We start from the raw sequence: 71,940 nt of genomic DNA on the forward strand, positions 1-71,940 counted from the left end.
TTATGTGTGTGTTTCCCCCCAATTTGCAGCCTTTGCTTACTGACGAACTCCTCCTGTATCCGAAACCTGTATCAGGATGCTGAGATCATTGTTACTGTGCATCAACTCCCCTTGTGCTGAAGAACAGACATAAGTGTGCGTAGCACTTCATCCCAAGACCAAAGAATTTAAACTGATCTCATCCATCACACTTTCAGTGGGGTGGAACTGTCTTAACGTCACACAGGTTTTTTTTTAACCTGTTCATCTTAGCTAAAATAATGCACAAGAATATAATGGGGTGCAGGCCAGACCCCTTGTTTTAAGCCCAAATAGTTATTGGCAGGAACACTTAAGAAACCACAACGAAGATCAGAGTATATTGGTCACAGTAGTCTTTTATTGCAAGCCCAGACACCACAGACACAACAAGCATGGAGCAAGGGTCACAAATTCACATTTATAGGTTCTTGATGGCACAGAGACTTAAGGGAGAATGGAGTGGTTGGAGGGACTGTTGTACAGTGAGATACCAAACAAAGACCTGTTGAATCCCATGAAGGATGAGATGAACACAAACCCCTCCCACTATCAGACACATGTGCACTCTGGCACAAGATACCTACGCTGCATAAAGCAGTTGAGGAGCTCTTGCATGCCAGGTGCCGTCCTTGGAGTGATAAGCGCTTTCATTCCTTAGTTTTATAAAGCCTGTGCTCAGAAGAATGGATACTAACACAGCCTTCCTAAGAAGTCCCTGTGGGGCACATCTTGGGTTTTTAAATTTTAGCAGTTATGAGGACAGAACTCTCTCCTCTCATTTGTTTCTGAAACTATGGCAGGAGACCCCCTGTTCCCCCCTCTTGACTTTTTGATCTCCTGAGGTTGGTGAACTAGAATGACACATGTGGGTGAGCGAATGCCACGATTTGGACTTTTGTGGTTGGTTTCCTTACTGCCTGTGGTGCAGCTGTCACTGAATGAAGCAGAAAGGTCAGGTCAGGTGTTCCTGGGGAATCCAGCATCCATCTCCTCCAGACATCTGGGTGAGCTGCTGTTGAGGTCTCACTTTGGCATCAAATCCTGCAATTACAGACAGGAAAGTTGATAACAGCTGAGTAGATTCATGGGACAGATGTGATCATGGGACCCCAAAGCAACTTTGTTCTTTCTACGCTTCAGCCTTTGGTAAAGCTTAACAAATAGAAGCAGTTCCATCTGTGAATGCCAATGAAGGGCAAGTACAGACCCAAGACCAGAGGCGGAGTGATACTGTACCAGGCAGCACAGCAGCTGGGGAACCAGGCAGCCTGTTTTTTACCAGCAATCTCCATAAAGAATCCAGGTTCATATATGGAGACACACAACCAGGGATGAGCAAAATCTCATGGAAAGCTTTACAGAAGTTTTTTTATTTCCCTTAAGCCATGAAAAGCAATCTCATCATATAATATGGATGCAGCTGAGATCCATAACGCAACGTATTTCCAAGTCTCACGGGGACAATTTGCAAGCGTGCTCCAACAAGCGTGTGTGACAGATTCAGCCAAGTTAGTTGGGTTACCTTTACTGGATCTGAACAAAGCTACAAATTGGTATATGAATCAGACCAGTGCAATTATGAGTTTTTTGCTTCTTATGGCACCTCCTGTGGCCACCAAATCTGTGGGGCACAAGTAACCTGCTCTATGATGAAGTTACCACTTATGGGCTGCATGTTAATTTTCATAAGTACCACTGCCATACGAAGCTGGGACAGCACATCCAATGAGTTCTGTTTGCACAGAAACAAACCTGGGCAGAATATAATCATTGCGTCCGATCAGGTACTGTTCAGGGGGCAAGTAACTCGCCCCCTGGAAAAGGAGTCTGATTACCTTGAAAAGCTTCCACAGTCCTTGGGAGTCCCTCCCCCTTTCTTGAAGACAAACTAACGAAGGATGCACCTCCCCATTGATGACAGAGGCAGGAAACAGATAGACAGAAACACAAAGCTAGCCAGTGAGCAGAGATGATTGAGCGCAAAAAATATAATAAAAAAGCTGCAGTAACACAGAGAGATGGATGGGGCTGGGGGGAAAGGGCATTGTGGGAAACAAGAATCTTGGGGAATTCGCCAAGAAACTTGCAGACCCTGCTAGATGCAGCGGAGGTGTGTTTGTGATGAGGGCACAGAGCAGTTGGCTTGGGAAAGAAGTTCAGATTGGTGTGAGGGGTTCGGGAAGAGAAGACACAGGAGCCTGTGTGTCTGGGAAGAGCCACAAAGTCAGCCTCCTGTTTTCCCATCAGGGAATTCGGAGGGTGACAAAGAAAGCCCTCTTCCTTTCCATCACCTTTTGCCCACATGCCCTTGTCCCCTTACCCTAGGGCACCGAGGCTCCCTAGGGTGCGGATTACCTGAGAATTACCCAGCATGCACTGAGACACCCCTCCAGCGATGACATCACACACAGCACAAAATGGAGGCCTGTGGAACAAGGAAGTGGCAGTTTCTTTAGCATTCTTCCCTTTACCCCCCTGCTTTCCAGTATACGAAGAACCCATGAAATCACCTCCCTGCCTCCTTAATGTCATGGGAAAAAGAAAAGAAGAATAACATACTGGACTGTAACGATGAGCATCCACTTTGCTGCCTTTCCCCTTCTCCATGGAGCCACCAGCACTGCTTGGAGGGAGCAGCTGAGTTACTGAAAGGAATTAAGCATTTTGTTTAGAAAGGTTAAATCCAGTTATTTCTGGCGCACTAGACCCATCTTTTTCCCACTCAGGCTCCTGCCAACTATATACAGGACACGGATGGCGCTGTGGGTTAAACCACAGAGCCTACGGCTTGCTGATCAGAAGGTCATCAGTTTGAATCCCCACAACGGGGTGAGCTGTTGCTCGGTCTCTGCTCCTGCCCACCTAGCAGTTTGAAAGCACGTCAAAGTGCAAGTAGATAAATAGGTACCACTCCAGTGCACAGGAAGTGGCATTTCTGTGTACTGCTCTGGTTCACCAGAAGCGGCTTAGTCATGCTGGCCACATGACCCAGAAGCTGTACGCCAGCTCCCTCGGTCAGTAACGCGAGATGAACTCCGCATCCCCAGAGTCGGACACGACTGGACCTAATGGTCAGGGGTCCCTTTACCTTTACCTTTACAGTACTTCTGATTAACTTGGGACAAAAGCCATTTTCTGATACCTGTCCCTGGTAAATTACTGCCCCTGTTTTACCATTGTAGAGATATTCAGTAGACGCTGTTCTATATTTTCAACCCTCCTAGCCTTAGAACATAAATTTCAAGCATGATATTCAACCTATTATCCACTGCTTTTTTTGGAATTGATTTACTTGTTTCTTATAGTTGCATAAACCATTACATATCTGTTCTCCTGGTTTTTCATTGCATGATTATAATGTAAACCACCCTGAATAATGTTCAGGGGAAAAGAATGTACCTTTATGAGTCCTGATTCAAACGGGGGACTCCCCATGGTGCTTTAAAAAATGACTAAACCACCAAACAACACTTAAATATGTTCAAATGTGGTAGCACATTTTAAAGGTATCATCATCAGCCCTTAAGTGGTTTCGAAATGGAGAGCATGTCCATTAATGGTTCGAAACTTCCAGATGCAAAGCCATTGTATCCCTAAACACCAGTTGCTGGGGAACACCAGTAGGAGAGGCATATTGCCTTCAGGCTGTCAGAAGCATGTGGCTGGTCCCTGTAAGAAAGGGATGTACCACATTGGGTCATTGGTTGATGCTGCATTTTATTCATGCCTTTAGCCAGAGCCCATCTCTCTAGGATGTGTCAGGGGGAAGTAGAATCAAGAGGATATATTTAATTTGCTTTAGCATATTGTAAAGAAACCAGGTAGTTCTTCAGCAGCTGAAAGTGTGATACTGCTTTCCAGCTGCAAGGAAAGACAGCCGTCATTCTCAAATGATTCCTGCCTCTTGGTCAGAACTGTGGGGTTTTCAAAAGGAATCTTTGGTCCAACTTGGAAAATTGTAGCCACGTCCTTCTCATGCAAATAGGCACAGGAGTCCTTCTCGTGCTATCATCCCTCCTCCATGAGGGGCATCAACATGGGAAAGTTCCCATAGGTCTACTCCCTGTCAGTGCAATGTGGGATGGTGAGGGCCCGTCATGGCTTTGGGGCAGCAATGATAATGCAAAGATTACATATTAGTTCACCCAAACAAGAACACATTTGGTTTTTACCTGGTGAGCTGGTACTGCTGGGTGTGCAGACACTATCGTCTAACCATGCGCTCTGAGTCAGGGACTCCTGCTTTTGGGGACCTTCAAGGGAACACATCAACTCCTGCACAAGAGAAATGGGGAACGGGCCTTAGAGGATGCTGCAGCTGCTCAGCTGGGACAGGAGGACTACTTGAGTGGAAAGGGGATTTCCAAGACCCCACACTGACCGCCTCGTTCTCTTCCTCCTCCGACGTCTCATTTTCTCTCACTCCACTGCAACAGCTGCTCACGTTGGATGAGGAACGGGACAGGGGCTGCATCACGCAATACCCTGATGTCTGACTGGAGAGGGCTCTGCTGGAGGAACACACACATCCCAAATCATCACCCTTATAAATCTCAAGGGCCACCAGCCCAGCATTACAGTTCATAATCTTCTGTGACAAAAGCCTCACTTTGCACAGAAGTCTTAAAAGCCTGCCCAGACTTGCTCAGGTCCTCCAGTTCATTAGAGCTCAATACATACATTTAAAAACAAAAGGCTGTTTGTTTGTTTGTTGTTAATAAATGTACAGTATATATCACCTTTCCTCCCAGGAATATTGTTCTCCCCATTGTTATCATCACAACAGCCCTGTAAGGGAGCTTGGGCTGAGAGACAGCAGTTGCCCAACGTCACCCAGTGAGCCTCATAGCCAACTGGGGATTTGAACCCTGGTCTCCAAAGTCCTAGTCCGCTACTCTATTATGTTGCATTGGCTCAATCACCCTCTTTCCTGTTAATATAACATGGCAGGATGGAGGTCCCCACCACCCACTTTGCACAATGCTCCCCAGCGTTCTTTTGTTCTGAACTCACTTGTTCTTCCTGTTGGGGAATTCTGGGGAGCTGGGACTGGAGGAGCCGTCCGACTTTAGGTCAAAGAAGGGCCCTGGGCTCTCCAATACTTTCTGTATCCTTTCAGCGATGTCTTTGCTGTGGAGGAAAGGGAACACAAAACATTTACAAAACAGAGCGAAGAGTCACTGCATGAGAGCCAGTGGCTTCTTTGTTTAAGACTCTTAAATTCTCCCTTCAGCCCATATGGGGACAAAATGAAATCCTCAAAAAGTCATGGGAATGGAAATTGGCCCTTTCCCAAAAGTCTGACCTTCATGGCCTCCTGCCTTTCTCTCTAGCAAACTGTTTTCATATATATATAAACAGTACATAATATATATAGACAGTACATAACTCATTACACTATTGCTTCCATTGGTTCATGGGGCTTTCCAATTCTTAGCCCATATCTCAATTACGGTGAACAGGCCGATTTAACAGGTCAAAATTAACATGTATATCAAGAAGAGCTTCATATACATCTCAGACCTATGATAATTAGGATTTTTAGGTTTAGCTCACTTGGAACTGTCTTTCCAACTAAAATGCACTTTAATCATGAAAAGAAAGATGTAACCAGAGATATAGGCTATGTGTACTCAAATTCACAAGAAGGTAGGTTTGTCCCTTCTTCCAGCTACATATATAGCACAAATATGCTATATATGCAGGGTGCATTAGATTTCACTTTCAAGATTTTAGAACAGGAGCTTTAAAGGCCAAAGGTCTTGGAGAGGATGGCAGCTCCAACTCTTAAGTTTGCAGCCTACACTATCAGTACAGAATAAAGAATCACCAGGTCATTCTGCATATGACGTAAGTGTAGGGTGGTTGGTTATGCACTGCAAAAAAATTAAGGAAAAATTACAGATGGTAATTCACGTGTGTAAGTTGCAAATTTCGAAATAACTGCTGAAATTTAAATAGAATTGCAATACAATCTCGCCATTATGGGAAAAACATCAGGAGAATGTCTAGGTGCTGCTATCACTGGGCAACTTCAAGGCTCATTGTCCCCTTTTTTCTGATTAGGTAAAGGTAAAGGGACCCCTGACCGTTAGGTCTAGTCACGGACGACTCTGGAGTTGCGGCGCGCATCTCACTTTATTGGCCGAGGGAGCCGGCGTACAGCTTCCAGGTCATGTGGCCAGCATGACTAAGCCGCTTCTGGTGAACCAGAGCAGTGCACAGAAATGCCGTTTACCTTCCTGCCAGAGTGGTACCTATTTATCTACTTGCACTTTGATGTGCTTTCAAACTGCTAGGTTGGCAGGAGCTGGGACCGAGCAATGGGAACTCACCCTGTTGCGGGGATTCGAACCACCGACCTTCTGATCGGCAAGCCCAAGGATCTGTGGTTTAGACCACAGCGCCACCCGCATCCCGCTTTTCTGATTACTTATCTTTAAACCAGATTTGAACTAGACAGACAGCAAACAGAGAAGACTTTTCCCGCCCAAGACACATGGGGGCATCTCCTGACAGCAGTTGCTTCTTTTAGCTTTAATGGTCCTGTCAGATTTTACTGGAGCAGGATAAAGGTCCTTTGGCAAAACTGAAGTTGTGGGGTTTTTATTTTTTTTAAAGAGAGAGACAAAGCAATACACACCTAAAATACTCTTTGTTCTGAGTGCATGAACTGACGGCGGCCAAGGTTTAACAACTGTCACTACCTCTTCCATTGGACTTAAATGAGATTTGTACCTGAACTTCTGCCTGTACCAGAGCATGACATAATTAATCCTATCGTCCTTTTGGTGGTCTTCACAAAATCCGATAAAACAATGAGGTAAACAAAATGGGTGCAGATAGCACTGGGAAGGAAGCCTCAATAATACCACCTTCACCTCTCTTCCAAACAATGCTCTGTTTACGATATGTGCCTATAGCTCAAGGCATTTGGTCCTTCCTCTCTGCCATTCTTCCCTCCAGTATCTCCATTCAGGCTTCAATTTCTTCACACACACAACCCATCATAAGTTCAGTTCCCCACAATTCCACATCAATTTGTGATTTTGTTGTTGTTGAAAGAAGTTTGTATGAAAATGCATCAGAATTTTAGGAAATTTTAATGGAATTTTATGAAAATGCATCAGAATTTTACGGCAAAATTCCCTTAATATACACATTTTTGCAAAGCAATTTCCCCTAATACAGTCATACCTCAGGTTATAGCCGCTTCGGGTTACGCGATTTTGGGTTGCGCACTGTGCCGAACCCCGAAGTAGCCGAATGGGTTACTCCTGGGTTCAGTGCTCCGCGCATGCGCAGAAGCACTAAATTGCACACTTTACTCCCTCAGGCTATGTATCTTTGTGCACACTACTTGTACCGGAGATCTGCATTGCAAAACTCAGATGTGTACAAATTTTAAGGGATAGCTGTACTTTAGATTGCCTATTGTTTAGGAAAGTGCTGATTTGGTAAGCTATAAATGCAAACCGAATTTCTCCACCATCCCTCTCCCCTGCCCATAGTTCTAGTCCTCCAAGTCCCTATAGCTCAGTCCGTACCTTTTCTCCTCTTGGATGTTCTCAATGCCAATTGCACTACTGCGACGCCCATTGAAGTGGCTACCTCGGTTGCGTGACGGGCTTCTCCCAGGTAGGGCAAAGGACTAGAGGGGAGGAAAGGACAGTAGGAAAAAAAGAGAGACAGAGGAGGAGGAGGAGGAGGATGTAGAAAAGGCAAAAGCTGGAGGGAAGATGGAAGACTGGGCTCCGGACCTTGTCCTTGCATTGCTATCCCATGCTAACAGTTGCAGCCTGTCCAGAGAGCCACAAGGTGCCCAAGCATGATCTGGGAGCTGTCAAAGTTGGACAAATAAGGGATGAGCCAAGAGAGAGAAAGAGCAACAAACAGAGAGAGAGTGTGTGTGTTTGAAATGGAAAGATAGGTAGACATAAATGCATGTATGAAAGAGCAACAGTGACACTGAGACAGGGGGAAATACATACTCGGAAAAGCACAAGGTAAAGCCACACTACATATTACAGGAAATGTGCACCTGCTACCCAAAATTGCACCATCACATCTTCTCCCTCTGTCCCAGTAGAGTTTTCCTCCCTACATAATTAGCAGCTGAAGATCTGGAGCAGGGGCAGGGCGATGTGGGATGCAGCTTCTACCAGGGATGCCGAAGTGTGTGGCCAGAGGGCAGGGATTAAACATCTAAAGGCAATTTCCAGCACTAGCTGTATGTTTACTCCAATATCTAGCTTAGCCCAAAAAGGAAGGGAGAAAAAGGAAAGGTGGAGAAGTGCCCCCTTTCCTTACATTTGTTTGGCATTTCTCCTTTGGCTACTTTACTTCCAGCAGATGGTGGGTATCACCTTTTCCCTGCAGTATTCCCCAAAGAAGATAATGCCTTTCCTGGCTTCTCCGGACATGGTAGGATGGATTCACCTAAAGGAGCCTTGCACAAGGACTTCTGCTTGCGCAATGGGACTTCCATCCCTTCCTGAATGCCCCCAAAACTGGCTTGAGGGGTTGAGAGAGCCCCCATAACAGCACATGGGAGGGAATGCTTGTGCATTCATCATAGAGTGACACTTGAGTTCCATCCAGTGTTTGGAAAACCTGCTAAATCCCCGGCAGTGATCGGAGAAAAGAAGAAATGAAAAGTTTCATCACAAATACAGCTTTCTGAAGTGCTGTATTTAGAGTGCTGTCTAATGAGCCGATTAAACCTGGGCTGGGGAACCTGTGGCTCTCGGATGTTCTAGTCTACAACTGCCATCATTCCTCACCATTGGTTACACTAGCTGGGACTGATGGGACCCCACAACATCTGGAGGGTCACAGGTTCTCCACCACTGGATTAAACACTAAACTACTTGCTCCAAACCATACAATGCACTCACATCTGACTGAGAATTTTGGTACCATGAGAATGGGCTTAAGATGTAAGCCATATCTACTTAGATATCTACTTTGCCAACTTCTTCCAGTCATGCCGGAGGAACTTCAGCACAGAAGGAATTCACTCTGTGCCATGCTTCTTATCACCATAGGAGTGGGGCATGTGTGCCTGAGGGATAGCAGAACATATGCTTTGAATGCAGAAGGTTCCAGGTTCAGTCCATAGCATCGCTGGTGGCTGTGCTGGTTTCACCTTAAGCACCCTCTTGAGAATAAAAATTCACATAAGCATGCTTTCCACACTATAATTGCAACTCCAGACTCTCTCAAAGATGGCCTTCTCATCTTCTCATCACATGCCTTCAGTGCCTGTGCGAAGGACTGAATGCCCACTTGGACAATCAGAGGCTGCCCTCTGCACTGGTAACATTAATGCCAAGCAAAGGAACAGCTACTAATGCAACACTTCTAGCTATTAGTTCTTTCATTCCAGACACCACTTCATCTCACCCTGCCATGCAGTCAATCAATGAACAGTCAAGTCTTGGCAGACAAAACTAACTCGCTGCAGATAATAATATATTCCCACCAAATGGTCCATAGTCAGGATGTGAACATCCTTGGGTAGAACAATCCTAAGTAAGGTCAGCAGTATGCTCTACCCAACAAACACACTGTCCTAAACCTCTCCAGCCATCAACAAGGTGGTGGGAGAGGTTCTATAAGTGGGTTTTTATAGAATCTTTTTTAGTTCCCTCAAAATTAAAATTCAGTCTAGTTTCAGGCCTGTTTTTGGCACAGAAACCACCCTTGTCACTCCAAAGGATAACCAGTGCTGAGAGAGCAATGCCAAGAATGCAACTTCACTAATTCTCCTGGATCTCTCAGTAGCTTTTGGAATCACTGAACATTGTACCCCTTATGGATAACCTGTTCTGTGTTAGGAATCAGTGGCATAGGGGTTTTGGGGGTCCCATTCCTGCCTTGGGGACTAATTCCACAACTGCTGCTGAAGAACTACTGCTCAGCATCGATGCTAAGGGAGCCTGAAGGGATTCATCTTGTCCCCAAGACCAAACATGAAATGTCTACATGAAATTTCTGAGGGTATCGTCATCAGCATCTTTTATTCCTCTATAAAAGTTTTTATATTCCACCCACTCACATAAAACATCAAGGCAGTGCTCAGCAATAAAAACAACAACAGCACAATTTATTCAGATTCTCCCTAAATGCTTTCCCTGTTCCTAAAACAAATTTCGGAGTCAGAATCGGCAAATGAATAGAATCGGGTCTAGCCACAGAGGACTAGGATAGGGAAATGAACAGAGAGATGGGGTGGCCACAAAATAGCCACAAAACACCACCAAGACAAGGAGACATTAATAGCTGGAGAGAGATAATGCTGAAGAGCAGCAGGTTCACAGTAGTAGGGGATGGTGGCAAAGGGCTGAGTACAAGCTGGTCTCCACCCCATGACCCCAATACCTTACCGCAGCAATAGCCTTGGGGCCCTCGGCGACACTCTGGTTGAGGGCAAGGCCAGCAGTAGCTGGGCGATTGGGTGGAGTTGATGGCTGCTGCTGCTGCTGTTGGTGCTGCTTCCTCATGGCTATCCCCATGGTATCCAGGCTCTGGCTACGGCCCCGGATCACCCGCTGGAGAGAAGGGCAACAGGGAGACAGACACGTTCACAGACACACAAAAGGACATCATGAAGAGCACGATAGGATGCTGGTGGGCTGGGTGGAAGGAAGCGGAGGGAACAGGCACGAGCTCAGAAACGCCCCGCTTCCTACAGGACAGAACTCGCTTCTGCTAACCTAATCCACAACCTCCTGAAGAGCTCTCTCATAAAAACCACACACCGGTTGTCCCGAGCCTGTGGCACCTCCAAAGCACAACCACCAGGGGGCAGACATTTAATCCTCCAACACTATTCTTTGAACTGTAGGTATGAGCAGAACCACCAACTTGCAGAGAAGGATACTGCAAGAGGATACTGTGGTCAATGGCATCAAAAGCCGCTGAGAGATCAAGCAAAAGCAGCGAAGTTGCACTCTCCCTGCCCCTCTCCTGAAGGAGGACATCCACCAGGATGCTTAAGGCCATTCTGTACTCAAACTGGACCTAAACCCAGACTGAAATGGGTCAAGATAACCAGTTTCTTCCAAGGGTGTCTGCAGCTGGACTACCCTCTTAAGCACCTTATCCCAAAAAGTGATTGGGTGGTAGTCCAATGTTAGTGACCGGTCCATAGTCATCAAAGTTCCTTAGGGTTCAGGCAAGGCTTCTTCAGGAGTTGCTGCATTACTGCCTCCTCCAAGGCAGCAGGCACCAACCCTTCATGCAAAGATGGATGAACCACCCCCTGGAGGCAGCCTTCAAATGAGTCATGATGGCCAGAAGTTGAGCACACACGTGGGCCAAACCACTGCAAACACCTTGCCCACGTCCTCAAACCTCATCAGCTGATCCCACAAGATTGGGCAAGATGTTGTGTTGGACACCTCACCCAGCTCTGTAATAATGGTAGCATTCAGCTCAGCATGAAGGCTGGTGATTTTATTCTCAAAGCCCCTGGCAAATATGTCACAGCTGGCCCAGGGACAGGAGTTGGCAGCCCCCTCTGCACAAGCTCTGCTGGCTAGCTACTCAAGGGTGTGATGAGGTAAGCAAATTAAGCCTTCTTTGCAGTAGGCACAACTATGTGCTCTAGCACACCTCTGACCAACTTCACATTGGATCGTACGCCATTGTGGTCTAGCCTTCATTTATCCTGCTTCATGGCTTGGAGAGCCATAGACACCCAGTGAGTTCTCCAGGCTCCATAATTTTGGAAAGTGAACTCAGGAGTAATTGCGTCAACAGCTCAATGCATCTCACTATTCCACAGTGACATCGAAGCTCAACAGGACCACCAGCCTTGGCTTCTGAAAAATCAAAGCATTCAAGAACCCCTTGGATTCCATAAGTCTCTGGGGGTAGACCATCCTAATGGCAGAGAGGGAATGACACTGGCAAGACCCAACTTCCCCAGATAATGGTGTGACCATTACAATGGTGTTAATTCAAGCCCGCCTCACAACATCTAGAGTACCACCACCCATCACACCTTGAGGTAAAGCCTAAATCAAGGTTATGTCCTTAGCATGGACACTGAATTATCCCAGAAGCAATGTACTGAGGTTGTCCAACACCACATTACAGACCACCTCAGCCAACTTGGTGAGGTATACTGTTGAGCAGCAAGGTGGCCAATTTACAAGGCACCAACTGCAGTCCCAATCTGCCCTGCCCCAAACCTGTGGCTGATTTCCCCTCCTCTGTGGGTAGCCTGCTGGGATTTGTTCTCTGAAAAACAAATATTGACAGCTGCATAGGAAGGTGGCTAAGGGACTAATCTAAGAGCTAGGAAGTTCCTTCCTTTGGTAAGCTACCATCTCTCAGCCACCTGCACCCCCTCTGACAGTATCTTTTAAAAAAAACCTGGAGATAATGTTACAGACCTACCTCTCAGAGTAGTTGTGAGGATGGCTAAGATAATGTATGTGAAATACCTTCAATGGTAAAAAGTACTGCACAAAATGCAAAGTATTATTACAATATTCACCACAGCAGTATGAAATGGGGAAATGCAAAATTAAGCATCACCTATTCCCTCTCTCACCTTGAAATTCTCAAAGAAGCCGCCACCCCCATTCTCTATTTTGTCGTCGTCGCCAGAGGCCAAGCCCATCATACTGCGGCTACGAATCTGCAACTCCTCATAAAGGCTCTCCAGGAGGGCACTGCGGGTACGATCCTGCTCCAGAAGCAGAGAAGGAGAACACGTTTCAAAAAAAACCAAAATAGGATAGAAACAGGGAAGGGTGCATGCTTAATCAGAAAGGAAGAGAGATCAGGCTGAGTGACAGAAAAGAAAGCAGTTCTACATGTGGGTAAGTTACATAATCAGCTGGATCATAGAGCTTCAATGGCTCTATGAACTCTCATTAAAGCATGAGACTCAATCTCAGGGTTGTGGGTGCAAGCCCCACATTGGGCAAAAAGAGATTCTTGCATTGCAAGTCATTGGACTAGATGACCCTCTGGGTCCCTACCTAAGGAGGCTTCAGAGACCCCAGGGAACTTTGGGAGGCTGTTTGATAAGGGGTAGCCTGATAAATAGTTAATTTCTTATCTGGTGGCACTGAGTACCTTAAATAGGGAATGGGAGGGTACAAGAGAGGAGTACACTCTGTTGTGGCCAGGTGTCCCCCAAGGTGACCCAGGACCCAGGGTGGCTAGAATGTGGTCGTCACACTTACATAGTGTGCTTTTCATTTTATTGTAGGAGTTTCAGTACCTATTAAAAGTGTAATTTTGAGTTTAAAGTCACCAGGAGGAATTACCCTTCCCCCCGCCATGCAACAGCTGCAGTGTAGAAAGTTCTAGGTTCGATTTATGTATTGATTGTTGAACCTGCATTTCATTTCACATCCTGTCGTTGATCACCAATATGTTACTTCCTGGTACAATGGTACCTCTGGGTATGAACTTAATTCATTCCGGGGGTCCATTCTTACCCCAAAACATTCGTATCCAGGCACGGGCAGCGGAAACCTTTCCTTTGCTTCAGGGTTTGCCGCATGCGTAGGCTGAAGCATTCATATCCAGAGTGGTTTGTATCCAGAGGTACCACTGTACCAGGAAGTAACATATTGGTGATCAATGACACTGTACTCACACCAATGTTTGCTCTTCAAGATACAGTATATGAATGCAAATACAAGTAAACTGACTCACCTCCAGCTTAGCAAATTTCTCAGCATGGTAGCAGCTGTGCTCTGCATTTATAAGCTTTGCCAGAAGAAATTCACGGAACTCTGTGCCCTGTAAGGAGGAGGAGAATATTCACTCATTGTATTTAGGTCCTTATAGATCAGGGATGACCAACAGGTAGATCGTGATCTACTGGTAGATTACGAGGGCTCTGTGGTAGATCGTGGTAAATCACTGTCGTTGTCCCGTCCCCCCCCCCCCCAAAAAAAGTGGGAGTAGATCTCAGTCTCTTGAAAATTGGACATGCCTGTTATAGATATATCCAGAACTGTTTTGGTGCCACAAAGGACAGAGATGAAGGTTCTCGGATACTTCTTTGCAAGCTATTACTTAGATTGCATGTTGATACCAGGAATAAACACAGATACAAGAATATTTCTATATTCCCCTCAATGGGTTGCACTGTAGAGGTGAAGAATACATTCAAATTAACCATGTGGGAGTGTACCACTCTAAAAAGTCATGCTTTCCTAAATGCCCTCCCAGTCCCCAAGGGAAAAAAATCCTTTCCAGTGTGCAAACATACAGGAAATGAAGACTATATTTCCTTATGGTGCTTTAGATTTTGACAGGCAGGGAAATTTATTACATAGGGATTCATTTAAAGGGGCAACCCCTCATTTCCCATTTATAAAGACAAAGTAGGCTACATATGCTGTACAGTATTACAATTTTTCTGAAAATGTATATTAATCCTCTTAGCTGGTGAGTACTGATGCTAGAAGACGCTTAAGCTGAAACTGGCAGCATTCAGACACCAACCTGTTCACTTTTATCCACATACAGCCTATTTTAGGTGCTTCTGAACCTATTAAATGACAACAATTGCACTATTGGGAATGCTAGAGCCATATCTAAGAACACAAGCTGAGCTGGAAAAATGGCTTCTAGGTTCATAGGTGCCACAATATTTTAGAGCCCAGGCTGTCTCAAGTTTGGGTCTTTTCCAGCCCTAGGTAGCTGCACAGAAAAGTTTCATATAAATAGATCATAATGTAGGAACCATTACCAGAATTCCACTGCCCTTTAAGCCTTTATTTGTTGTTGTTTTTTGGCTGCACACAAACCTTTTTGAATATTGCTGGATTTGGCAGAGAAGGCCCAAAGAAAGGGACGTCATCACGGGCTGTAACAGAAACCTGCAACCATCAGAAGGGACAGAGTGGTTTTAGAGTACAGACAGAATGACCACTGTGCAGGGTCTGTGCAGGTCTGCAGCCTTAAGATAATATTAAAACATTGTCAGTTTTAAACCGCTGTCTGATGAAATCGCTAATCAGCAGAGAGCACAAAAGATATGGGATGTTAGCAGTATCTCATATACAGCCATACACACACACGTTTATAATATTGCAAAAATGCAAATAAATGTGCATTAGTACATTATATTCCAGGTGAGTATAATCATTCCAATCATAGTATTCTTCCTTTTTCGACTATCAAAATACATAAAAGCTATTTCCATCACCAACTGTCTGTTATACTTACTACCTTTCCTATATTTCCAATACATTAAACACTTTTACAAAGAAATATCACATAAAAACTAATTACTATATTGCCCTGCTGTGTTCTTATTTGTTTAATTTCCCCTCAACAATAGTTATGGATTGGCTGACTCCTGCACTTTATTATTATAATATTGGATAAATAAACTCAATTTCTTTACAAACGTATTTTCGTGGTGTCTTCCTTCTCTAACAAATCAAATTTGTTAGCTTAACCATTCATGCCATGTCCTGGATTTTAGTTAGCCAGTGATGTATAGAGGGACAGCAAGCACTTTTCTAGTTTGAGCATAGTATCATTCTTACTGCAGTTAGCAGGAAAAACTAAAAACAAAACACCCAACCATTTCCAAATCTTCTTGAACTCTATCCTTAAGCTAACTGAATAATATTACTAGTGTGTCTCTTAGAAGGTCATAACCTGGGCTATTTTATTTTATTCCTTCCATAACTGCATCCCAGTATATTTGGATTTAGGAGTAAGTCTACATGACAAATATAAAATATTTGCTCTAGGAGTCTTTGGAGAAAGCCATGTGCTTTAAGTGTATAACAACAACAACAACAACAACAACAACAACAACAACAACAACAACAACAATTTATTGGGGAGATTCCCAAGGGCCAGCCAGAGGAGCCCAGAGGGCCACACCCAGCCTCCAGACCTGAGGTTCGCTACCCCTGCAGCAGAACTCTCTTGTACTCGTCGTGAAAGTAGCAAAGTATTGACCAAGTGGACTTACCTTGTAGAGAGTCTCCCCCAGGGCACTGTGGTGGAGCTGCACGACCACATAGGAATGCAGGAAGTTTGACGCAATCATGTCAGGGACAAAGGGAGTATTTTCATCCTGGAAGACAATGGCCACGATATCGTTCCCAATGTGGCGCTTCCGCTGAAGCTGGAAGGGAACACGTAAGGGAACATATTAAGAGCAGAGTTGGGCTTCTCAAATGCAAGCTGCTCATCTTGGCCACTCAAGTTCCACAGCACCCACCCCAACCTTAAACTCCAATCCATTCTAAACTGTCAAGCCAAGCAATCCCCAGACCAGATTATGGCCTCTTCTTTCCAATCACAACTTGCTCCAACAACCTTCCCTTTGTCACATCAACCCTAAAGTAGCTACCTGTCTGTTGCCATCGCTCTAGAGGCTTATTCAATACTATGTTCTCCATAGGTCCCCACGGTACCTGTTGGGCATCTCCCTCTGTGAAGGGCAACATAGTAGAGACATGGAACATGATCTCTTTGCCCCGGAAATGTGTGTAGACAGACTCAGATCCTGTTTGACCTCTAGTAACATCCAAGCCACCTCGGAAGCTGATCAGCATAAGAAAGGCAAGAGGGAGAAGGAGAGAGGAGAACAGATAGAAGAAGAAAGAGATACCGTGAACAACAGTAGCAGCTTTATCAAAGACAGAAACAATTCACAGAATGAATTGTGGTAATTGGTGTGTGAAAGGGGGTAGAGGCCTAGAACTTCCTGGTGGTGGTATTGCCACTTCCAAGGACGGGACAAGACAGGGCCACTGCTACCTGCTGCTATTACGGCGATGCACGAGTCTTAAAAAGAAAAATGGGCCAAGAAGGACAACTTCCAAACCATTAGGTTTTTACAGCTGAAGCACTCACCCACGGAAATCCTGCAACTGGATCCTGTCTCCAAGGATATCCAAAAACTCTAAGAAGCCCAGACTCTCTTCAGTATTACTGAAGACTTCTTCCTCTGTGGTCTATATAAAAGGAAACAGAAAACTGAAGGCCACCATTTCCCATTCAGGTTCTTGACCTATCCTGGAGTCCAATAACCAATACAATAAAGGTCTCTTTTGCACATGTGTGCGCATATGCACAAACACACACACACACACACTTTCCTTTCACCTTCCTAAAAAAGCCACAATCCCTGTTTGCCAGGTGTGGAGACTGTGTGTATCTTTGACACTAGCAGAAGATAAGCTGAATAGGTTCAGAACAGATATTAGTCAGTGGTGGCCCACAGGCCATATCCAATCCCCTAAAGGGTACCTTTCAACGGGGACTTAAAGAGACATTTCTCAGGTGATGTCTACAGCTTGGTTGCTCCTCCCTAGTCGCTTGCATGTCACTTAAGTGCTCCCCTTCCCAGCTGCTGAAGCCAGAGGGAGGATGGGGGAGGGAGGACAAAGCGGGGAGATGGTTAGCTAAAAAGGTGTGATGATGTACCGGAAAGGAAGAATGGAGGATCACTGGACATGATGGAGGGGAACAAGAGGACATAGGGAAGCTCTTGTCCAGACTCCCCAAATGGCCTATGATAGAAAAGGGCATCGAGTGTGCATAGGAAAAGAGGTTTACCTGCCCAGGTTTTTGGTAGATGACTCCGAACTTGAAGTTATTGCTGATGACATGTTCATCAAATGCAACAATGAGTTGGGAAGCCTAGGAGGTGGAGAAACAGCCCGAGTTAGAAGTAACAACAGGCAGCAGCCCCAGAGAAAGAGAGAGTTTGCATATGGGGCTACAGTGAGCCTACCTTGGGATAGAGCACCGGAAAGAAGCGGTCAACATTCACATCCTCACACAGCAGCTGCAGGAGGACAAGCAAAAGAGGTTAACATACTTCTAGTGCAGGGACTTAAGGTACCATTTTCACTGAAGCCAATCGGATGAGCATCAGTTATTTAACATAGCGTGAAAATTCACATTTGCAAATTTAACCTTTGAACAGTCCTGTATTTGCAAGGGATTTCTCTCTCACACACACACAACAACAACAACAACTTATTTATTCTCTAGTTGCTTTCATAGGCTAGTAGCCTACTCAAGGATTCAAAATTAATGAAGTGGGATTTAAATTTAAATTTAGGACTTAAAATTTGAGACTGTTTAACTTATGCTGCCTGGCATGGGTGACTTAAAATGGAACCTTTTCTTTGGACAAGTAACTGAAAGGAATCAGTTGTGTATCTGAAGAAGTGTGCATGCACACGAAAGCTCATACCAGGAACAAACTCAGTTGGTCTCTAAGGTGCTACTGGAAAGAATTTTCGATTTTGTTTTGAAAGGAATCAGATTTGGTTCATCGGAGAATACAAGGCAAAAATAACCCAGTAAAGGTGCTGGACCTGGAACAATGTACCTTTGCCATTTGGACAGCATTGGGGAACTCATTCAGGCAAGAAATAGGAATCAGGTCGTGCTTGGTACTGGTTCGAGACCTGAAACAAACAAACAAAATAAATGCTAAGGAAACCAAGCAGCAACAACTCCAGCTTCCCTAGTACCTCAGAGTTCACAGTACCTAAAGCCAGCAAAGTTATTTTGGTACCTGTGACAGAAAAATCACACAAGCCCTTCTCTCCTTCCCTTACAGTAAAAATACAATAAATGAAATGGCTAACAATTCCCCACACTTTCATGACACTCAAAATCAGCTGCCTGTCTCACTCTGCCTAATAGCTAGAGGTAGCTTTACATCCAAGAAGGGTGGATACCCTTTGGCAATGCAGCAGGCAATTTTAATTTTATTTTGCCCACTGACTGGATAAATTTTAATTTATTTTATCCACAGACTTCTTTTTGTAATTGTTATGTATGCTGCAAATAAAGCTTGGTAATTACATATGGCAGTGGTATATTTAGCAGTAATTAGGTGTGTGTGTGTGTGTGTGTGTGTGTGTGTGTGTGTGTGTATTTTCATTGGGTGCCCCAAATAAGGCTTGTTAGCCTTCTCAAACATCAACAGTTGTGCACTTTTCCCAAAGCAATCATGAGGGAATTTCTTTTTTTTAAAGTGTGCTGGAGACCAGGGTAGGGTGGGGTGAGGAAGACAAGCACTTGCCAAATGAATAGTCGAGGGATTATTGGCAGCACCTCCTGTCTATTTTAAAATTTAATTTTGATTTGCAAACAGTTCTGAAATTCCAGTGACTTTTGTGTGTGTGTGAAAAGTGGCAAATAAGCTTAGAGACATTTAGAGATAGAGAACCACCTGAAAAGTACAATCATTTCACAAGGTTTGAACCAAAGGGCAGTTTTACCTCAGAAGCAAACGGAGGTTGTCTTGCTTTTCAACTTGTTCATACTTCACGGAAAGGACCAAGTAGCCCAAAGTTGTGTCACTGGCATAAAAATTGTGATGTTCCTGAGGAAAAGAGATATTGGAATAAGGGATGTAGAAGCAAGAGACTCTTTTCCTGCTTCAGTAGCCACTGGGCACATGCAATCTTTTGAATTCTGGACTGCCTTGAGGTAATATGAGAGGAGACAAGGGAAGTCCTAGTAGGCCAAACTGGGCCATTTTTATGTCATTTTTCTATTTTCTGTGCTGTGTCTGTTCCCCCCCACCCCATCCCCTTCTGAGTTGACCATACCTAGAATACAATGGATGCTCCAACACTTAAAAACAATGTTTTTGCCTCCTCCTCTTCCACAGTGATCTGTTGTTTTCATTGTACATATAATTATTGTATACCACTTGGATATTTTTGATGAAATTAGTGTTTCCGTAAATAAATACTGTCATAAGATAGTATTTTATGTTTGGTTCATTTTTATACTGGTTCTAAAATAGTCTGGGGAAAACCTTCAGGAACACCTAATTGATTAAAACTGACCCTCATTGATTAACTGACAAAATATTAAACTGACCAAAAGACACCAGTAATTAACAATTAAACCAGGAAATTACTGCATTTTTCCGTCTATAAGACAACCCCATGTATAAGACACCCCCTATTTGGGGGGACTCAGATTTAAGAAAAGGGGGGGGGGAGATGCATCTGTGTATAAGACGCCCCCTAAATTTTGACATTATTTTTTAGGAAAAAAACCTGGACTTATACACGGAAATATACGGTAATTGTGATGTGTTTGGCACCATCTCTTTGTAGCTTTAGGCGATCACAGAAAATGCATTTCTTCTACCTGGCCTTTTGCAACAGTACTCAGGTTGTTACCGTCCCCCTAGTTGAAATCTGGTTTTGTTGATATGTATGGTATTTTGCAGTGGGACTGTTTTTCTTTGTTTTGTTTTATTGTACTAGTTTTCTCTATGTGTAACTCACCCTGGGACTTCATGGAGAAGGGCAGGCAATGAATATAATAAATTTTAAAACCATGTGCGCCTCATAAAATAATAGTATTTATTTGTTTTGAAATATTTTTATGACACAATTTCATTTTTTAAAAAAAGCACTTTACAACAAGCGTAATACAATAACAACCACACAACATTAAAACAGATCACCAGCTGACTATTATGGGAAACATTTTCCTAGACTGTCTACATAGACCTGGTTGCCAAAAAAAAAAAAAAAAAAAAAAGTTTTCAGCAAACGTTTGGAAGTTAGGGCCTTTCCACACCTCCCCTTGTCCTGTTGCCTTAGCCCACTCTTTAGTGCTCAGTTGGAACAAATGGCAATTCGGGTTTCCCCCAGGTTCCTGTTTGTTCCAATCTATTGCTAAGTAGTGGGTTTTCACTTGGAAAGAGGATAACTTTCAAATGTGAGAACCACTCAGACCCATGCTTTCTAGGCATGGCACAAGTGGAAATGTGGACAAGCTCATAGTTCAGAAGGTGCCCGCTGTGTGTTTCCATTGGAAAAGCATTCCCCAGCAGTGGGCCAGAAAGACTGAAGTCTCAGTTTCATGTTGACGTCAAATAAGCCTCACCAACTCAAGGGACAACCAGAGACACTCCTTCAGATGAGCTCAGTGATCAAGCTTAGGATATAAGGGTTCAGGTGACCCCCTAAGGCAGGCTTCCTCAATCTTGGCCCTCCAGATGTTTTTGGCCTACAACTCCCATGATCCCTAGCTAGCAGGACCAGTGGTCAGGGACGATGGGAACTATAGTCTCAAAACATCTGAAGGGCCGAGTTTGAGGAAGCCTGCCGTAAGGCACCCAGGGCCCAAGTTGTTCAGGGCTGTGTACAAGGCCCCTGAACCCAGCTCAGTAGCAGATGAGCAGTCAGGAGCTCTAGAACTTCTCTTACCTTTCCTAGGAAGTGCTTGCGGTACAACTTGGCTGTTGGGTCACACTCCAGCTTCACTTTGCCACTGCAAGGGGATGGCAGGTCATGCAATTCTGGGCCTGAGATGGGAAGGTTGTGAGAGGTCCCTTCGATCCAGTAGCCCCCAAACTGGGGTAAGATAATGAGAGGGTAGGGCCACCCTCTCCTTAACACCTGTCCAGAAAGAGATGTTGTAGGATCAGACACGAGCAGGGAATCAAAACAGAACAGATCTAGATCTGTTGAATTCTTCTTTTTTTTAAAAAACCCAGTTTTTATTAGAGATTTTCTTGGTTTACAAAAGAAAGTGCATTGTCTCTTTTTCAAGTTGTAAACTCCTTTCTACGGATCAGTTACAAATCTTTTCTACAGATCAGTTACATTTTCGGTTCAGAAAATTTAAAATGAATCCGATCTATAATTTCAAATGCACACACATCATCTGAAACAAAAGTAACCCTTCAAAATCGAGTTTAGATTCTATTCTGGTCAGAGTCTACCAAAGAAAATGAGCTTTCCCCTGTCATCAATAACATAGTACGAGCACCCAGAGAAGGAAATCAAATATTGATCTTAATAGTAGGACAGGTTCAGGCAGGAGCCATCAATCAGATATGTGGACTGCAAGCTGTATATGGTTTTAAAGTTTAAAACTAGCACTTAGAAGTGTGTCTAGAAAATGACAGGAACTGGTGAAGCCAGTTAAAAAATGGTAGAATGTGGTCTGGCCATCCAGTCACAGCTTCCATCTGCACTATACATTTAAAGCAGTAACATACAACTTTAAACAGTTATGGCTTCCCCTGTAGAATCCTGAGAACTGCAGTTCCATTAAGGATGTTGCGAGTTTTTAGGAGACCTACAATTCTACAATTCCTAGAGTGGCTTAACAACCAATCCCTCTTCCCAGGAAACTCTAAACTTTTTCCAAAGAGGGCCAGATTTGATGAAGTGAAGGGCCGTGAGGGCCGGCCAAAGGGCCAACCAAAGTTGTTGAGATAGATAGATAGATGATAGATAGATAGATGATAGATAGATTGTTACAGTTCTCAACCAGCACATCAAAGTTGTTGAGCTTTTTTTAGGATTGAAGCTGTTGAAGTTTTTTAAGGATTTTACCCCATGAAATAAACTGCCACAGGGGTTGGATTAAACCGACCGGCGGATCAGATTAGAGCCCCCCTGAAACGGACTTTGGACATGCCTGGAATAAGGCATCTCCTAACAACTCTCAGTACAAAGACAAATGAAGGCTGGGAGACATTAAATGTTGTCAGTTCAAACTAACACCTGATCCACAATTTGAGGGCGTACCTAGGAGCCAACCTCATTTTTTTTTTAATGAATAAATTTGAACTCAAATCTTGGTTGGTTTTGCTGCGACTCACCTCATGGATGCTAGGGTATGGGATGTACTCCTCTTCTCTCTGAAAACCCAAAGAGGTCATATGGGGGTAAGGAGCTGGGGAATATGCAAACTGCAAAGTAATGCATGGGCTTCCCACATCCTATCACATGCACCCCTGCCTCATGAGTTCAAATAAGGATAATAATTGTGCCTCCCAGTTCTTCCACCCAAACTATATGCATTTATGGATAATACAGTGTATATATATAGATTATGACTATTCCCACAGCTCTCTGTCTTCCTCATGAAACACCTCTGGCATGAGCTCTTCCCTATCCTTGCAATTCCCATCTCTCTCATATATATTTGTTACATTCGTTTGGCTCACCTCCTAGCCCCTTAGCTCTACAGCGGAAACCTATGTAAGTGAAAGGCTGCCATTCATTGATACAGGAGCACACTCAAAGCTGCAATTCAGCTGAGAGCAAAGCACACCCCTGCTGTCTAGCCCCTGATTCCCAGCCAGATCATATATGCTTAGCCCCGTCTGGACCTCATTGATCCCTCTCTGGATGTTGGGAAACAGCTTTTTATACCATGCATTATAAAGACAATGTGAGGATCAGCTCTTACAGTTGGAGGGTTCAGTCGTATAATTGCAGAGCTGAACTGACCTTGAGTGGAGCTGGAAGTGAACACCTTTGCTCATCCAAACGACTTTTCTAGAAGGGAAAAGGCAGAATGAAACTGCACAGCCCAGTATGTCTCTCCTTTTCCCTTTCCCCACCACCTGATGCCAATATCCTGCTTGCCATCCTACCCACCCACCCACCCACCCTTGCAACACAAGTTCAGATTTCTGCAGCTGAGAGCAAGATTCTCAACAAAGTTCTAAGTCCTACTCCTGGATATAGCCAAGGTTAAATTGCAAAAGGAGAACAGCCAGCATACCTGTTTTGCTACTTTTTCATAATAATTAACTGTAGAATATCACCAACACAAACTGAACAATCAACTCCCTTGTTTGCAAAGCAAAAGGCTTCGTGCTTCCGGCATACACACCTAGGACACACAAGCCCATTTCACCATTTATATAACAATAGTCACTCAGTGTGTAGAAGGAGTAAACTAATCAGAAATACAGGCGAATCTGGGAAATAATCACGTCATATAGTCTAAAATACTGTAAGCAGTGGGAGAATGGAGCCCTACGCCTCATTCTGTCTTATTCTGGCTGAGATCCATTGCTTTAGGAAAGGGAAAGAGCATGGTGTTTTGCAACCAAAACTGCTCCCAAATGTTCCCCTCTCATCCAGGTGCCAGAATCAATTCATGTTCTGCACAGTCCAAACGTAAAGCTAAAGCCTTGCTGTATATAGAGGCATCCATGCACACAGGTGTTCCCCATCTAACTGTTTCCGTTCAGGACACCTAGACAGGCATCAGGGTAGTTTTCCAATCCTACCTGGTTACTCCATTTCCTTTCCTCCTCTTAGACTTGAGAGTTTAAGATTAAAAGGTAAGGTGTGTTCACCCAGTTATCAAGGCATCAAACACCTTTGAAGTACACTTTTCTGATAAAAACTACCGGTATCTTTTAATTATAAGAGTGTACCCAGACATGTAAAACTGCTATGTGTTTTAATCTGTAATTTTAGCTTCTAACACACCATCGTTTTAACCTTGATCTTTTTAACTCTATCTATCTATCTATCTATCTATCTATCTATTGCTCAGATGCTGTTGGGATTTTTTTTTTGCAATTAAGCAGAATGCAAGTTCTGTTAAATAAAAAAAAAGAGAAAGTTAACACGGCATAACGAGAGAATGCAGAGTTTGCTTTGCTAGCACAAACAGCCACATATAGTGACAACACAGAGAAGAAAATACAGTACAAGCAGGCATGGCAGGTGGCAGGGAAGGGGGATTTCACTTCACATGTTCCTTACGTCAGAGCTACTGTGCATTCTGCCTCCGGCACCTAGCAACTAGATAATTGCCAGCTCTTGCCTCACCACCAGCAGTCTGGCACTGCTGGTTCTCTGACGCAATCAACAAATCATATAGGCTGCGGAGTGCCATTTTTAGTTATTGCCTCTGTTGCAGTTTCCGAGCCAACTGGCAATAGGAACTTAGCCTCCAGCCAGGGGTGGGGCAGAGCAGGGATGCCAAGGCACTCTTACAAAATATTTCATCCCTGGAATCATGTGGCTAAGTGTATACATCCCTGGCCACAAATGAACGTTAGCTAACAGAAGCTCAGCGGAAAGAAAGCCACCCCGTTTGTAACAAGCAGGAGCAAGGTGTTGTAAGAATTCTTAGGTCTCAAATATAAATTAAATGCTCATAAGTGTACAAGGCAAACACATACATAATTATATACGGCACGTGTCTGACATAGTACAGGAGAGCAATCCTGAAGTCATTTTGACTCTCCCAAATTGACCTCAAATATTTCTGTGTTAGGAGAAAGGAAATGGGAAAACTGCCCCATTGTCTTTTGCTTACAAATCCTGTCTTAAGGCTGTATTTGTGTATGAATAGGGTGAGCCTGTGACCTGGATTCAGGGACTAAAGTATTTGCCATCACAAAAGAATGGCCAGGCTGCCCAGGTAAAGCAACCAGTGACCAATATCAAGTATCCTGGCAGACAGGACTTCTGCTGTAGACTGCCTCCTTCTGTGATGTATGTATGATGTTTTAGGGGGGTGGTCTTGGGCTACAGGGTGGACAATTTCAAAAGTCTATACAAGGGCTTATGCACCATTGTTCTGGGTTCTCTCCTCCCTCCTGCCTGCGTGTGGTGAGTAGGGACCCTGTTGCAACAGTTAATAAAGGTCAGGCTTACTAGCCGCTTTGCTTCGCAATATACTTTGGTTGGCCTCTTTTATTTTCTCCTACCAATAGGGAACCCACTTAAGGACTCTATATGGACTCTAGCATACCCTATAAGGGAAAAGGAGCAGTTTTTTCTTATAATAAGGGGAAGAGGTAAATAGTTTTTCTGAAATGAGAAGGAAAGAGAGCCAGTTGGAAGCCCAAAGTTGAAACAGAGTGGTGGCATCAAAGCAGCAATGAAAGACCATTTGTTTAGCTGAATGGAGGTAAACAAGACTGGTTAGCAGAAGGTGCTGTAGAACGGGGGGGGGGGAAGGGGGGCTGGAATGAGAGCAGGTTTTTACACGACAGCAGTGTTGCAATGGAGGTACAATCTCACAGCAGATTTAATGCATGGAAGGTGAGTCAGCACTAAGAAAGCTGAAAGTCGATGTAATAAACAAACCATACCTGCATTTTTTCAATCATTTCAAACAAATCCACTGCCTGTGAGGAATAACAGGAAACAGGTAATGAATTTGCAAGGTCACAAATTTAGATCGAGATCTCTGTAACTGATGAGACTTTTATTCTGTTGTGAAATTATATTATGCTTAATATTTTGCCCTTTACATGTGCCCCAAAACTTGAATCTGCAGGGCTCTTCATAAGATCGAGACTTTCTCATCACCGATGTTAAAATAAATACTTCCTGTTCTTCACTGTTACAGAAGTAGGCAATAAAGAAAAAACTATTGCATAAACTCTAATTATTCATAAACCAGACTGAAAAATATTACTTACATATTCTAATAAGGTCTTGTGATTTATGAATCTTTCACTTTTTAAAAAAGCAATTCATCAATATCACCTTTATTATTCAGATAGTAATTTATCTGTTAAGCTGAGGAAGGAAGAATTTCCATACCAGTCTAGAAGTTTTCCCATCTAAAACCACAACCCTTGCTACTTGTTCTGATCCAACCAGGGGCTGCACGTGTATTGAAAAGGGATTATCTGTATATCCCTAGCTGCACCAATTAAAACAGTGGTGTTTGTGCAATTCACCAGTCGAACTCAACAGCCAGGACCAGGGCTGGCTCAGAACGTTTTGTAACTTCAGAAAAAACAGAAAATGCCACTCCACCTACCACCATTGCCTCTTCCTCCACAGCTCCCTACATCTTGCTCCACAGACCTCTCCTTAAAGGTGGGGGGGGGGAGTAAAAGGAGGCTGTAGAAGAGCAGACATTGGTGGGTGGAGACGAGGCAGTTGCAGAGGTGGTGAGCAGCACACTCACTGGAGGCAAGATCTGCTGCGTAAGGCAACTGCCTTACCTCACCAAATGTGCTGGCCGGCCCTGGCCAGGACTATGTGCACAGAGCTGACTACGCGCACACCAGTTGGTTGAGAGAGCTGATTCAGTCCACACCCTGACTCACAGAATACCTGACTGCAAGGGTTCTAGGGTTTTTTTTAAAGAAGGATTCTGCAGCCTCTTACCTTATTTTGAACAGCTGGATTAAGGGCAGCCTGAGGATCCTGGACAGGTGAATCTAAGGTGTCACTGATGCAGCGCTCTGCCTCATCAGTCCTCCTGCATGAAAAGGAGATAACTCTAATCGGAACACCATAAAATCCCCATTGTAGTCATACCATCCCTCCCAGATGATGACACCCACCTTTACTTACAAACCTAAGAATTGTTATGCTTGCACTTCATAAGACCCTTAGCCCTCACTTTCCAAGAAAATATCACGGCTGACAATAGGTTCAAGATCAAACCCCAAAATCTCAATGATAACTGAGAAATATGACACCCTGTTCCCCCCACCCCCACCCTGCCCCTGATCAGGCCAGTTAACACAGGGATATGTTTGTAGTATTTTCCACATAAGCATATGCCAGAAACTCCAGACAGTAAACAGTACCAGATTTATCTGCCCAGTGAATCAAGTTTGTTTTTTTTAAATGCTAACCTAGAAATTCTCTAGCACAGTGTTCACAGTGAGTCCTAAGTGATCCTACTTCCATGCTTTTACTTGTAAAATTCCCTCCAGCCTACTGCTGCCTCCCACCTTCTCCCTCTACCCCTTCGGTGGTTCCCCTGCAGTTTTCTTGTTATGTTCAAATAGGACTCCACACAAACCCCTCTCCCAGTCTTCCACCACTTTGACTTGGCTCAGCTAATTCTTAAGCCCTTCTTCCTCATGTCTGGTTACAGCTGAGTATTAGCATGAACCTGAACTACAAGTGTTGTGTTCTGCTTTGCTAAAAAAAAAAAAAATCCTAGAAATCACAGCGGTAGGTTTTACAAATGGAAGATGTGAGTTCTGTAAAAGAAAAACAGGCTTGGAACAATTCCCAAAAGAGAGTTAAGTCAACAGACTTCCATATCACATATTTCTTTTGGTGACCTGCCGTTAGCCCAATGGTTCACTACGTGTGTGTATGTGTATCTATATGCATCTACAGTGGTACCTTGGTTCTCAAACTTAATCTGTTCCGGAAGTCCTTTCCAAAACGGAGCACATTCGGCTTCCGAAAAATGTTTGTAAACCGGAACACTTACTTCTGGATTTGCAGTGTTTGGGTTCCAAGTTGTTTGAGTACCAAGACGTTTGAGAGCCAAGGTACCGCTGTATATGAATGAGTGAGATGTGTTTGCAGGATCCCAAGAGTTTTTACGACATAAATTATCTTACTTGATTAGCCATGCAATAGCAGAGTTTTTCCAATTTTTAACAAGAATCAATGTAAAATAAATGATACCCTGATCCCAGAAGTCACATGACAGTAAATAGCGAGTTACAAACTCCTTGGCGCAATAAACATTACGGTAGCAGTAGCTGGGGAATACTCTTGGAGGCCATTTACCAAAACAATGAGAGAACTCATCTAGTTTTATAAGACCTGTATATGAGTGTGACTCGTCTGCACAGAGAATGCCAGGATGCATAACTTCCCACTTTGGTATCATTACCATTTTAGGGACTGGGTGATTCTGAGACTCAGCGTGGCATGCATTCTGTTTGATCTTAAGTGACCAAACTGAGCTGAGATATTCTGAGAATCTACAGTGTCTGCATTAATAGAAGCACAATGCAGAGGCAGAAAGCAGCTTTGACTTCAACATCTGTTTCTCACCGATGATGGTAATACTGAAAGACAGTAATATAGAGGCAGCACAGCAAGGGGTAATTACTGCTTCCAGTAAACTCACTTAGAGGATTTCCTGAAAGAACCTGAACATTCCTCCCAAACAATTAAGCACAGGGAAAAATGCACACATAATCACAATTCATTTACATGGGTTAATAATTAGGGTCTTATGCAAATTAAGTTGCTCATTGCTTGCTTTGCAATGTGGATTTAAAACATCTGGGAAATGTTATTAAACCGCTTCTTAAAAAAACATTTTTAGACGCGGCCAATATGGCCAACTATCTGAAGGCACCTGAACAACATCTGAAGGCTGTTCAGGAAAGTTTTTAATCTGTGACATTTTAATGTATCCTAGTATCTGTTGGAAGCCGCCCAGAGTGGCTGGGGAGACCCAACCAGATGGGCGGGGTACAAATAATAAATTATTATTATTATAATTATCAAACCAAAACAGCTGGACAACTAAAAGTCACCCAGGTACAAATCCCAGAGGCAAGCTCTAAATCTGTTGCAGTTCTTTTTAAAGTAGCTAGCTTGGAATTGAAAAATACTGGAGCCCTGGTGGGCTAGGAGGTGGAGCCTTGATGCACAGAATGATCAGAATAAAGGATGGGAAGAGCTAATAGCAAAATGGAAAATAAAAATAAAAATCTTCTTGTACTACCTCTAAAGTATACTGGCTTCTCAAGTCTTTAAGTATTTGTGATAACTGCCAGAATGTGAAAACAAAAATAAAAAAATGCCTTCAAGTAGCACCTTAGAGACCAACTAAGTTTGTTCTTGGTATGAGCTTTCGTGTGCATGCACACTTCTTCAGATACACTGGGAAAAAATGTGGTTTTACTGGTCGGTATATCTAATTGACAGCCTTATATAACAATATATAATAAACATTTTATGACACTTTTCCAGTGTTCAAAGTGCATCACATACATTATTTAAAGTTATCACCTTCTTATATAGCTGTAAGGCTGAGCAATAGCATATAGCCATGTTAATCATGATTCTTGCTATGGAATCCTGGGAATTATAGTTCAGGAGGGCCAATTAGGATCAGTGACAGATAATTCCCAGCATCTTACGAAAGGACAATTCCCAGGACTCTTTGAGGATAAGCCATGTGGTTTTAAAATGCTATTAATGTGGTTTTAAAATGCTATTAAAGTGGTTTTAAAATGCTATTAAATTTGTAGTGTGTGGATAGGACTTGTGGCTCTCAAGATGTTATGGGACTCTTGCTACCCATCAGACAAAGCCAGCATGGCAAATGGACAGGAATTATGGGAGTTGTGCTCCGATAACATCTGGATTCCCCTTTCTGAGTTTGTGGTGAAAGTGATATTTGAATAGTCTCACAGTTCAAAACCTTAGCCACAATACAGTCCTGTGACTCGCAAACTCCAGATATCCTTATTATAAACCAAAATCCAGGTTTATAACCACAAGAGGCCTGTGGGAATTCAGGAATATTCCAGGCCCTCCCCAGAATATTCATATTTCATGAAGGTGGGGAAAGAAATGTGATTCTTTTTCTTATGCTAATATATGGGTGAAATGTGTAGGCAAAATTTCTCTATACTGCACCTTTAAAGCACATTTGAAGCTCATTTTTCCCCTCTAAGAAATATGGGCACTGTAATCTACCCCTCACAGATACAATTCCCAGCACCTTGAACAAACTACAGTGCTCAGAGCTCTTTGAGGAGGAAAATGTGCTTCAAAAGTACCTTGTGTATGCACTCTTAGTTGCTCAATAAGGAATAAAACTGCTCTCAGTTCCCAATATTCTGGCTGCTACAGGAGCAAACCAACATTGGGATTACTGTCAAACATGAAGTACTTATATATTTAGACTTTATAACCATTTAATTTTACTACATCCACATCAAATAACTTTGAGCATACATGTTTCTAGATACTGGCTGCTCTACATTAATGCTCCTTTCTCCCAGTTTACCATTAGGCCCTTTGACTGAAATATTTCTGGCGACAGGCCTTCACAAGTCCTATGAAATTTCAGCCATAGTCAGCATTCATGTTCCACAGAATGCCACGGTACCATTCTCCGGATGCGATTTTCAGCTGTGGGTCTATAGAACTCCCCTTTTCTGCTCTGAAAGCAAACGTCTTGTGAGAAATGCAGGCTCAGCTGTTTCCCTGTCTTTGGAAATAAACTGCGTACAACAAGACATCTTTTCGAAAACCAAGAGGAAGGGGAGAAAGAGAGAAAAGGAAGACCTGAAGATTTAGGCATTGCATGCTGGAAGGCGTGAGCAATCCAGCTCATTCCCCTTCCCAAAAGGCTTGAGGGACCCTTCATTCTTCTGGAAGTTCCCCCAAACTTTCGTAAATGCAAAATAAATCTAGCTCCCTTCTTTTCCTGGAAGATGCAGCAGGAAGGACATGCAACAGGGTGAGCCAGAACCTGTATAGGTACATACCCTTCACAGACTCCAAAGGTAAAGCTACGTTTCCGAGAAAACATTCTCTTCTCTCTGCCAACTGTGGGTTGTTTGGACTCCTGTGTACGGGCTTCTCCTCTTTCTGTGCCAGCATAAACTTGCCACCCTGTCTCCAGAGGCTACAGGATTTGTCCCCAAACCACTATTCCCCTTGCTTAAGAAAACAAACAAAAAACCTCCAAATCCAAACTGCTATTTCCTTTGCTCTTCTGAGACACACTTCAAATGACAAAAATAAGAACAGCTCACAGTTAGGGCTCGATCTACACAGCGCAAGGGCAGGAAACTCCTGGGGAGACACTGCAGGTTGTCAGGAGGGCTAGAGAACAACCAAGGAAGAAGGCGAGAGAGAGAGAGTCAGAGGGAAAGCAAGAAATGAACGAGGCGAACATTTTGAAGACGAAAATGAGAAGGAAAACCGAAAACCTAGCACTTCCTTGGCAGGGGAAGTCCAGATCTCCATGAAAAAACATCATGCTTATAATTGTAATGTCGAGGGCTGTTGTTTGAACAGCAATACTATAAACAAAACAAAATCGAAAATTCTTTCTAGTAGCACCTTAGAGACCAACTGAGTTTGTTCCTGGTATGAGCTTTCGTGTGCATGCACACTTCTTCAGATAACAAGAAGGTATCTGAAGAAGTGTGCATGCACACGAAAGCTCATACCAGGAACAAACTCAGTTGGTCTCTAAGGTGCTACTAGAAAGAATTTTCGATTTTGTTTTGACTATGGCAGACCAACACGGCTACCCACCTGTAACAGCAATACTATAGTGGTTTGTAGCATGATGTTACAAAAGGGAGATGACCCGAGATGTTTTGGCAAGGGGGAGACAGAGGAAAGAGGAGCATGGGCCTGCAGAGCAAGGAATGAGCAGAAAACAATTTGTCTATCTTTATTATGGCAGAAGAAAATGAGCCAGATCACCAGGAGATCCATGTAGAAGATGATGCCCAATCTCTGTATAACTTCACTCAGCAGTTTAATGCAGGCATTGAACAGCACAGAGGACAAGGTTAAAACTGCAGTACTGCGTAGGCCAAAGACAAAACAGCAAACTGGTAGTCTTCCTAACATCATCTTCCGGGTCTGCTCCTGCCCTCCAGGGAGAATAATAATATTAATTTTATTATTTATACACCACCCATCTGTCTGGTGCCACCTGCAAATAGAGCCTCCTACACCTATTCATGTGAGATGGCCCAGAAAGTTACCCTGGTTGACTCTAGCTATATCAAATACTCTTGAGACGTCCAGAACGACCATTTCCCTGGTGCAAGCAATCTTCTGGAGTAATAATAATAATAATAATAATAATAATAAAAAACTGGGCTGAAAACTTAATTGGGAGGAACCAAACCAACTGCCGTTATTGAAGAAAACTAACATACAAGTTTTCTAAATGCAAAGGTGATGGTTATTTCTTTTATATGGAGGAACAAATAGTCTTAGGCAGTGTTTTTTTTCTGGGGGTACACATACCCCTAAACATCTTGTGAATCTTTGTACTTTTGCCCATTTACTGTACTTATTTTCCCCGATCTGAACTATAAAATGGTGATTTTCTTGAGTCAAAATGAGATTACCCCGAAACATTATTATTATTAATAGAAAAAAGCACTGGTCTTAGAAGAGTAACCGTCAGTGTTTTCAGCTGTGTGCACACCATTTATTTAAAGCACATTTATAACACATCCCCTCCCCACTGCAACTAATCTGGGGAACTGTAATCTACCCCTCACAATTTCTCAGGGGCCTGTGAAGCCTCTGAGTGCGTCCGCCTCCCTTGCAAGCCAGCCCTTATCCACTGCCCGCTTTGTCCTGAGGTGGTTATAGATCCATTTTTCCCTCTAAAAGAACATGGAGGGGAAGGAGGAAGTGTGAAGCTGCTCCCATTCCGCTTTCAGCTCTATGTTGTTCCAAGGGTCAGTTCAGTACTTGAATAGCTGAGCAGAAAGTTGAGCAACTGAGGGCAGGAGGGCAAACAAAGTGATCAGGGAGGCGAAGAGAAGAAAAATAGCAGTCGGGAGGGGCAGAGGGGAGAAAGTGAGGTGCCATAGGAGCCAGGAGAGAGAATATGAAATGTCGGGGGGAAGGGGGTGGGAGAGAGAGAAAGTGTGTAAGCACATGCATACATAAATACCAGTACACACAAGTCAAATCTCTGCAGCATCACATTTTTTTCATAGGGTTTATCCCCCTCGCTCTGCCACCTCAACCACCACTGAAATGCAGACCACACCTGTCTCTGGTGCCTGAGCCATCAAATTGCAGATGTGGTGTTTACCAACAATGCCATCGTACACAAATATGGATCCTTACATAGGCTCATAATTTTTCCCTCAGAAACACCATCAAATGACCTGTGTCCAAAGATGTGCTTTGTGATTATTATTTTTAGCGATTTTTCAGTCAAAATATGTAAAATCATGGAGATCAAAAAGGATTCATACCTGGCTGGGATTATTAATGTTTCTGGGGCACTCACAAGCACCAGATTTGTGATTTTTTTTTTACCCTGCAGTCTGCTGAAACAAGTTTTGATTTGATGGTGGTTTTTGGTGGACCCCATGCAAATTTGTTTTAATTCTGCTGGATCCAACATTTAGCCAGCCCCCATAGAAAAATAGTGTGCATGTGCACATGACAAGTTCTCTCTTTTGTCTGTCCAGGGGAGGGAGAAGCTATCAGAGGAGAAAGTGCCCACAATGGTCTCTCAAACTTTCAAATTCACTCAAGGGCCCAAAAATATTGGCAACCCCTGGTTCACTACCAGTTCCCTGGTTTATATGTAATGCTAAGCCATAGTGTCTTTAGCTCAACTATGACTACCTATTCAGCCTAGCATACTAACTATGATTTGTTTTCTGCCAAACCACAAAAAGCTTATGGTTTGTTGCTGGCTTAAGGATCATGACGTGTTTTAACCATGGTTTATGTTCTAACTCAACAATCTTGTTTAACCATGGTTTGTTTATAGCTAGCCACTCCACCTCAAGTGCTCTTCAGGTTACAAAACCATGAGGCAAGAGAAGCTGGAAAACAAAGCTAGGTTTGGAGAAACAAACCATGGCTTCTTTGTTTGTATAGGAGAAGACTTGTGGTTTGTTGAACATATCATGTTAAAATAATGGCTTAGTTATGTATGAATGCACCCATTGAGAACTAGAGTTTTCCCCCCATAGTTTTTCTATTGAAATTTGTTAGAATTTTATTGATTAATTGATTGCTACTTTCCCCTATTCATTTATCAGAAGGGACATCAAAAGACCTTAGTAACAGCTTGATCTCTTTGAACTCCTCAGCCCAGGTTTGAAAATAGTCTGTGCGCTGCTGAAGGGGAATCAGGGATGGGTATATCAATGAAGCCTTATTAACAAGCCTGACACATATCAATTCACTTCTCTTCAGCTTCTTGTGAAGGGTTCTGCAGCATTTCCCTATTTCCTCTCTCACAATGCATGTTTATTCAGAAATAAGTCCCACTATGCTCAATGAGGCTTACCCCCAGGTTAAGTGAGCATAGGGTTGTTGCCAGAGGAATTGCTTCTTAAATCTTGATGATAAAATCCCTTTGAGGTATTTTTTTTCCTGTTTCACTGCCTCAGCTTTATTGCTATTAGCCATGTCATTGCAAAAAGTAAAATGAGCAAATACCGATAATTAAAAACAGAGTCACCACCAATTAAATTTATAGTAGTCATTTAGCAGCAAGAGAACTATGTGAACTTTATTTTCCTCTGCCAACGAGAATGAGTAAGATCTCATTAGAACAAGAATGGTCCACAAGATGCCACAGCAACAGCAGGACATTATGGATTAAATATTAAACAAAATGGTAATTTAAGATATTGGACATGGATGAGAAACATCCGGACAGATGGGAATCAATAGAATTTTCGTTGCCTTCTAATGTGCAAAAGATAGGAAGACAAGTCTTGCACAATTTCCACAGGATCCAAAACCATGATAACCCCCTTCCAAGATAATAAAAGGGGTTACGGGTAGGCAGCAGCGACGACATGTTGGTGAATAGAGTCGTATGTGCTGGGTCGTCTAGATAGCCAATTGTTGCTGTTTAAAAAAGGGTTCTATATTCAGACAGCAGCCTCTGGGCTATTAGCAAATAATATGCCAATCACTTGGGGAGTAAAACAAGAATACAGTCTCGCTTGATTTCTTTTAACCTTTTCTATAAATGAAACTACAGGTGCACTTGGCGATAACAAGCTCTCTCTTTTCCCCAACGGATGGTTAAAGAAACCAATACGGTCCTTCCTCTCTCATCTATGCAAAGGTTGCTGTAAAAAAAATGATCTTAACGTAAACTATGGGAAAACTAAGGTGAATATTTATATTGCTCCTAGGCATCTTGAGCACTATTTGGTGGAAAGCCAAGATATAATAAGTAAATTATGTTTCATACCCTCCAACATTTCTCCAATGAAAACAGGGACATCCTAAGGAAAAGTGGTGCGGGTGGTGCTGTGGGTTAAACCACAGAGCCTAGGGCTTGCCAATCAGAAGGTCAGCGGTTCAAATCCCTGCGACGGGGTGAGCTCCCGTTGCTCGGTCCCTACTCCTGCCAACCTAGCAGTTCGAAAGCATGTCAAAGTGCAAGTAGATACCGGTAAATAGGTACCGCTCCAGCGGGAAGGTAAACGGCGTTTCTGTGCGCTGCTCTGGTTCACCAGAAGCGGCTTAGTCATGTTGGACACATGACCCAGAAGCTGTACGCCAGCTCCCTCAGCCAATAAAGCGAGATGAGCGCGGCATCCCCAGAGTCGGACACGACTGGACCTAATGGTCAGGGGTTCCTTTACCTTTAAGGAAAAGTGGGACGTTCTGGGATCAAATCAGGCAGAGGGCCTTCTCGGTAGTGGCGCCTGCCCTTCCATCAGATGTCAAGCAAATAAACAACTATCTGACTTTTAGAAGACATCTGAAGGCAGCCCTGTTTAGGGAAGTTTTTAATGTTTGATGTTTTATCACTTTATCATTAATAATAATATTATGTTGGAAGCCGCCCAGAGTGGCTGGGGAAACCCAGCCAGATGGGCGGGGTATAAATAATAAAGTGTTATTATTATTATAAACTGGAACGCCTTCTCTAAATCATGGACGTCCCTTGAAAATAGGACACTTGGAGGGTCTGGTGCTTTGAGGCTCATAGTTAAGCACATTGACTCATAAAATGAAGAATGCCATAACTCATATTTGGAAATCCTGTTTTCTAGTTGGATAACTAGAAAACAGACCTGGATCTATTTCAGCTAAAAATGGATCAGTCCATATATGTGGTTCATAATTTTTAGAGTATCCACGGAGGCAAGCAAGTATTCCTGCACACCTTCCATGACATGGCAGTAGTCTGGGGCATTTGTAGACCCTCAGATCTGAAACATTTCCAAAAAAAACAACAACCCCAAGATCCATCTTGAGAGTGTTGTGGTGAACTGAAACTGGAAAGAAGTAAATAATAACATAGCAAGAGTCCTCTTGGATCAATGAAAGGCCCATCTAGTCCTGCATTCTGCTCTCACACTGGTGCACCAACTCATCTTCAGCCGAGATGAAAATATATCAGTGTCTTGTCAACTATAATGTATGTCAAATTGCAGCATGTCCTTGGGAGCCTTCCAAGAACAATTGCAACCCAACTCCCCTAATTGTCCTATTGAGCCCAGAAAACCACTTTACAGTGCAATTCTATATAACTGTTTTGCTTGTTTGTTTATCATTATGTCTGTTTATATGCTGCCCTTCAGGATAGAAATCCACCCAAGGTTGCTTACAATTACATACAGTATTTTAAAAACAGTAAACAGGTTTAGCATATCTAGGATCCTTCCCCACAGGTTGACTGATGGTAGATTGCCCAGGAAAAGTAAGTGCAGCTGGAACAGACCCTGAGGTGGTCTTCACCAGCCACCCTCTCTCCTGAAACACACCCCCCCCAGCACAGTTGAGGATAGATTGACTTGAGCAAAGAGGAGAAAGTCCAACCTGAGCAGGCCCAGAATATGTATCTACTCAGAAGCAAGTCTAGTTTAATTAAATGGGATTTACTCCCAATCAATCCTATTTCCTTCTTTAAAATTACTTGCCTGAATCCAAGCTGCCAGCTGCTAAACTGGAATTTAACAGCCTAGAGAATTTTTTGTTCAGTTGTCATTCTTAAAGAAGCACCCTGGTTATGAATTAATACAATTTTAGCACAGCCTGGTATGAAGCACCCCGGTATGAATTAATAAAATTTTAGCACAGCCTTGAACATTATTTACTGGGACCGGTCTACGTTTTGTTTTCTTTTTAAACTGAGATCTGCTTTTGCATTGCTAAGGTTCCAACAGCTGCCCTCTGCTGTACTTGATGGACATTATCTCAATGTTCCTTTCAATTTGAGACACCGTTCTGTGCCGTAAAGAGGAAGATATTCTCCTCTACATGTTTTACTGTGTTATCTCTGAAACTGAATAGGGTTTCCTACCTCTGCTGAAAGGTGGTGTTTTTTTGTCAAACAAACAAACAAGAAAAAATAGTGGGTTGTTTTTTGTTGTTTTTTTTTAACTTGACAGCTGCAAAATGTCACATATCTCTCCATGATTAGTTTTTGGATGACTTAACTTTGTTCTCGTATCTTTTTCCCTGCTGCAATTTTTGATTGTTTCTGAATCAAACATGCAAAAGCAAATAAACTTTAAAAAGACAATTGAGCATGCTCCCCCCTTCCCACTTCCCAGTCTAGAAGTCTAGACAAATTTCATGGACTGATCTTCTGCACCATCCATCAATGAAATGAGTCACATTAAGGACCTGCAAGTCTGATGAGAGACATAAGGGGGGGCGGGTAGGAATCCCCTCTGTGCCCATGTATATTATCTGCCAACTGAAATAGCAATACCATGCAGCTGATGAAGAGGGCTCTCATCCAGAAAAGCTTGTGCCACCATAAATCTGTTGGTCTTCCAAGATGCCACGGGACTCTTTTGTTGTCTTTGCTGCAACAGACTAGCATGGCTACCCCTCTGTGGAATACAGCCTCTCTCGCATGCAAACACAATGGCACCTAGTAGCAGCTAAATGCCAGCCAGCACCACAGAAGTGCAGATTCTGTTGTTTCTTTTCAACGTTTGGAAATAGAAGCAAATCCGAATTGCGCATACCAAACAGACGATATCCGCTATCAGATGCACAGATATACAAAGAGCCTCTTGTGAATTGCCGCTGGTATTAAGGAGCCTCAAAGATGCAACTTCTACCTCAGCGTAGCCAGCTCTCCGGCACAGGCAGAAGTGAAACAGGTCTTGCCAAGTGGCAGGTATGCCTGCAGCCTACTTGTGCTCAGGCTGATTCCCAGGGTGCCTATTTGCAGGAAGAAATATGCCAGGGGCTCCATTTTGCCTAGAAGTCATGACCTCTGACTTTCAACCCCCCCTCCCCCAGCCAGCCCTATATATTTGGGAGCTACTCAGTAATGAGAGAAAGGCTCTCTGCACATGCTCAGAAAAGCACTTAAAAATAAAATAATTCTCCCATATGCAGCATTGATGAGCCATATTGCTGAAGACGGGTGCTGGCACTCAAACCTGCTGAGTCCCAGCTCATATCAAGCCAAACTACCGGTACTCAGGTTGTGTGGACATCTAACTCCCATCTTCCCTCAGCTGACACGTCCAGTACCAGAAATTTGCCTGCACTAACTCTTCACTTTATGCCAGTTAACAGTGGTGTGGCAACGCAGCAATACAACAGGTGCAGCTTTCAAACAGCACAGGCTCCCAATAATAGGAAACACCTGCACCTGCTGCACTTCTGCCTGTAATGCTCTAAAAGGAGGAATGAGTCGGGGAAGAGAAGGTGCCAACCCTACTGGGCTGTGAGCCTCCTTACTAGTATCCACCGATCTCCAGTCCACTTACCACCCATCCTTCTGCCTTTGCTGGGGGTGGGTAGGAATGTTACCCAGGGCAGCTCACAGCCGAGTTTAGCAGCCCCCTACAGTTTCCCCAACACCCAAACAGCCGCTCACGCAACCAGGGTGCCGGCAAATTGGCATTCAGGGGTACACTGCCCTGGGAGATGGAGGCTCCATTAAGCTCCTGCCCGCCGAGAGCTCTCCAGGAACGTGCCCGAGTTATCCTCCAAAGCCGCCTCCTCCACCAGGGGCCATTGCCCGCATCTCCCTCCCTCCCTAATTAGCCCGGCGGGAGAGAGGCGCGCCGCGGCGGCGGCCGAGCCCCCCTACCTGCGCGCAGCGCTCGCATCTCCGGCGTGGCGGCGAGCGGGGGGCGAGGGTGGCGGCTCCGGAGGCGGCGGCGGCGGTGGCGGCGCAGGGAGCCCGGCGTCCGGCTGCTCCTCCGCGTTTGCTCGCTCCCCGCTTGGCAGCCCAGCCTATCAATTATTCAAGTAGGTTGCAGTGTCCTCTTCTCCTCCCCTTCCGCTGCTGCTGCTGCTGCTGCTCCACCTGCATGGGGAGGAGGGTGGTGGGGAGAGAGGCTGGCACGGACCCGCTGCTAGGCGTGCAGCAGTCCGGACGCACAACAACACACAGGCACCATCTCCAGGAGGGGGAGCGGGGGCTGGGTTGGTGGCCCACAGAGGCAACACAAATTAGAACCCACCCACCCCCCGTCCAAGTGATGGAGAAGATCATGGCTATTCTTATCATCTAATCGGGCCAGTTGTATAAGACTGGTTTTCTTCTCCCAGGGTGCGCTCTAAGAAGAGGCAGTGTGTGCGCATTTTCGGGATCTAGTAGTAGTCCCGTTACATGCGTTTCGCTGCTTTCCTCCAAAGAGTGCGCTGCTTCCCCTCCTCTCCATTGCCCTATCCTCACTACAACCCTGCGAGGTAGGTCACTGGCCGGCCCAAAGTCACCCAAAGGAAGCTCTGTGGCTGAGTGGAGGTTTCAGGTCCAGCACACCATAGGAGACAACTCCTAGAGGGCCAAGGACCCTTCGGCTACCCCCCCCCCAATAAAATATTTGAAGGGGCTGCCCCACCCCCAGGTTGATGGCATTGCCATTCAAATGGCGTGCTAGCACCACGTCTTGTGATCGATTATGCAGGGCTTACCTGCCCTCCCCCAATATTTTATTCAAGTTGCAACTGCTGCAGCACACTAACCACACTTGATCTGTAAGCCAAGAATTGTGTGCTTGTGTGTGTATTTGTGAAGCATCCTTTCCCTTGCTTCGAAAGTACCTGCCCGGAACCAGCAGGCTGAGATCTGCCCAGCCTATCATTCTTTAGAAGAGAACCAGCAGCCTTACTAGACATTGGCCAGTGGCCCACTGGTGGTAGCCAGGCACAATCCAGCTTGTGCCCACACCCCTCATACCAAGGTTATGGTTTCCTGTAACAATTTTTTTTTTTAAAAAAAGGAATATCCATCGCAATCCGATCCCCTGCATACGTTTGCTTGGAAGTGAATTCCACAGAGTTTTTGGGGTGAAAGACCTCCTCTGGCTGCCTCCTTCCAGCAGAGATGATAAGACATTAGGAGCCAGATGTCTGAGATGACCTTGTCCGTGCCCGTTTCCAAACTTGGCTCGCATCTTAGACTGGCAGCCAAGCCGCCTGGAGGGAGAAGGCAGCTGAACGCAGTCTGCCAATGGGTAGAGGGGGGGGGGGTCACCTCAGTCTCTGCTTTTCTGGACACAGCTTCCTTGAGGAAGACGGTTGTCCGTTTTATGTGGGGGGTTTTTTTTTCCAGGTAGAAGGCTTCTGTTTTATCTACAGTTTCTTCATCACATTGGTTTTTCAATCTTCCTTCGAGGATCTCGGGACAGGGCAACTGCAAACTATCCCATATTATTATTATTATTATTATTATTATTATTATTATTAACACCGGCTCCATTTTGCTAAACTTCACCTACCTGCTGGGTAATTTTGGCTGTGTTCATACTCCTGTTTACCGTGCAACTACTGCATTTCCAGTGCTGGGTTTTTAACCCGTGTTCCCACGAATACGTTATCCAAAATGCATATTTATGCTATACTTTGTTATGAAATACTGCTGCTTCATGCCTTGTTTCTCAAACCAGCTTCATACCAGTTGGGAGTCATTAAGCCATTCCTAATTAGCCCCTAGCAAAGCGTGAACACCACCTCATAGGATAAAGACATCTCTGTCCCTGTCAATGCCCCCCTGGTGTGTATACAAACAGAAACGAATCTGACATTAATGAAGCCCTGTTGATGTGAACAGCTGTGGGGGGGAAAGTGCTGTGAAATGCACTGGGGGAGGCGGAGTGGGGGGAGAAACAACTTCATTGGGCTCTAAGGCAGTGATGTGAAGACACCCATAATCTAAGAGGTGTTAAGTGGCCTAAGATGTCATGGCTGAGTGGAGATTTGACTCTTCCTGGTCCCAGTCTGACAGGGAATGGATAGAATTTTTTATTCTGCAGGCATTTAAAGGAGAATCTACCCAGTTCACACTTTTCAAAATCATTTGGGAACCAAAATGTGGTCATTCTTTGAAAATTGCACCATACAAAAACATGGGCGTAGCCATGATTTTTGGGGGGAGGGGAAGGCTTTTATTAGGGGGGGCAGAACCTCAGATTTGTATTGATTTTTAATGATGATTTAGGTGGGAGGCAGCTGCCCCTCTGCCCATGTACAAAAACAACATCCACTACTATTTATTTGTTGTTAGCCTCTCTGAGCCTGGTTTTTTAATTGGGAAGGGCGGGGTGTAAATAAAAATTTATTATTTATTATTACTACAAAGGAGCTGTCACTGAAAATATTGCACAAATGGTACTCCCCAGTTATCAGTGGCAAACCCTAATGTTTCTCCTATACATGGCAGAGGGTGTTGTATTTTTGGCACGCCTCTTGGTCCCCGGAACCTTGATCCCTAGATTGCGAGCCCTGTTCACTGCAGTCCTAGAGAGGGAATCCCATAACCTTGGAAGCAGCCCAGACTAACAGTGATGATCCCAGTGCCAAGGAAGGATCCAACTGAGCTGAGCTTCTGTAGGCCAATTCGCCTAAGTGAACCAGGATGCCAAGATTCTAACAGTGGTAATGGCTTAAAGGTTGGATGTTTTTATTAACAAAGATCAATCTGGTTTTGTGCCAGGGAGGCATATAGAGAGCTCTGTTTGAAGGACACTCAATATAGTGCAGCACAGCCAAACACAGGTCTCCTCTCTTTCTGGATATACTTGGGACCATTGAAAGCCTTGAATGACTTTTTATGTTGTACCAAAGCAGCTTTGTGTCCAGGGCAGCTGTCTACCAGCTCCACCTGGTACGCCGACTGAGACCTTGTCTGCCTGCGGACTGTCTCACCAGAGTGGTGCATGTTCTAGTTATCTCCCGCTTGGACTACTGCAATGCGCTCTACGTGGGGCTACCTTTGAAGGTGACCCGGAAACTACAACTAATCCAGAATGCGGCAGCTAGACGGGTGACTGGGAGTGGCCGCCGAGACAACATAACACCGGTCCTGAAAGGCCTACATTGGCTCCCAGTACGTTTCCGAGCACAATTCAAAGTGTTGGTGCTGACCTTTAAAGCCGTAAACGGCCTCGGCCCAGTATACCTGAAGGAGCGTCTCCATCCCCATCGTTCTGCCCGGACACTGAGGTCCAGCTCCGAGGGCCTTCTGGTGGTTCCCTCAGTGCAAGAAGTGAGGTTGCAGGGAACCAAGAGGGCCTTCTCGGCAGTGGCGCCCGCCCTGTGGAATGCCCTCCCATCAGATGTCAAGGAAATAAACAACTAGTATCTGACTTTTAGAAGACATCTGAAGGCAACCCTGTTTAGGGAAGCTTTTAATGTTTGATGTTTTATCATGTTTTTAATATTCTGTTGGGAGCCACCCAGAGTGGCTAGGGCGGGGTATAAGTAAAGTATTATTATTATTATTAGTAGTAGTAGTAGTAGTAGTAGTAGTATTAGTATTTGGCTGATAAGATCAGAAAGACCATACTGGAGATTGTGATCATGACATCTGTCTCTTTATTGACGACACTCCACTGACTCTTTCTGACACTCAAGAAGGCATCCACCAGGTTAAAGTCTGAGGTTTAACACTGCAACTAAAAAGTTGCAGGGCTGGAAGCTGCTTGAAGTCACAGGCCATGTGCTTCCATATACAGTGACAGGACCACGTAGGTTCATGGGCATGGGGTGGGTGCACCTGCCCCTACTAAATTAAATATAAATAAATAAATAAATATACTTAACTAAAAGTAGAATTAAGCAGAATATTTGAAACCGAAATGATTGCGGAGGTCACTTGCATAACTTTGTGAAAGGTTTCCAGGGAAACTCATTTTAGATTGTTTTAAACATAAGATGAAAAGGGCATGTTCTTAGTAATTTTGCAAAATATACTCATTAACTGCATGAAAGGTACATCCTGGTGTTAATTTTTTTAAAATTTAACTTCCTAGTTTTCAAATGACTGAAGATTTTGACTGATTTTTCTAAGCACTTGGAGTAAAAAAAAAAGTAATTTAAAACAACTGTTATTGAGACATTTAATTCCAAATCTGCTAGAAAGAGCCAGACAGAGGATGGTGACAGGTGGGTGTCCCCCCCCCCATAACATAAATCGTGGCTATGCCCATGTTTTGGCTTGACTCATTTGACTGGTTTGTCCTTGGTTGGCCATGGGGCAGCTATGAAAGTTTCAAATACCTGGCAGCAATTGTCAAAAAGGACTTGAATCAGCGTAAGAGAAGGGAGATACCAGTATATATATTGGTTGGTGTGCACTACTGTGCTTGGAATTATATCCCTATCAAAAACACAGGGATTTGTTTCAGACTCTTCCAAAGTTAGCTCTATAGAAAAGGCCAGAAGTATAGAAAAGGCCAGAAGGGGAGCTGGGGGGTGGGTTTCCAATCCGAGACTGCAAAAAGACGCCTGTCAGCTACACCAATTGCTACTATTGGTTCAAAATAACCAGAATATGCCATAAGTCTTGATGGAATACAGTAAACCAGTCTCAAGCCTACCATCTTTACCTTTGTGTTTATTTTCCCCTACAACACTACAGAAAACCGATCACTTTTTAATCCAGCCAATCTGGAGGAGCTGACACAGGGATTTGCACCCCAACTCTCCCCCAAGTGTCCCTAAAGCCAGTGCTTTTTTCTCTTAGAAAAATAAATGCCGGTACTCACCATGAAGTTGTTACAGAAAATGCCACACTTTTTAACAACAAGGTGCTGGTACTGTGAATCCTTGAGTACCCCCTGAAAAAGCACTGCCTAAAGCTATGTACTAAGGGCTATATAAACTGTGGGTGTAGCCAGGGGGCAGCTGCCCCCCATAAAGTACCAAAAATACCGGTACTTAACTAAAAGTTGAAATGATCAGAACATTTGAAATTGAAATGCTCACTGAGGTCACTTGGATGATGGGGTGGGGTGGGGTGGGGGGAAATGAGGAATTTGAGAAGGAAGTGCTGAAAACCTTTGCAGCAAATCCAAGAAAACTTGTTTTAGTTTAGATTTTTTTAAAAATAAGATAAAAAGGTGTGTCCTTTGCAATTCTGTAAAATAAACTCATTAACCACATGAAAGCTATTCCCCAGTGCTAATTTTTAAATTTAACTCGCTAGTTTTCAAAGGACTGAAGATTTTGACCGATTTTTCCGAGCACTTGGGGTGAAAAGAAATTAATTTAAAACAACTGTTGTTGAGACAGTTGATGGCAAGCACTATTGAGTTTGCTTTTTTCTTTAAAACAAAAAGGCAAAGCATATTTTTAAAGAAACAAATAAACAATAAACTGGCACAGTAGCTGAAGCTGCAAAACATGCCTTCAAGAATAGCCTTAGGTATAGGAGCACTATAGCCAAACCTATAGTATAGCCTATACCAGAATCAGTGGGACCCCAGACCTATACCAGAATTAGGAAGCAGGAGAATCTTTCTTAGGATTTGCTTCTTCCCCTCCCTACACTTATTTGACTTCCATTGGTAAGATCCTGCTAGCATAAGACTTCTGCTTAACGTGAGTCAACAGTGCGATGCTGTGTGATGCAGCGGCAAAAAAAGTGAATGCTAATCGAGGCTGCATCAACAGAAGTATAGTGTCCAGATCAAGGGAAGTAATAGTACCACTCTATTCTGCCTTGGTCATACCACACCTGGAATACTGCGTCCAGTTCTGGGCACCACGATTTAAGAAGGATTTTGGCAAGTTGCAATGTGGACAGAGGAAGGCAACCAAGATGATCAAGGGTCTGGAAACTAGGCCTTATGAGGAACGGTTGAAGGAGCTGGGTATGTTTAGCCTGGTAAAGAGGAGACTGAGAGGAGAGATGATAGCCATCTTCAAAAATCTCAAGGGCTGTCACATTGAAGATGGAGCAAGTTTGTTTTCTCTTGCTCTGGAGAGCAGAAGTTGAACCAGTGGCTTCGAGTTACAAGAAAGGAGATTCTGACTAAACATCAGCAATACCTTTCTGACATCAAGTGCTGTTTGACAGTGAAACAGACTTCCTTGGGAGATGGTGGAGTCTCCTTCCTTGGAGGTTTTTAAGCAGAGGCTGGATGGCCATCTGATATGGATGCTGTAGCTGAGATTCCTGCATTGCAGGGGGTTGGACTAGATGACCCTTGGGACCCGTTCCAACACTACATGTATATGATTCTGTGCTCCCTATATTATCCATTAAAGGTAAAGGGACCCCAGACCGTTGGTCTCGCTTTACTGGCCAAGGGAGCTGGCATTTGTTCGCAGACAGCTTCCGGGTCATGTGGGCAGCATGACTAAGCCGCTTCTGGCGAACCAGAGCAGCGCACGGAAATGCCGTTTACCTTCCCGCTGGAGCAGTACCTATTTATCTACTTGCACTTTGACATGCTTTTGAATTGCTAGTTTGGCAATTGGGACCGAGCAACGGGAGCTCATCCCGTTGCGGGGATTCAAACCACCAACCTTCTGATCGGCAAGCCCAAGAGGCTAAGTGTTTTAAACCACCCTTATATTATCCATTAGCACAAGGCTATTGTTATGCCAATATAGATTCCATATGCCACAATATCTTTTGGCTGTGTTCATCATGAAAGGGTGTTTAGGTGGGGATTAGATTCTCCCGAGGGGTGTAACGCAACATTATTAGAACAAGCGTTCACATGCTTAATGTAAACCATTGCTTTAATCCCCGAAGTTTGACGCAAGATCTTTCTCAATGAAACTGCATGATGATGCAACGGCTGGGTAGCTTCCTTCTCTGATCTGTGATAGATGAACCTGAGGAGACTGAGGCTTGCAAAACAAACCATTTCCAGAAGATGGCAGTAACTGTGCCATCCAGCCAGTCAATACCGCTGGCAGGGATTACTCCTTCCTTGAAGCAGCAAAGAAGCCCAAGGACAAAAGAGTGACTTGCTGACATGACAGTGTCAAAGCCCTTGCATTCCTTTCCTGGTGGTCACCATTGTTGTGCGCTGGCAGGGCACTATCAATCACATTTCCCAAAATGGAGCCGAATTTCAGGTCGTCTGAAATGTTACGTGCCTGCTCAAACAACTTGGCCCTGCTTTAAGGACAAATTTAAGATAGTTGGGTGTTGGAGCAGATGGCATTTACCCTCCTAGGTCTGTTAAGGCTGTGTACGAAGCATATTTTTAAAGCAACCCTCAAAACGAATCATGGGAACTTTAAGGGCAAAGGAAATTGTCCCTCTGTGAGGGATAAACTACAGTTCCCAGGATTCTTTGGGGGAAGTCATGTGCTCATGCATGGCAAGACACCAGCTGTAGAGGCTTTATAGCCAGGGCTGCTCCCAGGTACATAAAGGGCACAGGGCTTTGGCACAAATTTGCATCAAATCTGCATGTGGTCATTTATATGCATAGATGCAGATTTTAGTCTCTTAGATGGTGGGTCTCACCAGAAGTGTGTTTTGCAGCATGCCTAGAAATCCTATAAGCAAACTGTGTATGTGTGTGAAGGCAGAAACCCCAGGGCAAAAGACCTAGGGCTCAGCCCCCCTAGGCCACCCCCTAACAACACGCCTATTTATAGCTCCCACAGATTGTTCCCATCAGCCATATAGAAGCTTGGCAGGCGATCACTGGGCTGAAGCATTCCCTCTATCTACACTATGGGCATTCTGGAAGTAGTGAAACGGCACAAGGGATTCCTTAAGTTAGAGCCCTGTGAACCAGGTGACCTAATGCTAAGCCAACTACGCTGAGAAGAAATCGGTTTAAAAGTTAGTCCTGTGTATCTACAATTTATGCTGCCCTGCTGCCCTGACTGGGATGGGCGGGTGCAGGCAGGTGGTGATGGAGAGGGAGCACCATGTCGGTGGTAGCAGAGAGTGCAGGTGTGTGTTCACCTGAGCCCAGCACCACCAAGCTGGCAAGCAGGAGCGCCACCACAATCAGAGGATAAATTATGGTCCCTGTTTTCTTATTGATCCGTTGTTTTAGCAAAGCTAGTCTCTACAGTGGATAGAGGGCCATTATGGTAGGAAGTCCCTCATCAATCATCATATTTCCTCTACCCGCCCAGCTTTCCACTGTCTTGAGTCCACATTCTTATTTAATATTATTTAATGGGCACTGATGGCTAGAAGATGCTTGCTTTAAATGATAATTGAAGGCTGGCAGCTATTGGACATATTTCACTTGCTTGGATGGTGAGAGAAAAGTAATTGGGGTTCTGCCAAAAGAGAGGGAAGTCTGAATTTTGCAGCAGTCTGGCAAGAACAAGCTGTTTTGGAAGGACTGTTCGGCTTTTGAGGAACTGTGTGCTGCTTTACAGCAGAGCACAGTCTTTTTGAATGCCTGCCTAACGCTCCCCATTTTCGACTTGTAAATCTGTGATTATGATAATTATAATCACTGGAGCCCATAGCACTTAATATACTTTTTTAAAAATTAAAAACAAATACCACCTATTCTGAAATATTAAGGTGGTTTACAGCTACCTAATCACAGTTGTCTCTAAGCAGTGTGCAAGAGACCCCATGCAATAAGACTAAGATTAGTTTGAAATATAAAATCAGAGTTCTGTTCAAAAGCCTGCTGGAGTGTTTTTTTTAAAAGCCTTCAATCAAGGCCAGAAGTTCAACAGGGAGGGGGGCCTGTCTGGCCTCAAGACTGGTCTGAATATATCTGCATCTGAGTTATACCCTGCAATTTGCCAAGATAGGTTGCCACTACTTTTCCAGACCCCCTTTTCTGTGCAACTGTCTCTGGTTTCCAATTTGGAGCAAGAAACGCATTCAGGGTGCTTCTCGCTGGGTGTTTATTATGGGATGGGTGCTCTTTAATAGAACTGTAGCATTGGAAAGGACCACAAGGGTCATCTAGGCCTGCAGCAATGCAATAATCTTTTGCCCAGTGTGGGGCTCAAACCCACGACCCTGAGCTTACGAGGAATGTTGATTTTGCATCTGTGGAAAATTCAGAAGTGCCCTTCCTGTTGCCTTCTCAAAATCCAATTCTTGCCATCGTAAAAACTTTGCGCATGCCCATTAATCTGCGTCCTCCCTTTCCAGAAGAAATAATAATAATCGTTTAACAAAACAAAACAAAAACCTGCTGTCAGCTACCTGTTTGTGTGATTTAAGCACTCATTCATATATATTAAGCCTCAGTCGGGAAGCATGTGAGAAATGGGCTCTGGGGGGGAAACCCCTAGGGGGGCGTGCAGAGAAAGCTAAGGGACTCCTTCTCTTTCTCTTTTGCCAATTGCAGGTGGGTAGCCGTGCTGGTCTGCCATAGTCGAAACAAAATAGAAAATTCTTTCCAGTAGCACCTTAGAGACCAACTGAGTTTGTTCTTGGTATGAGCTTTCGTGTGCATGCACACTTCTTCAGATACACTGAAACAGAAGTCACCAGATCCTTAAATATAGTGAGGGAGTGGGGAGGGGTATTTACTCAGAGGGTGGTGGGAATGGGTGTATTTTGCCAATGTGTGCCCTAGTCTGGAGCGAGTGGCCGCTGGCTTCACCACACTTCAAAAGGCCTTGAGAAGAAACAAGCCCGTGAAGGAATAAGGAGGAGAGCGCCGCCACTTCTGCTCTGCTCTGCTGCAGATCCCGGTTGCGGTTGATGTTGCGGCATGACGTCACTCGCCCCCAGCGGAGACGAGGATGCCGTCATCCCGTCTGGGGCGAGGGAGGCGGCGCTGCCCGTTGGAGCGGCGGCTGATTAGTGTGGACGGCACGATCCACTGCAGCAGACGCGGGAGGCGGGCGGAGAGGGGACGGGCGGCCGGCCGGCACGGAGGAGGCGGCCTCGCCGCATTGCAGCGCCTTCGCGGGGACTCAGGCGGCTGATGACCACCTTCGGGGGGCATACGGCCGTCGAGGATTGCAGAGGAGCCGCGGTCTCTGCCCTTCCGCTGGCAGCGGCGAGTGCGAAAGGGTTAAGAAGCACCGCCCCACATTCCCAAACGAATATCGCCCCCGAGACTGCCTGTAGGTTTTGTGTCGTTGTTTTGGCCGCTATGAAGTTTAAAAAGATCTGACTGGGGAATTGTGACCTACCGCCGGGCTTCATAGAATTGTGAAGTAGGAAGGGACCACAACCGTCATCTAGTCAAACCCTCCGCAGTGCTGGAATCTCGAACCCACCACCCTGTGATTAAGAGTCTCTTGTTCTTACCGACTGGGCTTGGGTTTAGGAAAGCGTAAAGTGCTCTAGGGCTGTTGTTGCAAAAATGAGAGCTGAGAAGTGGGCAGCAGCCGTGCTAGCCTTTAAAGCTGCTGGCAAGCAGTTCCTCAGGCGCTTGTCAGAAAGGTGCAAAAACTGAAACTTTCCTCCCTATTGACTGTGTCCCCAATGCTTCCCCCTCTTGTCCCGACTCAAGCATATTCCGGCTGAACACCAGGAAGAACTTTCTGACAGCAAGAGCTGTTTTGACAGTGGAACATGCTCTCCAGGAAAGCGGTGGGTTCTCCTTCCTTGGAGGTTTTTAAGCAGAGGACGGGTGGCCATCTGTCATGGATGCTTTAGTTGGGATTCCTGCATTGCACCGGATTGGACTAGATGACGCTCAGCGTCCCTTCCAATTCTATGATTCTATGACTTAAGTTCAGTATCTACCCACTCACCCACCCACCCGTCAATGATAATTCAAGCAGATGCTATTTTTTGTTGTGCTGTAACTTTTAAAAATACGATAAATCTTATTTACACAAAAAAAGCATTGGTAATTTAAGCAAGCATCTCTTAACCATCAGTGTCCATTAAAGGATCATTTGTTTCCAAAATCAGAATGTGGACTGACAGTGGAAAACGGCAGAGGAGGTGATGACACTAAGTGAGGCTCTCTGCCTACTGTAAAGACCAGCGGTCAGCAAACCTTTTCAGCAGGGGGTCGGTCCACTGTCCCTCAGACCTTGTGGGGGGCCGGACTATATTTTTTTTTGGGGGGGGGAATGAACGAATTCCTAGGCCCCACAAATAACCCAGAGATGCATTTTAAATAAAAGCACACATTCTACTCATGTAAAAACACCAGGCAGGCCCCACAAATAACCCAGAGGCGCATTTTAAATAAAAGGACACATTCTACTCATGTAAAAACACGCTGATTCCCAGACTGTCCGCGGGCTTCATTTAGAAGGCGATTGGGCCGCATCCAGCCCCCAGGCCTTAGTTTGGGGACCCCTGGTAAAGACCCAATGCAGTGAGTCCACCTATTTCACCTGGGTTTGGAGAAAGGCGTTTTCCTTTGCAGTGCCCACATGGTACAGATCAAGAGAGCACCAATAATGGGAAGCTTCTGCAGTTGGGATGCTGTTTGTGTTTTGTACCTGGGCATTTCCTGACGGCTGACAACTGAACTTTCCTTTGTTAGTTCTGACTACTGTGGTTGCTAAAATCATAATCATACTTTATGGTTTTGTTTTGTTTTTACATTGTTGTTACTGTTTTATTGTTATTTATATATACGGTGACCTTTCCGATTTACAAATGAAACTCGGCACATAAGTTTTTACGTAAATAACAATGATATTCGGCATGTAACAAAATATTAATCTGTATTTTTACAAAGTCAATAAAAGGGCAGCCCAATAAGCAAATGCAGTATTTGCAGCTCTCTCACAAATGGCACGCAGCCCAACCAATCAGAGAGCAGAACACTGATCTACTTGCAATTGCTCTGCGTGGGGCTGCCTTTGTGTTTGTAAGTTTCCGGAACAGACTACACTACAGTATTGACCAGAGTGAGATGTTGGGAGCTGTGACGCATATAATCTGCATAGTTAAAACTGTCTCGCGGGCTTCTGATCTGTTTCTGGAACCCATTGATAGTGCTGGTTATCGCCTAAAAGCAATACAGTAAATGGCTAGGAGTATTTCAAAATGGGAGTTTATTGAGGAACCAGCACTGCTCATGCCAATAATTTTGTGTTGTTCTTTTGCAGCTCCAACATGACACTGTTGCATCAAAAAGCCAGCCATTACTTCTTTTTTTACATTTAATCCAGATTGCCACTTACTGTAGAAAATCTGGTAAGTTAAAATAACTCATTATACATCTTCAGTCACCAGTAGGGCAGAAGCTCATTAGTGTATTTTTGTGTGTGTGTGAACAGTTTGTTTTGTGTGTGGTGGTGCCATTTTTGTGGGTGTCTCTGTCACCACACCCCTGTTTCTATGTGCTCCTCAGCTGGGTGCAACCTAACCATTTTGTTTCCAGTAGCTTCTGATACCAAACTAAAGACACTTAGTTCCAGTGGCTGCCATGCCACATGCTGAAGGCCTGACCAGATCAGGGAAATATTCTCTCAAGATCCTAACACAGGAAATGAGGGAGAATTCCTCGGAGGCCGAAATCATACTACATACATTGGGTTTTTAAAAACAAACACTGAGGTTTTTTTCAGACGTCCTCTCCACCTCTCTTCCACCTTGCAGAACACCTCAGTATGAAAAAATAAATAAAAAACCAAATGGAAATAGATATTGACCCCCCGCTACACACACAAACCCCAAAGAACAAATCTCTAATTTCACTCACTGTGAGACTGGCTGGATCAAGTTGGTAACATTTGTTCAAGTGCATTTCCTGAGATTGGTTGTTGCTGCTTTTTTAAAATAACCGTGTGCATGCCCAGAATGGCAACAGGTAATGGAGGGTGTGGGGAAAGTGCTTGCAGGGAGGATTAAAAAATTTAGCCCGTCACGCTCCGCCCGCCAACATAGATGTCAAGCAGGGGAAGAACAAATGAATATTGTGACTCAGAAAAGTGGGAAGTCATGGAAGCAAACTTATGAAACATGCACACTGAAATTTTTCCACAATGTAAAGTCCCCATCTGGAAGTATCTCGGCCATATTGCTTCCTCCCTACTTCCTACTTCAAGATCTGTGGAAGAGTATCTGCTGTGTGACCTGGCAACAGAGATGTACATAGCTGGTGTACACTGTGATGAATACCCGACGCTTCCAATAAATTTGGAAACCAAATTTAATATTTTAATAAATTTGAAAGACGAAGGAAATCCTGGAGTGAAACAATTCCCCCCGCAAAACCTTCCGTCTTTATTTAAGCAGCTCTATATTTCTGTACTTCCTAGAAACGAGAGCCTAATTCTAGCTTTATTGTCCTTTTATCATAACCCACCAAGGCTAATTGAGTGAACAACCTATTAACCACAGTAAAGGGCCTCCCTCAACAAGGATCCCCACTGTATCAGTTTGCCTTATCACCCTGGCAAATATGGGGCACTCCAGGTTTTCACCCCCCTTGACCTTATGATTTGACTCTGGGACACAAACTATCCTCTTTTCCTTAGGCAAGTTTTACCCCCTCTTGAGTCTTCACCTCATTGGGTTTTGATACACTGCTAGAACCACTGAGACAATTCTTCTTGGCACAACAAGGAAGAATTTTATTATTTTTCAAACATAGTTTTTACAGATTCATTAGGTCACAATCTTAGTTGCATTTACACATCAATTCCATAGAACTTTTACTTCAAGATATCAAGCTATCTAACTATCTCGCTTTTGCTCTCCACTCCTCATTGTACCCTTCCAACTCCCAACTCCCCAACTGTCCAACAACGGCTGTTCCCTCCTTTTTAAACCAGGAGCTGTCCCACCCCTAAAGGACGTGCTGTCAGTTTAGTTGGGGTGTGCGTGCGGATTAACTCTTACTAAGCCAGAGTGTATTGAATCTTCCATTTTAGGTCTAATCCGTTACATACACCATATGTACACACCATACATTTTATAAGCATATCCCTTCCCCCAAAAAATCCTTAAAACCCCGGCAGAACTACAATTCCCAGCACCCTTGACAAACTGCAGTTACCAGGATTCATTTTGGGTGTGTGTGCTTTAAATGTATGACATGTATGCAGCCTACAGCATTTTCACGGTGCACGTACCCAGATTGTGGAACTCTCTTCCTAAAGATGCCTGATGGACTGCCCTTAATTTTTATTTTTCTGTTGGAAGCGTTGGGTTGCAACTCAGCTTGCCTTGAAAGCTGATGTGTCGGTACGGGAAACAGTACGAGAGAGGAACCCCCAGGTTCTGTAGACTGTCCTTCCTGAGCTAAGCTGTGCTTACCTTCCCTCAACACTTAACGGTTGCTGACCTAAATTTCCTACTTCTCCATGCTTTCGGGAAAGGAGACATCTGTTTTGGACCTCTCTCCATTTGAGAGGCAAGAGCAAGCATGGTTCGTTGTATTGCCTCCTTAGTTAGAACCAGGATCTTTCCTCTCAAGGATGCATTATCTGCAATAAACGTATCTTTATTTATTTTCCAAAATGGAGAGTGGTTATATCCAGGGTAAGGGGTGCGCCTCTAAGCAGGGATTCAGTGTTCAGTTCAGCTTCTGTCAGTTTTTAACTCCAAAAGCAAATATTTTGGCCGCTTCATGAACACCTTTTTATTCTGGCCAATATGAGGCCTTGGGGGGCTGCTTTTAGGTTATTGACTTTTTTCTGCTGTCTCGGTTCCCCATTTCAATTCTATTTTAGTAAGCTTTGCTGTTTTTTGATAACGTTAAGGCGCCACAAGTGCCTCTTGTGAAAGGGTGGAGTATAAACGATGCAAACAACTTACATAACTAAATAACAAAATTCCCCTCCAAAGACAGGAGATGAAACCATTATCAGCTGAGCCAGAAAACATTCAGTGACAAATGCCCACTCACTGCCACCCTAAGCTGGCCTGGCCCCTTCTAAAACCATGTAACTGAGGCCCCAGCTGTGCAATATATTTAAAGCAGTACCACCCAAAGAATCCTGGGAACTGTAGTTTCTTAGTCATATGGAGAGTTGCTAAGAGATGTCCATTCCCCTCAGAGAGCTACAGTTCCCAGAATTCCCTGGGAAGAGGGATTGGCTGTTAAACCTCTCAGGGAATTTTAGCTCTTGTAAGGGGAAGATGCAGGGTCTCTAACAACTCTCACCACCCTTAACAAACTACACTTCCCAGAATTCTTTGGGGGAAGCCACAACTGTTTAAAGTTATGATACTGCTTTAAATCTATAGTGCAGATGTAGCCTAAGACAAGAATATACAGCTCAGTGTTTCATTTTACTTACTCTATCCCACTTTTCAGATAATTATTGTTTCCCAAAGCGGCTCACAGCAAAAAGAGAGAGAGGACCGTCCTGCCATGAAGCTGATGGACTAAAAAAAACAAAACACACAATGAAAGGGAGCTGAAGGAGGAAAGTGCTGGGAGGAAGATCAGTTTTTAATGCCAAAACAGAACGGTGAGCTATAAGCACTGCAAGCATTTATAGCTTGCTAGGACCCGGCAGACCTGCCCTTGCTGGTGTTCTTGCTTGAATAACAGTTGGTGGATTTTGTTCTTTTGGCTGCTGCTTGAAGCCAGAGTGTCCTTTCCCACTGCACTCCCAGGGCAATAACAGGGAACTGGAGCTGGGTGTTCTTTCTGGCAGAAGCAAGCTCTGATAGAAGCCAGGTTGGTCTCCCTCTTGCCTTGATGTTATTGCTGGGAGTCTGGATGAGCAGCTTCCTAGTGGTGTGAAGTCCCCTGTCCCAATAGCAGAAAGCAGAGTTCGTTTTTCTGCTCCCCAGTTTCAAGGCAGTTTCTTCGGCCTGCTGAGAGTAGTTAAGAGACTCCTGTTTCCTTCAAAGAGCTACACTTCCGAGAGCTCCCCAGTGGGACCAGTTGGGGATTATATGAATTTTAGACTGCTTCCAGACGGTAGGTTTTTTTCATGTAGGATTCAATCACATACCAGCAAACGCAGGTTGCGCAACAAAAGGGTTTTTTGTGCTCTTGTGCAACAAACCTGCTTCCAGGGCAAACGGGGCTTTTTGCAGCAATGAAATTGACAGGAAAGTCGCACTCGAAATTGTAAGGTAGCAATTGCTTGGCTCTCCCTGAAAGCAAATCAGAATGAATGCTCAATAAACAGGTTGTCTGGAGTAGCCATCGTTCAAAACGCCTAGAGGGGAACAGGTATATTGGAGACCGCCTTAAGAGTGTTATGCTAACAAATATAGAGGCTGAAGTTCAAATCCTCACTTAGTGTTTCTCCAGAACAGACTCTGCTCCATGGATGCAGGATGGAATAATAGAATTCTGGAACTGTAGAGTTGGAAGGTATCCTGAGGATCATCTAGTCCAACCCCCTGCAATGCAGGAATATGAAGTTGTCACATATGGGGATCGACCCTGCAAGCTTGGCATTATCAGCACCATGCTCTAACCAACTGAGGAAAGCTTCCCTGTGGCTGCCACTGCTTTCCTGCTTACATTACACGATGTGCATTCCACTAACATTAATAAAATTATAATGCCCCATGGAAAATAATTCATTAATCCCAAAATACATAGCAATAAGCCTGAGTTTTGACATTCAATGTATGCTCACTGAGCAGAGAGATGAAGTTCATTCTGGCTCTCTGGCACAGGTCACTTGCAGCAGGATACACATGCTTTCAAAAACCTGTTTTTCATAGCCACACCTTCCACTTTTGTGGTATACACTTTAACAATCTAAGGTGTACTCTTAAGGCTGCCAACTTTTTTTTATGGGGCCCCCTGCTCTTCCTCCTTCTGTGCCTTTGACAGAAGCTTGGTTTGCTTACCTCTGCTTATCTCTGTGCAGTATCTTGAAAAGTACTACTGGCTGGTTTATGCAGGTCATGTTGCTGTTAAAGAGATAAGAGAAGGCCAGACGGTTGCTGACAACAGCTAGCAACTCTATTCACATTATGGATGTGAAAAATACAAAAAGGCACCTTTGAATACGTTCATTTCAGGAGAAAGACTGCCGTTCCTGGACCAGGACAGGGCATAGCTTATTGCAAGTCACCTAATGTGGGGCTACCCTCAAGGATAGTTCTGAAGCTGCAATTGGTTCAGAAGTACCCTCTCCAGGGTACAGGTGTGTGGAGATCCTCCTGCGCTGCCCAGACAACAAGACCCTCCTCTTGGCCTCGCTGATGTGGTCCAAAGGAAAGCAGAGCAAGGCATCTGGCACCAGCTGGAGTGCAGGGGTTGCCAAAAGGAGGCATATAGGGTGCCGTCTTGGGGAATCCGCTCCGGATTTATGTAGGATTTTCTCCCTGGCCTTTTCTTCTCCCGAAGATAATCCTGCAAGGCAAGAGAGATTTCCCTTCTCCTAAATGGGCTGCCTTCCCAGTTTGATGAGTCCCTTTTGCCCCGCACTTACCTCTGCAGCATGTGCAGAAACCGCCTTTGCATAAGGTAGCTGCTCTCTCTGCTCCGCACATCATTTGCCACTGCTGCCAGACTAGAGCTGCAGACTATCCAGCTGCCCTAGAGGAGGGGGTTGCTCCAAGGATAAGATCATGTGCATTTGGTGATGGTCACAACTGCATTATAATTTTTCTTTCAGAACGTTTAATAAGCGTTAGTTTTCATTTATAGCCAGTCAGCTTAGAAGCCAGTGGAATATAATTGATGTTGCCGACTGCTTGGTTTTGCGTGAGTGTGTGTATAAAACTTTTCTGGCCTGTTGTTGTTTCTTAAGAGGAGCGTGACCTTCAGCAGCTGGAGTGTTTCAGGATATTGTGCATAAAATATCTGTGTTTGTGCTCCATTAAAGTGCACAGCCTAAACAGAAAGGACAGGTGCACAGGAACAGAAAGGCTGAATAACTGCATCAAACCAGAAGGAAGTTTCCCTCACATTTTAAAACTCTCTCTCTCTCTGTGTGTGTGTGTGTGTTTAGCTTTTCAGTAAGGGATATGCCAGTGTAATTCAAAAACTTATGTCATGTGGTATGGCTTAATTTCTAAATAAGATGTAAGGGTTTTAGTGGCTGCTCATGAGTAACCAGGCTGACGCCAAGGCTTCTGAAACTAAGTTTCTTTATTGTGCAGATATTTACAGTGCAGCTAAAGAAAGAACGTCCAGCTCATCCTACGGCAGAGTCCGGGAATGACCCCTTCCGGTTCTTCGCCCAGCATAAAAGGTGCGGGATGCGGAACCCCCGCCTACCCCCTCTGCGTCTTTTGCCCCTGCGCAAAAGGGGAGATGGAAGGGGTGCTTCACTTCCAGCCTCTGCTCAGTGAGAGGGCTCTCTTCCCCTGTCACAGCCCTGACTCTCATTTCCTGCTCCCATCTCCCCCTCCCGGGGGCTCACGATACTGATAAAGCCCTGGCAACTCCTTCCCTTCCGGCGAGAGCAGTCCTCTGACATAAGAGGTATGGAGTAAATATTGTCTGAAAATAATACTGGCCTCCCTTTTCCCTGAAAGCTCTTCTCCTGTTTGTGGAAATACAAGTATGTACTGTATGTATGTAGTGAGGAGACAATGGCACTCTACATATATATAATGGTGTATTTTCTTAAATGAGTCCTGTACAAGTCCTATTGTGATTAAAACAGCATGGTTAAAAACTGCAGCCCTACCAAAGTCAACATGTTCCAGTCACCACAAGCAAGAGCTCTGCAACAAGACTCCAGTCCCTGCTTACATTTTGGAAAGCTGCCTTCCACCAGTAACTTTCTAACTGAAAATTATGTGGCTTCAGCACTTCCACCAGTAACTTTCTAACTGAAAATTATGTGGCTTCAGCACTTCCTAGACTGCGAATAACTGTCTGGCCATGGCAGGAAGGCAGAACACCATTCCAAGACTGATAATAAATAGCTTTGAAAACAAAAAAGCACCAATTCCTAGCAGTGCTTGATTTAAAAAGCGTGTTCTCCTTCCTAGAGAGCACGTGTTGCGGTTGGGGCCTAGCAAGACACCCTGCTGAAGTTTTGGGGAGGGATCTAATCTGTTAGCTAGAGTACTGATAGGGGCCGATGCAGTTGTTGGGGAGTTTAGCATGTTGCAAAATTTTGATGGACAGGTCAGGGGTATATATACTGGGCGTTCCTTGTAACTGCCCCTCTTTGCTGCGTGCATCGGATCTGGATCTGTTCAGCCCTGAGCCTAGCAGAGAGAGACTCGTTACAGCTTAACGGTCGTATCGTTCCCCTTTTCGTTCGTTATTTTGCTGCCCTCCGTTATCTGATCGCCTACACTCAGGTTATTTAATCCTTGCCCTTTCCCTCAATTCTTTGCCCCTTACGCCCCTCTCCTTCCCTTCCCAACCCCCTTCCCAGTTCGCGCCCCCCATCGCACCTGGGCCATCGCCTTAGGTTTGCCGTTTCGCACTGCGTTAGACCCAGGACACTGCGACTGGGGGGAGGGAAGGTGCTCTAAGCCCGAGGAGGGTTTGCGGCACGTAGGCCGCCTCCCGGCAGGGCCCAAGCCCGGCGGGCTTATCGTGCCCGCCTCGCCGTTTTTTTTTGGCCGCGGCCGAGAGCCGCTTCACCTTAGGGCTTTCGCCCACGTATCCTCGGAGGCCCGTACCGCGGGCCTGCCTGTTTCCCCCGGCCGCGAGGACGTGCTGCGGACGCCCGGGGCTGCTCCGGCGCCCGGCGTCTGCTTCCTCCCCCGCCGCTCCGCGCCGTTGCCGGGGCTAGCCGAGCCTAGCGGGGACGCTCGACGGCAGCCGCTTACCCAGCTTGTGCCCTGCCGAGGCCCGGGCCGCCGGGACGGTGCTGCTCCGGCGCCCGGCGCCCATTTCGCCTCCCGCCGCTCCGCGCCGTTCCTGGGGCTGCCGGAGCCTAGCGGGGACGCTCGGCTGCTGCCGCTTCGCCCGCCGGTGCGCCGCCGCGGCTGCGGGCCGCTCTATCGGCGCTGCTTGCTGTGGCTGCCCCCTTTCTGTTTCCTCGGCCTCGGGGGCGACGGGATTGGGCTGCCCGGCTCAGCGCGGCTTGCCGGCGCCCATCCCAGGCGGCAGGAAAACCCACGCGGCCGCTACTGGCCAGCGCTGTTCCCTGCCTGGGGGTGAGCTTGGCTCCGGCCTTCTTACCTGTTTGTCGGCTTCTTCTCCTGGACGCCATTGCCGGGCTCCTTCCTGGACGACTGGTGCTTCGCGCGTTGCTGCCACCTGCTGGCCAGCCGGCCTTACTGCAGGACGTGCTCCTGACTGAGCTCCTGAGCTGCTCGCTGCTGCCTCCAGTGGCCGCCTGAGTTACTGCATCCTTTTTCTGTCTTTTGTTTTTTGTTTGGGCAATTGGATTGTTTCCCTGCTCCCTCTGGTGGCCGGTTTTGTTACTACGCCTGCTTTATTTTGCTGGAGCTGGATTGTTGCCTCTAGGAGCTATTGCATTTTTATTATAATTTAATTAATTAAAAAAAAAAATTGTATTTTTCATTTACCCTTGTAGCTGCTTTCTATTAGTCCTTACAGGTCGGTCTCCTGTGGCTGGTCGGGTGGCGACGCCTGTGGGTTCCGGTGGCAACCGGCCTCCTCAGCGGTCGCGATATTTTCAATTGGATTGCACGCAGCATATATGGCGTCGGAGGAGGCCTCAACCCAGGCATCGCCTATCCAGTCCAAGAGGGCCATCAAGGGCCCATCCCAGGCCTTGCGCTCTCCATCCCCGGCGCACACTATGGAGCGCATCCAGTCCTTCGTCGCCAGCTTGGCCAGTGATCCGGCAGCCTTGGCCCGCTTTTCATCGGACATGGACGGCATCATGCAACGTGCCACACCGCAGTCAAGTACTCAGACAGGGCCTTCGCTGTCGGCTGATGCTGTTTCGCCAGACGTCTTGGGTAGCCCCGAGGGGGAAGGCATTCCGCCTTCCGGGGTCCTCTCTTCGGACGCCCAGGCTCCAGCGACTCCGGGTCCATCTTCCTCCCGGGCGTCCACCCGGGGGAAGGGGGCGCGCGGCCGCGGGGCCGCCACAAGGGGGCGGGCCCGGGCCGCTGGCCGGCGGGGGGGTCGATCCCAGCGCCGCGCTGCCGCTTCACGGGATTCACCTTCTCCTTCTGTTTCTGTTCTAGCATTTTCAGGTACGCCGCAGCCGGCCCTTGAGTCGCGATCCTCCTCGGAAGGCAGCGCCTACTTGGCCACGCAGGCTTCTTCGGGCAGGCGATGCCACAAGGAAGGCGGCGGTCGGCGGCACTCCGGGAGGAGCGGGGGCACCACCACGGCTGCATCCATGGCACCCACTCCGGGTGCTTCTCATCAGCGGCGTCAGTCTGAGTCGTCCTCTGAGGACAATCTACCGATGCCGCGGAAGGCTTCAAAGGGGGGAAAACGCCGCCACAAGCATTGCTGCGGGAAGCGTGCCAAGAAGTCCCGGGACGGGTCGTCATCATCAACTACAGGTTCGTCTTCCACAAGTTCGGACGAGGAGTCTGTGGACTCCTCAAAGCTTTATTGGGGTTTCGGTGAAACGGCCTCAGGCTTACCTAGGTGGGCGTGGCGCAGGAGGGCGAATGCCCACCGGGCCAAATATGGAGCCGCTCAGGAATTTCTGAACGGTTCACCGGTCCCTGAGGTCATGGTGTCCACCAACAGGACCAAGGACATCATACCGGGTTCCCACTTGTCCTCTAAAATCCGCACTAAAATTTTGGAAGGACGCTATGTGGACATCTTCAAACTGGCCCCCCTGGAGGATGGCCCACATGGACAGGATAGAACGACCGCCTCAGCCAAAAAACGCGCGAGGCCCGATAGGGTGGAGAAGTCTTTCGAGCATTGGCTCGATTGCTTCCAAGTGTTCGCGGGCGTGATTGTAGCTGCTTACCCCAAACGAGCCCTGCATATGCTTGTGTATCAGTCTATCGTGCGCTCGGCCTATGCAATGGCGGGGGAGGCGGCAGCAATCACGTACGATAAAAAGTTCAGGACCAGAGCCCACAGGATCACTTCGGCGCGTTGGGATCGTAGGGATCTTGACGTCTGGTCCACATATGTGGCCCCCCTTATGGAGAAAAAGACCCCCGAGCCGCAGAAGGCAAAGGCAGCGGCTTTTCCGGCACCTCGCAGAATTTGTTGCTGGGATTTTAATAAGGGGACCTGCCAGCGCGCATCATGCAAATTCCCGCACGTCTGTGACAGGTGTGGAGGCAACCATCCCGTCGCGTCTTGTTTTTCGGGAAAGCGGCCCTTTCGGGGGGGAAGAGGGGGCACGCGCCCAGCTGCTAAGGCAGCCCCCTCTCAACCAGCAGCAGGTGCCGCAAAATAGGGTAGATACGTCTCTGGCCCCCACGCCGGTCCGTATCGCTGATCTCTTACCCTGGTTGCAAATTTATCCTGATCAAAAGGCGGCTGCTTATTTAAGGGAAGGCTTTTCCCTGGGTTTCAGGATTCCGGTAGCCTCGTCTCCCGTGGCACGCAATCCTGTAAACCAAAAATCCATTTCGGAAATGCCCGAGGTGGCTCATAGGAAAATTGATAAAGAGATCTCTTTGGGCCGCATTGCGGGCCCGTTTGCCGATCCCCCGTTCCCTAATTTGCATCTTTCCCCCTTGGGGATTGTGCCCAAAAAGGCCCCGGGTGAATTCCGCCTGATTCACGATTTATCACGTCCAGAGGGTACGTCGGTAAATGCTGCCATCCCCCAGGAGCTCTGCTCGGTCAAATACGCTTCTTTGGATCACGCAATTAAATTGATTAGAAAATACGGCCCTGGCGCCATGCTCGCAAAATGCGATATAGAATCGGCATTCCGATTGCTACCCATTCACCCGCAAGATTTTTGGCTTTTAGGTTTTCAGTTCAACGGGTCATTTTATTTTGACAAAGCTATGCCCATGGGCTGCTCGATAGCCTGTGCGGCTTTCGAAGCATTTAGCACTTTTTTGGATTGGGCCTTGCGCCACAAGACCGGCCTAGCAGGGGTGACTCATTACCTCGATGATTTTTTGCTGGTCGGGGCGCACGATACTGAGGATTGCGCAGCCTTGATGCGGGCTTTTACAGCCCTGACCGAGGAATTGGGGGTCCCCCTGGCGGCCGGAAAGACCGAGGGTCCGTCCACGCAGTTAATTTATCTGGGCATCCAGTTGGATACCGTTGCGCAAACCTCTCGCTTGCCAGATGCCAAGTTGGTGAATCTGAAGGAGATCATCGAGGCTCTACTTCCCCTGCGCAAGGTGACATTGAGGCAGCTCCAATCCCTTTTGGGTCACCTGAATTTCGCTTGTAGGGTTGTGGCACCTGGTAGGCCCTTCTGTCACCGATTGGCCAGGCTTACTGCCGGCCTTCGCTCCCCACGTCACTTCACCCGCCTCCCGGCAGATGTCAAATCGGATCTCCGGAACTGGCTGGTTTTCTTAAGAGATTTCAATGGGGTATCCTTGTGGCAGGATACATTAAACCTGCACAACGATTTTCAAGTGCATTCTGATGCGGCTGGTTCCTTGGGTTTCGGCTTGTATTGGAAGGGCCGCTGGTGCGCCGAACACTGGCCACCTACGTGGCAAGGTGAGGCAATTTCCCGCGACTTAACTTTCCTTGAATTTTTCCCCATCGCGGTCGCCGTCCACCTGTGGGTGGACGAGTTTAGGGACCGCCGGGTTTGTTTTTGGTCCGATAATCAGGCCGTTGTGTCAGTGCTTGCAAAACAGTCTTCTCGCTCCGCGAGGGTATCGGCCCTGCTCAGGACCTTTGTCCTGCAATGCCTGCGGAATAATATTGTATTTTCAGCCCGTTTTGTTCCAGGGATATCTAATGAGATCGCTGACGCTCTGTCCCGTTTCCAGATGGAGCGCTTCAGGTCCCTGGCTCCAGAGGCCCAGGAATTCCCGGAATTTTTTCCAGTCCATCTCTGGAACCTTGGCAGCACTTAGTTCTGCAAGGTGTGGCTGCTTCCCTTTCCCCTTCTACTCTGAGGGCATACAATAAGGCTTGGAGTGACTTCGTAACTTTTACCGGTTTGCCCAGGCAGGTGGCGGTGCGGTCGCCGCCTTCTACTTCCCAGGTGCTTAAGTATTTGGCTCATCTTTTTCAGCAGGGACGTGCCCCAAGGACACTTCGCATTCACTCGGCTGCCATCTCCTTTTTCTCAAAAGCTTTCTTTGACAAGGACCCTGGCGCATCCTTCCTAGTGCGTAAAGCATTGGAAGGCTGGGGGCGAATCCGTCCCCCGAGGGCATCAGCCAGAAGGCCCATCACGTTCGATGTCCTCACTAAAATACGCGCTGTTTTAACTTCCATTTGTTGGTCCAAGTATGAGGCTAGGCTTTTTGCAGCAGCTTTTTCCATCGCATTTTTTGGGGCACTCCGGGTTGGAGAGGTGGTTCTCGAAGCCACACAAGGGGCGGTTTCTAGGGGTTTGCTTTTGCAGGACGTCGCCTTGTCTACATCAGAGCTGGTCCTCACTATTCGGAATTCGAAAACGGACCAGCTGGGCAGGGGTGCGCTTCTCCGCCTTCCGGCTACTGGAGAGGCCGGCCCATGCCCAGTGAAGGATACGGCCAAGTTTATGGCCATCAGAAGCCCTGGGGACGGCCCATTCCTAATCCATCAGGACGGCGCCCCACTGGCGAGGCGGCAGTTCGCTATGGTATTGCGTAAGGCTCTGTCGGCCTGTGGCTTCCCGGCTAACAACTTTGCCCCCCATTCTTTCCGCATAGGGGCAGCAACTACTGCGGCTCACTGGGGCCTGTCGGTCGAAAGAATCAAGAATTTGGGAAGGTGGAAGTCTGACGCCTATAAGGGCTATGTGCGAGGGAGGCCATAACTTCCCATTTTTTTTTATGCTGCCTGTTTTTCATCTCTCCTAGGCCTAGCAGTGGTTCGCGTCTGGATTATGGGACACAGTATTGTCCACTGGGCCGGTGTCAGAGCTCGTGAATCTGGAATGGGACCTGCTCTGGGTCTTCCTCGTCATGTGCACGTGTCCTGGTTCGCCAGACGGGGGATGCTTTGGGGTGAACTGCTCCCGATGGTGCGGACTCTCATGGCAAGGGAGGGCCCCCCTTCGGCCATTGTGATACAATTGGGGGAAAATGATCTGGTTTCGGTGGGCTGCCTGGTGTTGCGTTCCTTAATCCTGAAGGATTTGGAGGAACTGGTGTCGATTTTGCCGACCACTAAAGTATTTTGGTCGCATTTTTTGCAAAGGCGTGTCTGGCGTGACAGCCATCGTCCTGCGGCTACAGAAAGCGCTAGGAAGCGGGTTACGGCAGCGGCAGCCCACAAAGTTTTGTCGTTGGGCGGAGCAGTTATTGCGCACCCAGAAATCACCTTCAAGGCATTAACCCTTTTCCGGCCGGATGGGGTGCATCTGTCACCTTTGGGGTGTGACATTTGGCTGCAAGCCGTGGCTTCAAACTTGAAGGATGGGCTGGGTTTGTGAGTGGTTGGCGGCGAGCTCGTTTGCTCGGTGGCGGTTAGGCATTGGTTATTTAATTGGATTGCGGGAGGGGAAGTGGTTGGCCGTGCCTGCCCCTCCATTTGCTGCTGCTGCGCAGGGAATTCCGTTAAAGGAATCCAGGGGCTCTCCATGCTTGTCCTCCCAGGTCATGGGTTTGGGCCACGCAAGGGCCCCTGGGAGCATTAAGGGAGAGGGAGGGTCTTGGTCGCCCCGTCCCCCAAATACTCTCCCCAAAGTGTTTTCCCTCTTGCTGTCTTCCACTAAGCGGTTGGAAGTCAGCCTGTCCCCTAGATGGGACATAGTCAAACCAATGCCTAAGCAACCACTCACATGGTGTAATTTAATAAAACGGTTGTGGCCAAATTTTTATGCCATTTAACCTTAACAAAATTTCTGTGTCTGGTGTGAATTACTTGAGGGTGGGCTTGAGGACCTCTACACGCAAAGCGTGTTCTCCTTCCTAGAGAGCACGTGTTGCGGTTGGGGCCTAGCAAGACACCCTGCTGAAGTTTTGGGGAGGGATCTAATCTGTTAGCTAGAGTACTGATAGGGGCCGATGCAGTTGTTGGGGAGTTTAGCATGTTGCAAAATTTTGATGGACAGGTCAGGGGTATATATACTGGGCGTTCCTTGTAACTGCCCCTCTTTGCTGCGTGCATCGGATCTCCCATCCCCCCCCCTGGTATAGGCGTGCGCTTTGACCTTGCTATTGCCTGTCATGGGGTCGTCTGCTTTGACAGGGGCCTAGTAGGAATTTTCCCAATTGGCAGATTGGTTTTGGCCATTGGGCTTTCGCCTACTACGTAGCAATTAGTCACAACTGTAAGGTTGGCGGTTAGGCATTGGTTATTTAATTGGATTGCGGGAGGGGAAGTGGTTGGCCGTGCCTGCCCCTCCATTTGCTGCTGCTGCGCAGGGAATTCCGTTAAAGGAATCCAGGGGCTCTCCATGCTTGTCCTCCCAGGTCATGGGTTTGGGCCACGCAAGGGCCCCTGGGAGCATTAAGGGAGAGGGAGGGTCTTGGTCGCCCCGTCCCCCAAATACTCTCCCCAAAGTGTTTTCCCTCTTGCTGTCTTCCACTAAGCGGTTGGAAGTCAGCCTGTCCCCTAGATGGGACATAGTCAAACCAATGCCTAAGCAACCACTCACATGGTGTAATTTAATAAAACGGTTGTGGCCAAATTTTTATGCCATTTAACCTTAACAAAATTTCTGTGTCTGGTGTGAATTACTTGAGGGTGGGCTTGAGGACCTCTACACGCAAAAGAACGCAACTGTTTTATAATACGATCACGGGACATCCAGAAAATAGAAAACATAAGAACATGAATAATTCCCAAAATATAAGCAAGCCTCTCACATATGTACCTTAGGTATGTATACAAGCTCAATGAGAAGTGTGAGCTTGCTTCTGCTGGATAATCTCAATTATACTCAGCCTAATTTGAGACAAACAAACTCTCATCTCATCAACAAAAAGAAGCCTTTCTTTTTTCTGGTCTTTCATTTTCGTCGGAGTTGATAATCCCTGTTCACAACAATATGTCATGGAGAACTGTAGAAGAAAAGTCAATGCTCTTGATGAGAGGCATGGATACTGGTTGTGGTTGCATATCCTAATTTTTTTTTTTATCCTATCCTATACTACACTAAAATGTTCAAATGTTTCTTTGATTGTCCTTAACAACCATGGAGCATATTGCACCAGAATGTTCTGTGAAAACCCAATTGAAATGAACAGGAATTGCTCTGTCATTCATGTTCCTGCTTAATTTCTGTTCATTTTAATGGGGCTGGCGGAGAATTCCCCAGTAGATAGAATGTGTTCCACCACATTAATTAGTGTAAACAGGGAACATCGTTTCCATTTTCCACCTCAGGCACTAAAACTTCAGTTTCAGATTTGTAAAGTACGCTGCTGCATTCCTTAAATGCTTATTGCTGCTAACAATACAGTTCTCCATATCTTCAAAGCCACCATTAAATCATTAACAATTACTCTTCGAGGCCACAGTTAAATCATTAACTAATTAATTAATCAGCTCTCCGGGATCAGCCTGGTACCAACTACTGATAATGATAAGGCAAGGCAGAGAAATATGCAAAGGTGTTATTGAAAATTCTAGCAGTGTGTTTGTTTGTATTTCAATTGTTGAGGGTTCCTTGCACCATAAAATGTTAGGCTGGTACCTGATTGGGGCTTTTTCCTTTCCAAATACAGAGTTCTGGTTTGGACACTGAGGGCTGTGCCTGAGCTCCCGAAACCCAGCAGACACAATCATAGCTAGAGGAAACAATAATAATATGGATATAGATAAGAGGTGGAGAAAATTTAAGATAGCCAGATGAGAAGGAAGGTGGGGATACTGCACTATTAAACAGTTTTCTAGGTGGCACTCAGGGATCTTGGATGCTTGTCATGCAAACTACATCTGCTGAAATCCCCTCTGCTTCACAACTATGGAATGTGGAGTCCTTTACAAATGAGCGGTGGTCTCCCTGCAAATGGAAAAGGAGGAATAGGACTTTGCATTCATGAACAAAAAAGAACCTGCAGTTCCCTCTTGCTGCAAGGCAGTCTGAAATCTGAATGCCATTGCATGCCTCGTATTTCTTAGGTATTTATTACATTTTCGTCCCACCGTTCCTCCAAGGAACTTGAAGGTGGTCACATAGTTCACCTCTTCCCCTTCTCACAACAACCCTGTGAGGTAGGTTGTGCTGAGAGGCAGTAATTGGCCCAAGGTCACCCAGTGAGCTTCATGGCCAAGACCAAGGATTTGAACCCTGGTCTCCCAGGTCCTAGTCCGACACTCGAACCTCTGACTGCATTGGCTCACGTGTATTTGTCTCTGCCCAAAGAATTGCAGAAACTTAAACTTTTGCTCTGTGTCATTCCCTACGAGCTAGAAAGCAGGTGTACAGCGATATTTTCAATGTTCTACAGCTCGTTTCTGCATTCTATATATTTAACAAAGCTTTTTTGTTCTGGTACCACATCAGGATAGTAAGTATTCCAACAGGCAAACAGGTATATTTGGTTTCATCCAACTTAATTGGTCAATTAAATGAAACTGATTTATAGGCTCATTTTATTTTATTTTTTAATCAAAAAATTTATTGGTTTTTACAGTTTTAAGCACATTACATAGTTGTTAAATTTTTTCATCCTCCCCTCCCCTCTCACTGGGGGGAGCAAATTTCCACTCCCCTCTCACACAGGGGAAAACATTAAACATTTTCAAAATTTAACATATTTAACGTACAAAAAAAAAGTCATTGCTTAAGTCTGGCCTATTTCCCTAGGCCAAACATTCATCTTTTCCTTAATTTCATTGTCAGTTGACTTCCCCGAATCCCCCCTATTGAATTCATTGTCTATCCTCTTTGCAGTTTTCTAATTTCATAATCAAATCTATTTTACACACCTATAAAAATTTTACCTTTATCCTATTACACAAAATCAGTTAACATCATACTTAAATCCTTATATTTTTTTTACTAAACCTCGGCTCCTAGGCACTTCTGAACCTTTCCTAAACCCTGCCAATTTTCCTAATTAAACTAAATTTACTCACTTAAATTAAATCTTTTTTTTACACCCTTCCCACCCTCCGGTCTCGAAATTTTTAGCTAATAATTCTTCACATATTCCACTTTAAGCCAGTATCCAGATCCCATCATCTTGACCAATGTAGACAAACAATGTAACAGAAAACATATCCTTTTTAACCCACTCCCACCCTCGCAAATTCCCAAACCCAAAAGCCGCAGCCCACTCCAACCCTCCCAAAATCTTTGGCCCTTAATTCAGTTGTATCTATCTTCTGTTCTCTTTTCATCTTTTTCAAAGTGTTGATCCATAAGTCCTTTTTCTCTGAAACTCACCAGACCATTTTTCCTTCCTCATTTCCAAGGTCAAAAAACAACTTTATAGTCAAAATAATTCCATTTAAACTGCGACACCCGCGGCCATTTTATCTTTGTTCCTGCTAATCCTCTCAAGACTACTGGGAAGAAGGGTAAATTTTCCATTCTACGTTAGCTCTAAATTAATCTTAAAAGTTTCAAAAAACAGATACAGAAGCTTTCTTCTTTTTGCTTATTGCTTTGACAGCTGCCTTGGATATAATGTTGCACTGCTCCTTTCTATTTCAACGGCAAGGGACCGACCTCCATTATTTTAAGCCCCTTCCTTCTTTCCTTCTAATTAAATCCAATTGTACTCATAATTTTAGCTGAAACACAGTCCAAATTAGAATCCAATTTTGTAGGAAGAATGAAGCGCTCTGTTCTGCCGGCAGTTGCAGCTTCGCGCAGCCAGGATAGTGCTGGATCCATAGTACCTGTGCCTGCAACCCCGCTCGCTCCAGCAGCCCTTACTAGGGCTTACCGGAGAGTAGAGGAGGCACAAATGGGCACCTGCTGGATCACCACGTCTTCAGGACACCCCTCCTGAAGTTTTTCAGGGGGTCTGCAGCGCAGTTGCGGCACCCCCGTTCCTGACAGCGCCAGAGTCTCTCGGAGCTGAGAGATCTCCCGACTGGTCAGAATGGCACTTCACCAGCAGCAGGGGCATAGCAAGGGGGCGGGGCGCCCCTAGTTCCAGGGGAGGGGGGTTGACACTTTGGCCAGCCCACCCCCCACCCCACCCCGCCGGGTGGGCCCCAAAGGGGGACATGTCGCCTTTCCCCCCTTCCAGCGGCTATTTTTCAGCGGGGGTGGGCCAGCGAGGAGGGGGTGTCACGCTGGCATGACACCCCCTCCTCGCTGGCCCACCCCCGCCGAAAAAAAACCGCTGGGAGCGGGGGAAAGGAAGCAGAGCAGGCGCATTCAAGCGCCTGTTCTGCTTCTCTTTTTCCCCTTTCCGCCGCTTTTTCGGCGGGGGGGGCGGGGGCCAGCGAGGGGGGGGTGTCACGCTTGTCACTGGCATGACACCCCCTCCTCACTGGCCCACCCCCCACCGAAAAAAGCCGCGGAAAGGGGGAAACCCCCCTTTCTGCATCCACGTGCGTCGTGCCGTCACGATGACGTCACGGCGCATGCGTCGTGCCCCTCCCCCAGGGGGGTGCCCCTGCGCCCCCAGCAGCGCAGAGGCTTGCTACGCCACTGACCGGAAGTCCCTTATAGGCTCATTTTAATTGGGTTGTGGTGCTCATCTCGCTTTACTGGCCAAGGGAGCCAGCATACAGCTTCCGGGTCATGTGGCCAACTTGACAAAGCTGCTTCTGGCAAATCACAGCAGTGCATGGAATCACCGTTTACCTTCCCGCCGGAGCGGTACCTATTTATCTACTTGCGCTTTGACGTGCTTTTGAACTGCTAGGTTGGCAGGAGTAGGGACCGAGCAATGCGAGCTCACCCCGTCGCGGGGATTCGAACCGCCGACCTTCTGATCGGCAAGCCCTAGGCTCTGTGTTTTAGACCACAGCGTCACCCGCGTCCCTTAAACAACAGTATGTAAGAGCAAATAAATATGGAAGAGATTCACGCACAAAAGAACTAGGTCCAATCTTATGGGTCAGGGAAAGGTAAAGTCTTTACAAGCTGTCCGGAGAAACTCATGTTATTCCATAGCATAGGGGGAACAGCAGAAAATGCCCATTTTTTGGTGATTGCCTTATGATACTCTCTTTAGAGCATAGTGCCATTAGTAGAATTTCCCCAGATGATGTGTTAACATGTTCTGAAATACATTTAGAATGTGAGTCATGTTTGATACCCAGCAGCATTCAAGTTACAGCAGTACAGGACCTGCTTACTCTGTCTAGTCTGCCATCCCATTATCTGATTGGAATTTGCTGACATAGCTGATACTGCAATGGCAATAGTTTGAAATTCCAGTTCCAACCTAACATACATCATATACTGGGCTATTATCTTCCAACAGAGCTTGCAGGCACAGTTATATCTTAAGTGCACAGCTAGCTGTAAAGTTCTCTTGCACCTCACTGAAAGAAATGGCACATGTGCAAGGAAACTACTGTCCTCTTCCCCGACTCTGTCAGTGGAGAAATCTATGAGACAACAAAACGCAGATGCATTCGTGCTGTACATGTAAATAACATCTGCTTCCCCAGAGAATCCTGGGAACTGTAGTTTGTTAAGCATGCTGAGGTTTGTAGCTCTGTGAGGGGTAAACTATAGTTCCTATGATTCTGGGTGTGTGTTTTAAATGTGCTTCTCATCTGTGGCGTGGCTGTGACCTTTCACACATGCCTGATTTTCTGAGAAAGCTGCAAAACAACAAACAGAGAGGTTTATGAGTATTGCTGTAGATTTATGGTGAACACGATGGTTTGTAGAATCATATATAACTTTCCAAGCTGGTCTCTGGCCAAGACAGAGCACTTCTGTGGCATGTAACCAGGCCCAGAACATTGGTACCAAACGAGTGTCACATTTAGTGCCACGTGTGCTTCATTCTAATTCAGTAATTCTGGAACTTTCTCAAAGAGGGGAATTACACGCACTAAAATATATATTGGAAGAGGAAGTGTGAGTCATTGGTGCTCCCATCCCCCAGTACTGTATATATAATTTATGTACATTTTGGGGGATGGGAGCACCAGTGACTCACACTTCCTCTTCCAGTTTACTGTACAATGTTTCCTCAGATAACTAGCAAAAATGTGCATGTTTCAGATAAGTGTGGAATTTGAAAATCTTACTGCAGGGGAAGGTGTGCCGTTCCCTTTAGCAATATACCGCCCCAAAGTAAGAAAGAAATTTCCACAAGCTGTCGGTAATGTGGAAAATGTTGCAAAATGCAGTTCTGGTCCTCCTGAAGATATGGGTGGATAGTTCTTCTAATGTCTGGGTATCACCGACTTGCAGTGGCTCTGTAAGGATCTTTCCTAGCAGACTTATCTGGAAATGCCTGGGACCCAACCTCCTGCATACAACACATGCTATAGCCCTACCCCAAAGTGCACCTACTAGGGAGTAAGTCTTTGGAAGCACACAGACTTCCTTCTAAGTAAACTTACTTAGGGCCAAACCGCATTTCTCAGGATCGGGAGAAAACAAAAGGGCCTGACTGAACATGCAATATTGCATCCCTAGATACTCCCAATTGCATAAATTGGACATGTCTTTGCTTAGAGTAGCCATTGACACTTGGCCAAATGAATGGACACCAATTTGCATATGCTGTGTGTAGATGTGCATTTAAAAATATTAGTAGTTTATATCCTACTAAGTCATAGTGATTAGACCAATTGATTTCAGTGACTCCGAGTATGACTTAGTTGGGTATATGATATTACCTTGAGTATGAGTGATGTGTTATGTCACCCTATAA

The 71,940-nt window shown here is 45.6% G+C and overlaps 1 protein-coding gene across 4 annotated transcripts; it reads right to left on the minus strand.

Moving 5' to 3' along the window:
* Window positions 1-353: 353 nt before the first annotated feature.
* On the minus strand, window positions 354-31,095 carry LOC117060738 (rap1 GTPase-activating protein 1-like). Of its 4 annotated transcripts, none has more exons than XM_033173253.1 (24): window positions 31,019-31,095; window positions 26,916-27,009; window positions 25,883-25,918; window positions 23,268-23,315; window positions 22,634-22,672; window positions 21,228-21,419; window positions 19,272-19,375; window positions 18,371-18,449; window positions 17,765-17,818; window positions 17,587-17,670; window positions 16,882-16,982; window positions 16,440-16,569; window positions 15,992-16,147; window positions 14,808-14,879; window positions 13,705-13,791; window positions 12,587-12,721; window positions 10,410-10,574; window positions 7,569-7,672; window positions 5,035-5,151; window positions 4,403-4,529; window positions 4,194-4,296; window positions 2,581-2,666; window positions 2,377-2,446; window positions 354-1,062 (listed from the first exon to the last, which is right to left on the minus strand). In XM_033173253.1, the coding sequence occupies exons 1-23, from the start codon at window positions 31,060-31,062 to the stop codon at window positions 2,423-2,425; spliced, it is 2,181 nt and encodes a 726-aa protein (XP_033029144.1). In that variant the 5' UTR covers window positions 31,063-31,095; the 3' UTR covers window positions 354-1,062; window positions 2,377-2,422. The 4 variants fall into 4 exon arrangements, with proteins under 4 accessions (XP_033029144.1, XP_033029143.1, XP_033029145.1 ...); XM_033173252.1 differs by having other exon boundaries at window positions 4,403-4,532; XM_033173254.1 differs by lacking the exon at window positions 2,377-2,446 and having other exon boundaries at window positions 4,403-4,532.
* Window positions 31,096-71,940: the final 40,845 nt, after the last annotated feature.

The sequence above is a fragment of the Lacerta agilis genome, chromosome 16 (genome assembly GCF_009819535.1).
Source record: "Lacerta agilis isolate rLacAgi1 chromosome 16, rLacAgi1.pri, whole genome shotgun sequence".
NCBI lineage: Eukaryota > Metazoa > Chordata > Lepidosauria > Squamata > Lacertidae > Lacerta > Lacerta agilis.

Coding starts and splice junctions, on each gene's coding strand:
- LOC117060738 (XM_033173251.1), bottom strand. CDS start 31,062: ATGTTTTCTCGGAAACGTAGCTTTACCTTTGGAGTCTGTGAAGG. Junction 25,919..26,915: donor ATCCAGCTGTTCAAAATAAG/GTAAGAGGCTGC, acceptor TATTCCTCACAG/GCAGTGGATTTGTTTGAAAT. Junction 2,667..4,193: donor CAGCAGTACCAGCTCACCAG/GTAAAAACCAAA, acceptor AATTCCTTTCAG/TAACTCAGCTGCTCCCTCCA.